General features: G+C 34.6%; 4 protein-coding genes and 1 pseudogene across 4 annotated transcripts; all 5 read left to right on the top strand.

Moving 5' to 3' along the window:
- The first annotated feature begins 7,742 nt into the window (after positions 1–7,742).
- LOC132063655 (protein WVD2-like 3) lies at positions 7,743–11,364 on the top strand. The gene is made up of 6 exons (XM_059456308.1): positions 7,743–8,247; positions 9,322–9,392; positions 9,491–9,584; positions 9,683–9,754; positions 9,898–10,008; positions 10,449–11,364. Exons 1-6 carry the CDS (start codon positions 7,780–7,782, stop codon positions 10,911–10,913), a joined length of 1,281 nt encoding a protein of 426 aa, XP_059312291.1. The 5' UTR covers positions 7,743–7,779; the 3' UTR covers positions 10,914–11,364.
- A 2,704-nt stretch (positions 11,365–14,068) lies between these two features.
- LOC132063649 (pentatricopeptide repeat-containing protein At3g62470, mitochondrial-like) lies at positions 14,069–16,947 on the top strand. The gene is made up of 2 exons (XM_059456302.1): positions 14,069–16,143; positions 16,506–16,947. Exon 1 carries the CDS (start codon positions 14,210–14,212, stop codon positions 16,079–16,081), a length of 1,872 nt encoding a protein of 623 aa, XP_059312285.1. The 5' UTR covers positions 14,069–14,209; the 3' UTR covers positions 16,082–16,143; positions 16,506–16,947.
- Positions 16,948–25,037: 8,090 nt separating this feature from the next.
- On the top strand, positions 25,038–29,222 carry LOC132063654 (dual specificity phosphatase Cdc25). The gene is made up of 3 exons (XM_059456307.1): positions 25,038–25,205; positions 25,311–25,449; positions 28,833–29,222. The coding sequence occupies exons 1-3, from the start codon at positions 25,060–25,062 to the stop codon at positions 29,007–29,009; spliced, it is 462 nt and encodes a 153-aa protein (XP_059312290.1). The 5' UTR covers positions 25,038–25,059; the 3' UTR covers positions 29,010–29,222.
- A 1,916-nt stretch (positions 29,223–31,138) lies between these two features.
- On the top strand, positions 31,139–38,896 carry LOC132063652 (uncharacterized). Its single transcript, XM_059456304.1, has 10 exons — positions 31,139–31,707; positions 32,468–32,737; positions 33,165–33,291; positions 34,895–34,956; positions 35,101–35,328; positions 36,676–36,797; positions 37,688–37,826; positions 38,027–38,212; positions 38,323–38,443; positions 38,527–38,896. The coding sequence occupies exons 1-8, from the start codon at positions 31,315–31,317 to the stop codon at positions 38,186–38,188; spliced, it is 1,503 nt and encodes a 500-aa protein (XP_059312287.1). The 5' UTR covers positions 31,139–31,314; the 3' UTR covers positions 38,189–38,212; positions 38,323–38,443; positions 38,527–38,896.
- Positions 38,897–55,003: 16,107 nt separating this feature from the next.
- On the top strand, positions 55,004–56,865 carry LOC132063651 (pentatricopeptide repeat-containing protein At5g18950-like; annotated as a pseudogene).
- The last annotated feature ends 9,673 nt before the right edge of the window (positions 56,866–66,538 follow it).

The raw sequence follows: 66,538 nt of genomic DNA, 5'->3' as shown, positions 1-66,538 counted from the left end.
TTTATCATTTTTATTTTTAAAATATATTTTTCTTTTTATATTATTTATCTTTCATTTCCTTTCTTCTCATTCCCACCCTTTTACTTCTTGTAGTTCCATGTAATCGCTCGTTTTTTTTTTATATATTTTATTCTTTTAGATAACTGTGTTTTTATATTATTCTAACTTTTGAAACTACACCTCTTAATATTAGAAAGAATGAATCATTAACAAACTTGGCATATAATGAGTGATGTTATTAAAGTAGAATTTCGTTGTGAATGAGGTTATAGACTTATATTTTCCTTTCTTTTGAATTATATTTACTTAAGCTACATTGGAACTTACTTAAGTTATGTTGGAATTTGACATAAGAGTATTATGTTAAACTTTCTCTTTTAGATTTTGAATTTAGGTTATATTTTCGATTTTAATTTATTTGCTTTAGTATTATTGACTTGTTATTTCACATTCCATACTGTTTATTTTTCACTTACAATTAATAGATTTTTTTTTTGTCAAACATTTGAATAATGTTGTGGCATTATATTTATAAATATTAAACATTTTTTTATCAAACATCCAATCCATGATGTTCTCATAAAAAAATATGTTTTAAATTTTTATAATTAATTAAAATAAAAATATTATTAATTTAAAACATATATAAATTTTACAATATTAGTTACAAATATATGATTATTAATTACTATATTTTCAAGAAACAGTGTGTTGTTAAATTCCTAATTTAATACTATTATTTATAAAGGCACGTATTTTTCAAGTATTAATTTTAATTTTTGTTAATTAAATTTTATTTTTAAATTAAACTAACTGCGTAATTATACTTGTGCAACCAAACATCACGCTTGTAATTACATTGTAGTTATGTTATCACAACCAAACAAGTCCTCGTAATTATTATACTGTACTAGGCTGTGTAATTACTGCCCTAGTAATTACACCAATTCCAATTACCAGGTGGCTTTCCAAACAGACTCTTAATTATTCTTATGATTACTCAAAATCAAAAGATCGCGAGTTTTATCATTATCAATAGTCTCTTTCTTTTCTTTTCTTTTCTTTGATGTTGGGGGAGGACAATAGCGACATTCATATTGGTCCTAAATCAATTTTATATTATTTGTAAAATATCGAAGAACTTGTTTAAAAAGTTATATTTTAAGCAAAATAATAGAAGTAGCTTTTCACTCGTAAAATAATTTAATTTTTGAAGTAAATATGTTCAAGCATAACTTAAACTTTCAGATGTTCTCTTTAATCTCAATTTTTTTCTGAGTTTTAACCAAATATTCCTGCCCAATTTAAGTTATTTTTATTTTTCTCTGTGGTTCGTTCCCAAAAGAGCGTCTTTGTCTAAATTTAGCAAGTTCACAATTCAAACATCCTACATAACAAGTTTAAACCATAAAATTCAAATGACATTTTAGTATATTACACACATCTTATCACAAGTTTTAAAAATCTCTTTATATTTCTTAAATTTTGTACCTAATCAAATGAAGACATTTAAAATGACCGGAGGAATTATTACCCAAACGCCTACGTGTATATTTATACATATGTAAATTATCTGATATCTATTTTGATTTTTGAAGTTCAAGTGGAGGGTAAAATATCATCCAAAAGCAGTCCACTAAAATATTGGGGCATTTAAAGCATCTCCGACAAAATGCCAGGAGAAAGAAAAGATGGGAGGCTCAAAGTGACAGGCTAATGTACCCTAGCTTTGTCAAAAACCAAACCAACAAAAAGCAAAAATCTCATTACTACTACCCCTACTAGATTCCTACCCCATACTCTTCTCTGCCACTACCAGTATTTAACTTACCTTTCAACTCACCCCACTCTTACAAACCCCGTACTCTACCCCACCCCCTGGTCCTGAAGATACCAAGTATATAAGTGATAAAAATTGAAATATGATTTTTCAATTTATAATTTAGTTACACATTATGCTATTTCTATTGGCCTTGTTTGTTCCATTAGGGGCTGGTTGGTTTAAAGAATTAGTAGGTTATTTTGATATTAAGGATTATATTTATTGTGTATTTAGTTGGAGATATTAGCTAAAATCGGTATTATTCTTATACAAAAATCTTGATATTGACAGGACAAGTGTAACGCAAGCAAGCATGAATCAATCACTTATATATAATCTAGACAACAATAATAATAAATGAGATTATAATCACTAACTTGTCGAAGGTCTTACATAACTCATCCACTGCACAACAATTCAGGTCTGCAGTCTTCTGCTATGTAACGCGTATTCTATGAACAGAGAATACTCGTGTGGGCGAGTATTACGGCTCAGGAAAAAGTGTTCCTCTTAGGGCTGAAAAACATTGTTATCCACGTTTTAGGTTGTAAACTCTAGTCTAAAACTTTTAGGCTTACTTTTCCTCCAATAAAATTATTTTCCAAGTCCAAAAATAATTAGGCATAGCAGAGACCACATAGTAAATAATGAGGCTTCCAATTGTGACATTAATTCGGAATATGAATGAATTAATCCTTTCACAGTAAATTAGAGATTCTTCCATTAAAACTGTAATTGCATTCCTCATTTTAATTTTGAAATCTTTAATAGCATCTTATTTGTGTTAAGATTACATATAACAAACAATTATATTAATTAGTGACAATTTAATTCATTAACTAATTAAATCATTTATGCTTCTGCTTAACTTATATGAATGTGACGAATACTAAATCCACCTGCAAGGTTTTCACATGAAAACTTATAGGCATCCATAAAGGGGTATATCAATATCAAAGTTGAGACATGGATTCTAGCAACTAATTATTATTTCACAAATGTTTTTTGGTACTAGGGGTGTTCATGGGTCGACTTGGGTCGGTTTTAGGTTAAAACCAAAACCAAACCAATCTAGTCGATTTTTAAAATATTAAAATCAAATCAAACCAAATACAATACATATCCATCGGTTTGGTTGTAGTCGGTTTGGGTCGGTTTTTCGATTTTTAAGAAAATTAATAGTATTTTTCTCTTTCGTGTTTTTTTTCGTACAATTAGGAGAGTATTTTCTATCAGTTTCCAACTTATAATCCGTTATTACTCTTTTATTGTGGTAGCTATAGTTTCTTGCATTATGGAGAAAATGTCTTAGGATTTATGATTCTAATTAAGCGAATAAAGTTTATAAGAAATACAAAAATAAATCTAGGTAAATCTCATATAGTTGTTCCTTTGAATAAATGAGTTTGAATTCATGGATTTCTTTTTTATAATGGGCTTAAGGTATAAAGATCGTCAACTTATTAGAGATAAATAAAAAATTTCTCAAAAAGTATATAAATTATTTAAAAGTATTTATAAATATTCATATATTGTATATATATAATTTTAAAAATTATGTATAAAATATGTCAGTTCGATTTTTTCTTTGGTCTACTTTCACTAAAACCAAAATCAAATCAAATATCATCAGTTTTTAAAAATTCAAAACCAAACCAAACCTAACCCAAGTAAATATCGGTTTATTTAATCGGTTTGGTTTTGATTTTTGGTTTGTATCGATTTTTAACCAAACTGTGGACACCCCTATTTGGTACTACTATTCAACCTATCATGCATACATTGACTCATAATTGGTGAGATAAGGTCTAGCCCCCTTGCTTGTACTCCTCCTTTTGAGGATTAGTTTATATTATTAAAAAGCCGCTAGACACTCATTAGTGGTATAAAAAAAAAAAATCACAACTGAGTCGTACCTTTTGATAAATCAAAATAATGGACAAATCACATTGATCATAATAATTATATCAATATTGAGAGTATAAGTACATTTAATGAGCTAGAGAAATTGTTTTATATATTCAGGAAAAAAAAACACTTATCTCTAGTTCCGTACAACACACATAAATTGTATTAGCACAAGAAGTTGGAAAAAAACCACTCACATAATCAGGAAAAATTATATTTTAATCTTGTGCTACAATCATCAAGATATATTGTCTAGTTTCATCTTTGATTGTGAACATATAAGAACCGACAATTTAATCGTCTGCGCACGAGCTAAAGCTTCATCCGCTAAACCGTCTACTATATAAGTAAAGGAGACACATTTGCTAATGATCTATTTAAAATAAGACTTTATTGAATTGAATAAATAAATAAACAATTGTTCCATAAGGAATAAAGCATAATACTATAGCTAAACCACGTGGTTAATGGTATGACTGCCATTTCCGTTTAATGAGTGCCTCCTCCACCAGTACTTTGTCGTCCTCGTCCTTAATGCACTTCACTTGATCCAGGTCATGGGCGCTCCTCTCTCTCGCCTTGACAAGCTTGTATAACTTCTTGTCCCCGCTTCAGCCCTCTAATTCTACGTACAAACATTTAAAGACTGTTGTTTTTGCCGCTGTAACCGCTAACTTCGCCTCATTCTTCGCCATCTTGTACCCTTCTCTATTTGTCCACTTTTCCTTCTCGTCCGTACTTTCGACCTGCTTCGCATATGCCATCTTTTTCGTCTCCACCTTCCCTTGGACTACTCCATTCCACCACCAGTTCGCTCGATGCCCACCAATCTACCTCTCTCGAGACCCCTAGCACCTCTCTAGCTACTTTGTTAATGCAACTAGCAGTCCTATCTCACATACTGTTCGCATCTCCATTGCTCCCTCAAGCCCCTATAGCCATCAACTTCGCCCCCATTTCATGGGAACTGGCAGCAATCAAGCTACCCCATTTGATCCTAGGTCGGTCACTCACAACCCTCCTCCTCTTCTCGTTCTTCTTCCTCCTGTTGATCTCCAAATCTGTCGCCAAGAGCCTATGTTGGGTCCTAAGATTATTGCTCGGAATAACCGTGCAATCTCAACATAGACACCTAATTCTATGACAATGATGATATAAAATAATTTGCTTTTAAGCCCAAGAAAAATTGTAATAATGTCATTACCATGTGACTTTTAGATAAATATATTAAAAGCTGGCACTCACATAAATCATTGAAAATTTTAAAAAACGAGTTAGGCCGAACTCATATCTGACCTTCTACCTCCGCTCCGAATAGACGATGATATTTTAAAAGCATATTGGAGTTTTTTTCTTCTTCCTTTTGTTGATTAATTAAAGAAGGGTAGTTTCAATCTTCAATTCACCCACCTACTGAATTCACTAGCATCAATGCTCATCATTCATATCGTATTTCTTCCGTTTCAATTTAAATGCCTTAGTTTAATTAGATACATAATTATAAATCTTATTATCATTTTAAATTATATTAATAACTTGATTCGAAAAATAAAATGTACTCCTAAACGATAAAAGACATAAAATATTATAAAGTTAAAAGCTACCCAACAAGCTTTGAGTATTATTTCAACATGGGTAGCTTTATTGAACTCCTCCCCATCTTGTTGAAAACTTAAGAAAGAGATGGAAAAGGGAGGGATTACTATTTTAAATTTGAATTTGCCTACTACTACTAGTAATTTCTATTTTATAGCCCCACCTTCAAATGAAATCTAAATTGTGGTCAACCACCAAACAGAAAGGAGAAAAGATAAATTTTCATTTCATTTTCATCATTTCCCTCCAATAAATTACAAGATTCCTATTAAAAAAACAAAAACAAAAAACAAAAAACAAAAAACAAAAAAATTATGACTAGGGATCTACTGTACATGCAACTGCCCGACATTAACGGTGTTGAAACTCGAGATTGACCAGAGAAAAATTAAGGGTAAGAGAAATAAAAAAAAAAAAAAAAAAAAAAAGAGCAAACACTAAAGAAAAAATATAATAAATAAATAAAATAAAAAAGGTAAAAAAAAGAGAGAGAAGGAGAAAGAAAAGGACAGACAGAAATGAGCACCAATAATCACAACCATCTTACATAAAAAAAAGTAAACACAAAACATTTTTGTTGAGTTTATTTTTGTTGAGTTTTACAGAGAGAGAAAAGATAAAATAAAAAGAGGAAGAAGAAGAAGAAGAGAGTTGGGTTCACGTTTGTGGGGTTTCCTGTGTGTGTTGTTGTTGTTGTTGTTGTGTTTGAAGAGATCTCTTTCAGATCAAGAAGCTTAAAGTGTCATAAAAAAAAGACAACCTCTCGTAAGGATTTTATTTTCTTTCTGATCTGCATGTTTTTTTTTGTGTTTGTTGAAATCTTTGGCCCAGTATTTTCTTTTTGTTCTTTCTTTGGTGGGGTTGTTTTAGCTTAGCTTGTTAAGACACAAGACTTTAGCTTTGGTAAATTTTTTGTTGGTTGTTGTGTTTCTCTTTTTTGTTTGGCATGTGTTTGAGCACATTTCTTTATGTGGGTGTTTCAGTTTTTGTGGTCAAGATTCAATTTTTATGCTCAAAATCTTGGAAAATGGAAGTGGTATTGGTATATGAGGGACTTTAGGTTGATTGTGTCTTCCTTTTTTAGCTACTTTTGTCTATGTGTTTGAGAATTTGTTTTTTTTTTTTTTTCTTTTTCTTCTGGGCGTTTGAGCTGTGAGAATTTGGTCTTTATGCCTATTTGTTATTGGGTTTCTTTTCTTTTTCTTCCTTTTTTCTTGTGTACAAAAGTTTGAAGTTTGTTTTTTTTGTTATGGATTTGAGCATTCTGGTGCATATGTTGGAGGCATTGAGGGTACTGGATTGGGTTGATTTCTCTGTCTTTTTTTTTTTTTTCTTTTTCATTTTTGTGTGTGTGTGTGTATTAAAGGGATTGTTGAAACTATGTTTCTGTTGTTAGAAGATTATTACTTCTTTGAGTTTCTTCTCCATATCATCACTTCTTTCTTTTTTCCCAAAATTCACATTTCTGATGGATTTGAGCTTTTGGTTAGATAATTATACATTTATTCCTTCTATTTCTCTTTCTTTTGTCCACCTATAGCTTTGTGAATTGTCGGTTCTTTTTTTCCTTATGCAAGATTCAGATTCAGAGATTAGTTTTTCTTTCATGTCATGAGCCTTTTTCATGATTGAAGTTAGGCATTTAGGGGTCTTCTTTCTTATATTGTTGCCTTCCTAGAAAAATCTAGTGCCAGTTTGGATTCTAATAAGATGTTTAAGATATTCTCCTGACCTCTTTTGCTCTCTCTCTTGCAAGTTGTTTCCCCTTTTAATTCTGTAGATTTTCCAACTCAGATATCTTGGTGGCTGTCTAATACTCTCCATTTTTAGAAGTTGGAATATGGCATGATGGGTTAGATCTTTTGATCTCTATCTCAAACACTTTGTTCGACAGGCCTTGTCATTTTCATAGTGGGATTAGGTTCTTTCAACTGTAAAGTTGGTCACTATATAACTACTATTTCCTGATTTGTGGGGAAAAGGACTTTCTTGAATTATTAACACTGTCTTTCCATTCAGAAATATATTGCTTTGCCCAAGTAGATGCTAATTTCTGGGAGTGGTTTAGTGAAATGAAATAAATAAACGACTGGGATAAAAAAACAGGTCGCTGGAGAGTCCGGTTCTGTTGTTATTTTTTGGCAGCACTTTTGCGTGAATGCTTGCATAATACAGTTGCACTTTATAACTTTTAGAATATTCCGCTGGACCTCGATTCTTCTTTTTCCGTTTCGGGGTTTTCAATGTATGCTTTAGGCTTTATTTATTTATTTAGTATCTTTTTTGGTTTGTAATCAAACAATTGGAAATGTTAAATGATTCTATTTTTGCATGTTCTGTGAACCTTTTATCTCTGAGTCAATTGAAGAACTAAATGCACCGTTCGTAAGTATATCTACCCTTGAGGAATTGCATTTTTAAGCTTTTATTATGTTTGTTTCCCCTTGCAGGTGATGGGGAGAGACGTTACAGGTTTACGTACTACTGAAAAGAGACCTAGTGTTAAGCCAAATGGTGTCACCCATGGCACAGTTCATGTTGCCCCCAGAATCGCTAAGGAAAGGGTTGAAGCAAAGGAATATGAGGCAGAGGATCAAACTGCAAAAGGCACACACGTGGAGGAATCCCATGAGAAGCAGGAAGTACTATCTGTGAAAAGCACCAACTGTGAACCTGATCCGATTGAGGCAAAAATTGCGAAAGCTGAGGCTGTGAAGTCCAGCGAAAAGAAGTTGGGCTCACCATTGAAGCATCCATCTGATTCTGCTGCGGCAACTGAAATTCTAGCCCCCTCGGTCATGAATTCATCAGGGAATGAATCTGAAAATCATGAAAATGGCACTCACACTGTTGATGCTGGCTCGAACTGTTCATCAAAGTCCAACGACCTGCACTCTCCTATGACTTCAAAAAAGTTGCATGTAAGATTTTGTTTGCTTTCATTTAATATTAACAATCCCGAATGTGCTGCAAACCGTATGAGCTGGAGCTCTTGGTTATTTGTCACAGTATAAACGATAGTGCAAGGATAGCATTTGTAAAGGGACATGGATTTTATTTGCAGCTCAAACATGCCCAGAAACTGCCTGCTTAATCCTGCTTTCGAACCAGTCTAAAATCCAGACCATATATTTTTTTCTGTAGGTTTTGGTGGTTTGGGTTGTGGGGGGTGGGGGGGGGGTTGGGCTGGTTGGTAAAATCAATAGCCTGGAATGAGTTGATGCTTAATGGATAACTTCTCAGTCCTTAGGACCCGTTTGGCCATGAGAATTTTTCACTTTATTTGAAAATCAGCAATTGGCCATGAATATTCGAAATACAACTTGAAGTTGTATTTGGAATTTGGAAAACACCTAAAACCTTGTTTTCACTTTCATTACATTCAAACAACCAAATATTCTTTGCAAAAACTATAACCAAACACAACTTTATCTTCAACTCCTACTTAAAAATTCTATGATGCTGGGTGTATACTTAGTGGGAAACTCCAAGCTCATTACTATGTAAAACAAGATAAGCTTAAATTCTGTGCCCAGCATGCTTAGTGAGAAACTCCAAACTCATTACTATGTAAACAAGACAAGCTTAAATTCTGCTGTTGATATCACTGCAGCAATCTTCAGCGAATTACAACATGGTTTTTGCCGAAAATAGATGGATCAAATTCGGGTTGCAACTCTTCAAGCTTAAATTATGTAATAGTAGCACTAATTAGGAACCTTCAGCAAATTATGACTTGGCTTTTGCCGAAAAGTAGATGGATCAATTTCGGATTGCAACTTAAATGAGTTAGTCACTGAATGAAGAAGGACAAAAAGAAGTTGGCTGTGGCAGGCAGAACGAATAATTTGCTACACATATTTCAGTGTTTTATTGTCATTAGTTTACACCGTTCATAACTTTTTATATGATACTTGTATATCCTCTGAAGTCATGTAGTTCTTGTGAGCTGATGATCAGACCACTGATTTTGAAATTTATTTATCTTGTTGCAGGAAAATTCTCCCATGATGTCAAGGAAACTGCGGATTCAGGATGAAGACGACAACTGGTCCTTGGCTTCCTCGTATCTTTTATTGGACTTCTAGTTTCTCTTTTTTACCACTTAAAATTTCTGTTTTCAGTTTCTTGTTCTTCCGGGAAAATCTTCCTTATCTTTCATAGAACTGCAGCTTCTGTGCGGACAGTTAAGTCCAAGATTACTGTTCCTGTAGCTCCATCATTTAAATGTTCTGAACGTTCAGCGAGACGTAAAGAGGTAAATGTTCTTACAAGCTCCTCTCCCTCGTTCATATTAACTTGTAGTTGTGCTTTTGTACTGATGCTTTCTCAATGTTTCTCATTTTATTTCTCTAGTATTACACAAAGTTAGAGGAAAAGCACAAAGCTCTGGAGGCAGAGAAACAAGAATATGCAGCCAGAATGAAGGTATCATAGCATGCATGTATTAGTTTCTAACAACATTTTGATTGCCCCAACTTTAACCCCAACCTCTAGGGCAGGTGGGAGAAAAAAAGGACATGTTGTGAAGTAAGATAATTGACCCAAAACTTATTCTTTACAAATTCTAGGAAGAGGAAGAAGCAGCAATGAAGCAACTTAGAAAGAACATGACCTACAGAGCAAATCCAGTTCCTAGTTTTTACCGTGAAGGGCCACCTCCAAAGGCTGAACTTAAGAAGGTACTCTTCACCTATATTTCAACTCTTTGGTTATTGTTGAAAGTTGGTTATTGTTAATGTTTACCTTCTATCCTGCATAAGAAACTTGTCCAATTAAGTTATGACTTTGGCCAGCATACAATTTGAATTATCAATTTTCTATTTAAACGCCATGTATAAATCATAGTTCCAAGTTGCGAGTTAGTGCTATCAATTGTGGGATGCATGTGTTCTATTTGCACATTTGTTCTCTGTTCGAAAGTGATGATATTAGGATAACTGAGGCAACTTGACTCTACAGATGACATATTTTTAACGTAACTTAGACCTAGATATGTCTTCTGTTCCCTAAGTATTTGATCAAGCAATCATACAACAACCGTGAATTCTGTTTTCTTTGATGGACTAGATAGAGTTTGTATCTTTGTAAGCAAACAAAATTGTTCCTGCTTTGCATGCAGCTGCCAGTCACTCGTGCCAAATCACCAAATCTAACCCGTAGGAAGAGCTGTAGTGATGCAGTCCCAGCAACTCCTGAAGAAAAGAAAACATGTACAAAGGTTCGTCACAGCATTGGTGTTTACAAACAAGGCAGTACTACCCCAACCACCCCCAAAAGTAAAGATCGTGTAAGTGGTCGATTCAGTAATGGAACTACTCCCAGAGCCAAAGAACCTACCAAGTTGGCGAAAGCAAAAAAAGGATCCCCTTTGAAGGAGATGAAAGAAACTCCAATTAAGGAGATAAAGGAAACTCCCATTGCTGAGTCAAATGCAACTACAACGGAAGAGACAGAGGAAGCTCCAGTTAAGGTGAAAACCAATGCTTCTGTCAAGGAGATAAAGGAAATTCCCGTCTTAGAGACGAAGGAGGCTTCTAATACAACGACAGAGCAAGTGACTGAAGATACTGCTGCTCAATCATGAGCACGAGCAACTTAGTCTTCTTCTTCTTTTTCGTTTCCTTTTTTTTTTTTCTTTGTAGTTTTTATCATCAAATCGAGATGTTCCAGGCAAGGTCAAATTGGTCCTCCCTCCTTTCCTCTCGGCAATGACTTGTTGAAGTGACGCTTTTAATCTGTGTTGTATATTATTATATGTAATTTTCGTTTGGTACATATGTTACATAGAAAGAGACTCTTGTTGAACACATTCTGTTTATAAACATAACCTTAAGACCAGTTTGTGCCCATCTATTGAGTGACTGGTACTCTATTTACTTCCAAATGATGGGTGGACAGTTTGTGCTCGGTAAGTGAATTGTTGTGTTCCAATCTCTCTTTTGTTCAAAGGGAAAAGAACAATGTTGAACTAAACTAATGAATGCAATGTTTTTATTAAACGAATGAATGCATGATATTTGTTTTAGTTTGGTTAATTAATTTGCATTTTGATCTTATTGCTTAATCATGATAGATAATACTACTATTGTTTGGTTTGTAATAACAGTCAGTAATCAGTTACTTTCTTCTATATGTTACTTCCCAAAAGATATGCTTTTCTCTGTTTGGTATTAGAATGAAAAATAGGTAAGTAAAAATCATTTCACAACGATATAATCATGAAACAGTTGCACTTCGATGTTTCGTAGGGTACTTTTGAGGCAAGAAATTGTTCTGCCGAAATGATTCTTGTTTTGACATGCTGTTGTCCTGCACTCATGACTCATTAAAAATTTAATAGCAAAGCTTTTAATATCCGAAAAAAAGGCATTTCCTTATAGACATTTGAGTCTTGGATATAATAATGTGAAAGGGTAGAGTGAAGAAGCAGCAAGAATTCGGTGGTGGGCCTAAAGGGTACAAACCAATTAGTGTTTCAGCAAAAAGCTATGGAATCATAGAACGACATGATTACTGATTAGTGAGATACATATAATTAATTTTAATTGTAATTAACTTGAAATTCTAGGCATACTGCTCCCTCCGGTCAATTTTACTTGTCGTTTTTACTAAATATAGATGGTCCAAAATAGGTCTCATTTAAAAAAATTAGGATATAATTAACCATTAGTTTCCACCTTTACCCTTACTCAATAAGTTTGGAGAGAGGTTAAAAAAAGAGTAATATTAATTGAGATTTAAGAAAAAATAAGAATAATTTAGTCAAATTATCTTTTTAGTTAATGTTTTCATAAAGGAGCGTGCAAAAAGAACATGAGAACTAAAATGAACCCGAGGGAGCTTTTGTTATTGTTCTAAGATAAGCTTTTTAATCATTTTGCTCTTTTGGAATATATGTCTAATAAGTTTGAAACTACTATTTATACTTTGTAAAATCAACCACTTTCTCAATTTCTACAAAAAGTTATCAATTTGACTGGTTTTCAAATTATGTATTCGATAACTTTGCTTCAACAATATCTAGTTAAATGGATGTCCAAATTAATTTAGTAGAATACCATAACGCACAAATTACACGGCACTAGGGCCTCATTTGTTTGCATTTGGGCAATTCGCAGGAATGTCCCTCACTCGGGGTGGTTTTTATTTTTTGCCCCTCAAATTACTGGTCTTTTATTCTTTCTTTCACGTAGAAACCCTGAGGCTCTGGATTCGAATCCTGGCTCCGATATAAAAATAAAAAATAATTTCGCAAGGTAAGACTTGGGGAAAGTTATGCCGGATCCGGTAGAGGTTGACTTATAAGGCAGATTTTTAGTTATGCCGTAAGGCAAATTCTGCCGGAGACAACATAGGTTGTCTTAAGGCATAACTAAAGTTATGCTGGATCCAGCATAAGTAGCCTTATAAGGCAAACTTTTAGTTATGCCTTAAGGCAACCTATGTCGGATCCGACATAAATTTAGTTATGCCTTAAGGCAACCTATGCCGCATAAGGCAGGTTTCTCTGAAAGCCTTGCCTTGCTAAATTATTTTTATTTTTATGTCTGAGCAGGGGTTTGAACTCAGAACCTAGGTATTTTCGGCACCTTTTCCAGCGAAGGGCAACACTTAAAGACCACCAATTTGAGGAGCAAATTTAAAGACCACCCCAAAAGAAGGGCAATCCGCGCAAAAAAAAAGTTTGCACTTAATGTAGGTCTGAATCTAAATCGTTAAGACCTTAGGCCATTAAGTGCATTTGTTTCCATTAAGGGGCAATTTGCACGATTGTCCTTCATACGGGCTGGTCTTTTATTTTTGGCCTTCAATTCGCTGGTCTTTAATTTTTTTCTTTTAGCTTAAAAAGGAGGTCGAAAATACCCCGAGGTTCTGGGTTCGAAACCTAGCAGAGTAAAATAATAATATTTTCGCAAGGCATATTCGGGCGAAGTTACATAGAACCTATGCCGGAGACGACAGACTTTTTGCAAAAGCCTTGTCTTGCGATTTTTTTTGACTGAGCGGGAGTTTGAACCCAGTACCTTTGGGGTATTTTCGGCCACCTTTTTAAGCGAAGAACAAAAATTAAAGATCAGTAATTTGAAGGGCAAAAATTAAAGACCAGTAATTTGAAGGGCAAAAAATTAAAGACCACCTGAACAGGACAATCCGCTCAAAAAAATGAACATTAAGATCTAATCACATATTTGATTTGAATAAGTCTTAATCATTAAGATCTCGATCAAAGTTTTTAGGCCTCATTTATTTTTATTAAGATTAAGACGTCTGAATCTGAATGATTAAGATGTTTTCTCTAGATCTAAACACTGACTGATTAAGACTGTTTGTTTTTCAACATTGAATGTGCATAATGTATTTATTCAAACATAATAAATATACAATTCAAATAAAAAAGTAACTATATATTAAAAAATAAATACAAATTTAATAAACTAAAATAAATGAGGCAGGTAAATAGTCCCCAATCACTCAATCAGCCCCTTCCCTATTACAGAACCCCAACTCTCGCCGCTGCGATCTGCAAAACCAGCGTCCCATCTTTGTGGCAAATTCTTCACTTTCAATGGACTCCAAATAGCTATTTCTATGAGAAATCTTGAAAAAGTTGCAATCTTTAAACCTTCTCAACACTCAATTTCACTACTCAACTTCAATGGCCAACTCCTCAACAGCACCGCCATCCGGTTATCCTCTTTGGATGACCAAGCCACAAGGCTACGAGGAAGAGAACAAGCCTTCCTTCTTATTGGTAGCTCTTTGCCCTTGTCTCGTTTGTTTCCTGGTTTTGGTTATTGTAGTATCCATCTTTCTCATTGTCAAGTTTCATCTTTTTTGCCACACCCCACTTCACTCTTTACTTTTCAAGAAAACTTGCCAATGACTAATCCCAGAAATATTTGGCCTCTTTTCCCAAAAGGGTGTTCTTATTTTACCAATATTCATCCAGATGTGAAGTATTTGAAGTTGAATTCCAGGCAGTTCAGTACTGTAAATTTTTCTCAAGAAAAGTTGCCATTTAGTAATCCCAGAAAGATTTGGCCTTTTTCGTCAAAAGGGTGTTTTTATTGTACCAATATTCATTCAGATGTGAAGCTTTTGAATTTGAATTCTAGGCAGTTAAGTACTGTAAATTTTTCTGAAGAAAAGTTGGCATTTAGTAATCCCATAAAGATTTGGCCTTTTTGGTCAAAAGGGTGTTTTTATTTTACTGGTGTTCATCCAAATGTGAGTTGTAGGGGGATTTGTAGTTATGTAGATAATGATGGTGAGTTAGAAAGTGATAATGATGTTGAAAGTGAGACTGATGAGAGTGTGGTGGAGTCGAAGGCGGATCCTAAAGAGGTGGATAGGGTGAGTAAGGTTATTGATGAGCTGTTTTCTTTGGATAGGAATATGGAGGCTGTTTTGGATGAATGTGGGATAAACTTAAGCCATGATTTGGTAGTAGATGTGTTAGAGAGGTTCAAGCATGCTAGAAAACCAGCATTCAGATTCTTTTGTTGGGCGGCTCAGAGGCCAGGGTATGCTCACGATTCAAGAACGTATAATGCAATGATGACAATACTTGGAAGGGCGAGGCAGTTTGAGACTATGGTCTCGGTTCTTGAAGAAATGGGGGAGAAAGGTTTGCTTACAATGGAGACGTTTTTGATCTCCATGAAAGCATTTGCTGCAGCAAAAGAGCGGAAGAAAGCTATTGGGATGTTTGAGTTGATGAAGAAGTACAAGTTTAAAGTTGGGGTGGAGACAATCAATAGTTTGCTTGATGCCCTAGGAAGGGCAAAGCTTGGGAAAGAAGCACAATTATTGTTTGAGAAATTGGAGCATAGATTTACACCAAATTTACAAACATATACAGTTTTGCTCAATGGTTGGTGTAGGGTAAAAAATCTGATGGAGGCTGGTAAAATCTGGAATGAGATGATTGATAAGGGTTTTAAACCTGATGTTGTCGCCCATAACACGATGCTGGAAGGGCTGTTAAAGTGTAAAAAAAGGTCCGATGCGATCAAGCTGTTTGAGGTTATGAAAACAAAGGGTCCATCACCTAATACAAGAAGTTATACGATCTTGATCCGGGATTTGTGTAAGCAGGGTAAGATGGATGAAGCAGTTGCTGGCTTTGAGGAAATGCTTAGTTCCGGATGTGAGGCAGATGCTGCAACTTTTACCTGTTTGGTAACAGGCTTTGGAAATCAAAGGAAGATGGATAAAGTCTTCGCATTGCTGAGAGAGATGAAAGAAAAGGGATGCCCACCTGATGCACGACTGTATAATGCACTGATCAAATTAATAGTAAATCGACGAATGCCAGATGATGCGGTTATGTTATACAAAAAGATGATCCGAAATGGAATTCAACCAACTCTGCACACTTACAATATGTTGATGAAATCATTCTTCATGACAAAGAACTATGAAATGGGTCATGCAACTTGGGAGGAGATGAGTCTGAGGGGTTGCTGTCCCGATGAAAATTCTTACACTGTTTACATTGGAGGGCTTATACGGCAGGGGCGCTCTATGGAGGCTTGTAAATACTTGGAAGAAATGATAGACAAAGGCATGAAAGCACCTCAACTTGACTACAACAAATTTGCAGCTGATTTTTCTCGGGCTGGTAGGCCTGATATACTGGACGAGTTGGCTAAGAGGATGAAGTTCTCCGGAAAGTTTGAGGTCTCAAGTCTCTTTGCTAGGTGGGCTGAGATGATGAAGAGTAGAGTAAAGTGTAGGGATCCCATCTGATTTGCAATGCCAATATCAATGACAAAGGAGTGTCACATTTTGTTATCAGAATATCTCATAAGGTCTGAATTATGAAAATTCATTCTTATTCCAGCTGTAAATCCCTCTTGTCATAGAACATCTTGTATTTCGTATGTTTACCTAGTTAATCATTTGTTCTTTTGGCATTTTGTTAGGCTTCTTTGGTTACTTAAGCATCTTTTCGCTGTGATTTTCTTTTTACCTTTATAAGAACTGCATACAATTTGATGAGTTTCCCCTGTGCCCTTTAGCAGCCTGCATAATTGCATTTGTACTTGCTTTCTTTACTTCACCTCTTCGATCCCAGGGCTTGCATGAGACGCTTGATATTCTTGTGCTGTAGTATGTTTCGCTGTACCTTCTGTTACAATTAAAGCACTGAAATCATACCTATATTTTCCAGCTGCAAATGACAAAAAAAGGCGTAAAGCTGTACTTCAGATGGAATCATGTGGAAGTTTTCTGTCAGGATCTCAGATTTAATACATTATGATGGAAAAAAGCAAAAATTTGAGATTGTGGGTGGAGGATTAGCACATAACATGTAGATATGTATAGTTGCTTGAGCAAGTTCTTTACAAATTGAACAGTTTGGGGCGCAGTAATTGCTAAAATATTCTTTCAAGGAGAAGGCGAAGGAAAGGCCAGTTTGAGTCATAAAGTTGTTGATGACTCAAGGTTTATATTAGGAAAGGAGAATGAGTGGATGAGGGGTAGCTTTTGCCCCAATCATCCAATTTGCTCCAACATCTCGAAGCAAACATGTATGGTTCTATAGTCAATGTCATTTCGTCACTTCATGTACATTGGCCCGAGGAAATACAATTATACAAATTTCCGCGTCATTTTCTTCCTCTTCTTCTGCCCGTATTAGATGAAAGAAAAAGAATCTTAAAAGTTCCCTTTAACTGCCATCTCTTCTTTGGTTCCAAACAGAGGATTGGTATTTTTCTTGCACTCGCTGTCTACTCTGTCAGTTGCTAGTGGAACACTTCAAAGAATTTTCCTCAGTTTTCAACTTGTAACAAACATTTAAGTTGAATGTGCAGTTGCTATAATGAGGGAGTAGTAGCTGTGTCTCATGTTGGATGTTAACTCATCTCATGAAAACTTCAGTTTATTCTCTGAAGCAAAGTTTTATATATACATATTACAGATCCACGGCAGATCAGAACTTGCACAAGAAAGTTGAATGTGCAGTTGTCAGATTCGGTTGCATGGTTCTTAAACAAACATCTATACAATTGTATGACTAACTTCCTTTTTTGGTAAATAGGAAGCTTTATTGATCTGTGAAAACTATTAAAGTACTACTATTTTTCTCAAGAAATAGATAATAATATTATTAGTACTACTCAATTTAGCCAGATTGTCACCTTGTTCCCTTCTCTAAACACAGACAACTAATAGAACAAATCATTTTTTGGAAAAGGTGTAACCTTGGAGAACTAGGAAATCACACTTTGAAATATCAAAAGGATATACACCATAGGTACAGATGGATATCTGTATTACTGCAAGGAATTGGCATAAACTTAAAAGGACATAGAAATTGGCTCTTCTACTGCACTTGAACAGAGGAAAGGGACATAATAACATAAACAACCAATGATTTTATGATGATGAGAATTAATTAATAATATGGATTGACAGCTAGAAGGACTGCACAAGGGGTTTTAATTTGAAGTATAGGGCTTGGACTCCTGCTAATAGTTCTAGTTGGAGTAGAAAGAAGACATTCACTAATCACTGCTGACTGCTGTGGGGTAGTACTACAATTGGTTTGATGCAAAATTCCATTCTTAGCTAAGAATTTGGCAATAAGAACCTTTCGAATTTGTGATACTTTTTTTTTTTTTTTAAAAGGTATTAGGAAAGGGGAAGAAAAGCGGGAAAAGGATGCTACGCTATTACAGGGATTTGAACGCTCCACTTGAACTGTGAATGACATTAATGCATAAATTGTAACGCAGTGATGTAACAATATCGAATTTGTCACGCAACATATTATTAGTATAAAATAATATTTAAATTGTTGCACGAGTTATATAAGCTAGTATTAGCTTTATCTTACCCAAAAAAAGATTTTTTTTTTATAACTTAACGACATTGAATAATTAAAGGATGAGGGGAATAAATAAGTAAAAATATAATCAAATTTCTCATATAGGTAATTTAATTGGTAGCGATGAGAGGTCAAAGATATATTTACACAACTAAGAATTAAAAAATGTTTAAGCTTTTGAAATATATATTCAATTAGTGTACTATATACAAGAAATAAAAAGATGTTGACTTTAATAACAAATTCCTTAAAAATTCTCCATCTAAGCTTTATATAAATTTAAAATTACAATTTAGAAAATATTTCGTTGATGGAAATCAAGTCTAAAAAGTCTACATCCCGCATTTGAGAATAAAAGAGATAGTGAAACTTAAGTATATATTTAAGACACATAATATTAAAAAAATAATCATAAAAAAACATTCAATAACATTCTTAAAAGTGAGCATAAATTTACTTAAATTACCATTTAGAACAAGATATAACTTAATTTAATTGCATTAAGTGAAAAAATAAAATACAGTAAAATGATTTTCAGCCTAGAGGAAATAAATATACCTTTTAAAATTTTCCATATTTCATTCAATAATTATTCCTATACAAAATCGGAAAAGGTTAATTTTGTTAGTTTAGAAAACTTTTGCACCTTTGTTTATGCAAAACGGAAAAGGTTAATTTTGTTAATTAGTTTAGGAAAAATTTTCACCTTGTCCTATACAAAATCGGAAAAGTTAACGTGTGCCACCTATGTTATGTGTATATAATAGTGAAAGCTTAGTTAGTTTCTTCACTACGATCACCTTTCATTCATCCTCAGTAAATTCTTAGGGTCACTACTTCGTGTGCATTGTTAATACAATAGTTAGCTATGACGATGATCTATAATTCTCAGCCAAAAAAACTTGGCACTAAGAACATGACATGTGGCAGGAAGAGGAAGATCTCAACGAATGATCATCATATTATGGAGATTCTTTCTAATTCTCAGCCAAAAGTACTTGGCTCACGTGGCATGCTACAAGAAGAAGAAGATTTCGACGGATAATGATCACCATATTCTTATTGATGTTAAGGAGTTGGAAAAAGATAACAAAATCCTTAGGGCCGCAATGTTGAATAAACGCTACGCTAACGTCATCATCAAATCCCAACAACAAATTCTTGGTGAAGCGTTCGATGGTGAAGAGATGAAGAAGAGAGCTAAGCTGTAGGAGAAACAGTTGCAAGAAGCAAGGGTTTCTCAATAAAATTATTACCCTAAAGCTAAATTTAAATATGACGCCTCAAGTATATACGCATATACAAAAAATTTAGTGTTGCATTTTTTTTTTCATACTTGTTGTCCTTTACTTCATATAGTAACATTAGTATTTATAATAGGGAGGATCAATTCAAGTCAATAAGATATTAGCCATGTGTTTTAAAGACATTACCTAGGATGCTGTTGTAAAAGCTTTATTTCATAATATGAAGATTTGAGTAATTTATTTCAAAGTTTGAAAATATATCTCTTAAAAGGTAGATAGTGTTATTTCTTTCTTTTGTTATATATATTTTGTACTTCTTTTTACAATCTTCAATATTATCTAAGAGAAACTTAAACCAAAAAATTAATCGGTAAAATTTTTTGGGGCCTCAAAAGCTTGGGGGTCTAAGCAAAAGCTTTACTAGCCTCAACCTTGAGCCACCCCTGACAAGAAGAGAAAGCCAAGTTGCAGCGGAAAAAAGATAGAGAAGAACTACTATTGCAAGCATCAAAAGGACCGTTGATTTTGATGATGGTCTTCAAGCCGAAAAGAGTTGTCGGCCATCATCGGTACTGCTGCAAGTCGATGGTAAATTAAAGAGTTGAATGTTTTCTCAAAAAGAAAAGAATCTGTCAAGACATGTTGATACTAATTGATCAGTTTCTTTCTTTGCTTCTGTGAAACAAAACATCATATGTAAAAGTTTATGGGTACGGAGGAGTGCTGACTTGTGGTTTACACAATTCGAATCAGATCACTACGATTGATATTTGTTAAATATACAGTACTTCCGATGTTATTTTTTCCCTTGTACAATATTGTTTGTTGATGATGATCATGAGAAGTATTGAAGCAGTGAATATAGTTGATCCAGCGAGAGATAATTAAAGTTGTATGTCACATGGGTAGTGCCATCGATTGGTGGTCTTTAGGAGTGGAAGAAATAAATTCTTGACTTGTATTAGTTCACCCCATTACATATTATCTTATTGTTACTGATATAGATGTTTTACATAATATTCTTGAAACAAACGACCATACGGGGAAATACTTGGGAATATCACTCCAGAAACCTTTAATATTCTCGAGTAAATTTGCACCTAATTTGAGCTATAAACAAAATCCCTTCATACTAGTTGTCAATTCTTGTATCCTTGCTGCTAGGCAGTTCCTTCCAAAGGACTTCAAATTTTAGTTATGGATTCAATCTTTTTATCCAATCCATCACACATTATTAGAAGTTTCTTTTTGCTAAATAATATGTTATAAGGGCTTAGAGGTTTAAGCTTTGACACAGGGATGAATAAGAAGATGATGCCACACAATTATATGCAAGTTTATACGGAAAGAAAAGGTTTTAAGGTTGTTGATATTTATGCAGAGAAAGCATAAATTTGTTACAAGAACTGTACTTAACTTCAACTCCCAAATTTTTACAGTCCTCACAAGAATTTTAATCCTATGGTGTTGCTAGACATAACTTTGTTTTGTCTTTTCCTTTCCTACTATCATTTTTGGACTCATTCTTTAACTTAAGTCAATTTTTATGTGGGCATATGCAATTGGTGTATATTTTATTATTGAGGATCCCAAATTTTTTTAGTCCTCATAAGAATTTTAATCCTATGGTGTTGATACACATAGCTTTGTTTTGTCTTTTCCTTGCCTATTATTTTGGACTCATTCTTTATCTTGAGTCAATTTTTATGTGTGCATATGTAATTGACGTATATTGAATTGCAGTAACTTTTTGTGAATCTTTTCTTGCTCTTTACTTCTTTCGGTTCATATTATATAGTACTTTTAGCGTTTATATTAATTCGAATAATTATTTTATATATATAATTGAGAAGGTATTAATAGTTTTTTTTTAACCAAATTTTCATTATTTAGATAAGTAAATTTTACATAACCAAAAAATTGTAACTATATATGATGGAGGATGCAATCTGTAGCTCTCACAGGCATTTTAAACCTATACTGTTGCTAGACGTGACTTTGTTTTGTCTTTTCCTTGTATATTCTTATTTTTTGGACTCATTCTTTATCTTAAGTCAATTTGTATATGGGCCTATATAGTTGGTGTATATTGAATTGTAGTACAATAATTTTTGGTGAATCTTTCTTGTTCTTTATTAATAGTTTTTCTTTATACCAAATTTCCCATTATTTAGATAAGTGAATTTTTACATAGCCAAAATCATATTAAGTAGGCACTATTTAATTAAGGTAATTTAGTGAAACACTTCTTACTTTCTAACCCAATTTAAAAACACCATATAATATGAACTGAAAGGATTATTAAATTATACATTACATTATTTGTTATTATACATATTAGCAAAATTTGGGCAATTATGGAACCACATTATCGTTTTGAATTGGAGCATTTATTTGATCTTACTAATTATTCTTGCCCCCGTATTAATTTATGTGACATTTTTCATTTTTCCGGAATCAAATTGAATTAGATCAATTTAATATTTTAAATTAAAATTTAGATATTAAAAATACAAAAAGTACTAAATTTCAATTTTAACTTAGAATTAATACTTTTAAGCATAAACTATACAGTATATGATAGCGTTCATTTAATGAAACTATTTTTTTCCTTAATTTCGTTCTAAAACTAAGATTAAATCACCATATTTAGCTAGCCTACTCTATTGTTACATGAAATATTCTGAGTGAAATTGAAACTTAATAAATACCAAAAAATCTACTTCTATCTATAAATACAAAAATGATATGCTCATAGATTTATAAAAATGTCAATATTTTTCAGTTTTTTATTTTCACTGAGTTGTAATTATTTTACATAATTTAAATTATGTTACTTTACAGAATGTCGAGTCGCTTGTGTCCTTTTGGTATTTGATAATTTTTTTGCCAAACTTCCTTTCTCATAAATAATTTTTGTCATTAAAATTGTCTAATAAGTTGACTAAAGAACATTAATAATAATGAAGACTTATCAACAATACATATTTAACGTGCCCCTGAATTGTTAGTTATGCGGTAAGAAAATAGGTAATAAATTATACTTTTTTAACCTTTGTCAAATTGAACGATCATCGTTTCAATTTAACCTTTGTCAAATTGATTAGTACTATAGTATTTATTTTGTGGCAAGTGACAGCTGCAAATTAAGCGGGCATGGTGAAAAGTACAGACACAGGAGCTGTGACAACAGTTAGAGTGGTGTATGAATGCAGCAACGGGGGATTTCACTTGGACATTGGAAGGTCGACAGAAACGGATCGGAGCAGGATTTCAACAAAGCATTGTGGTAACAAAATGAATAATATGGTCCCTCTTCTATCCAGTTGAGTTGACAAATAATAAGTCATGGCCCTATTTAGTCTGATGAATTAAAAAATTCATCTTTGACGACTCAAATAAAAATAGTAGAACACAATGAAAAATAAAAAAATAAAATAATGTTACATTGAACAAGGGGGGTTAGGCAATTCCATATCTATTTGTGGATGTCCTCATTTTGGGAAGAATTAGTTGACATACTGCGTGTATTATTAAGAAATTACACCATAAGTCAAGCTTTTAGAATTGGACATATAAATAGCACAACTTTTAAAGTTCTTCAAAAGTAACCCATTTTATACCTTTATGACATATTTAGGAAAATATTATACCAAACAGAATCCCTTAAATTAGGGATTCAATAATATTTACTCATTCTTTATTATCATTTTATCTCCCTTCTTTAAGGGATAAACCCATCTATATTATATCATTTATCTCTTTTCTTCAGCATATAAACATCTCTCTTCCTCACCCCTCAATTGCTACTACATCTTCTTATTCATTTTCATTTTCCCGTATGAGCTGTTGAGAGTTTTCATTTTTCAAGGATTTGGGCAAAGCTAATATTAGAAAAAAATTGGTTGACTTACGTTAAAATAATTATTAAAAGTTTTTAAAAAATCATATTATTAAAAAAAATATCCAGCAAATACATTTCAAAAAAACATATCCGAAAGATAAATATTATATGAGGTATAACTGCATATATAAATATTATTTGAAGCACACACAAAATTGTACGGGGTATAAAAATTTATCATACAAGGTATAATTAAACTATACGTGGTATATGAAATGTATACAAGGTTTAATAAAATGTATAAAATACTCTATATAACAAAATTATACGAGGTACATAAAATTTATGATACAAGGTATAAAATTTATCATGCAAGGTATAATATAATGTATATAAGATATAAAAAGCATTTACAGAAGAAATCACATATTCATGATATATATTTTGTATAAGTTTATTTCTAATATAAATTTAATTTCAAAATATTACTTACATGATATTTATATAGTCAAAAGAACTACAACCATGTGTAAATCTCAATATTTTGTATATTTTTTTAACTACAACCGTGTATATGCTTAAAATATTACTTATCATACATTTATACAATATAAATAAGATCAAATTTTGCTTTTAACTAGAAACGTGTATCTATGTGTGTGTATATATATATACTAGTGGTTAGTATATCTTTTATGTGCATTTAATAAGGATGAAGACGAGATGCAACCGTTTTGGAATATGTTAGCAAAAAAACAGGAACGTAACGTTCCTTATATATAGAAGTTGTTTTACTATAGAACTCTTAATTAAACTGTTACGAAATGTTTACTGCATTTACCTGTTAACAATATGTAAATATTTTTTTATTCTTATCTACTTACGTTTTTTCATTAATGTGACTTTATACTAGACTATTTTGAGTTTTTTTCTATATAAGGAACTCCAAGTATTCTTATTAATGAAATCGCAATGGGACGGTATTTGTTGGTCTCCTTATCGATGATCAAACGGATAGGAAACATTTTTTAAGTGCAAAGCAGAAGAATAATTACCGTTCTTCAATTCCAAACTAGTTCGGGTGGATGACAAAACTATTTTGGAGGTGAGTTACGTAGGTATTAAATCATTCGTAAGTAATATCATGTTTGATAGCTAGTTAGGAGATAAGTTGTTCATGTAATATAAATTAATACGGTGTTTATTTGTAATTTGGAAACCCATATAGTTAATATCCGCATAAGTTATAAGAAATCTAGGCATCATTTTATGCGAAATAAAAGGTGTAATAACTAATACATAAATAAATAGTAATACATCAATAACTAATCCTGCATAAAATAATATTAATTCCATTCGTTTTTACTTGTTCATGTTTGACTTGACACACCCTTAAGAAACAATTAATAAAATGATAGATTTAACAATTAAAAAAATGATAAATTTACTATATCACCCTTAATTATTAGAAATCATCTAAATAATTTAAATCAATCAAACATACTTTCAAAGTTGTGTTGCCACTAACAATTTCTTGAACTTTTCAACCCAAAAATTAATAATAACGATAACTTATCTCTGAATTTTCCAAACTCAACAAGTAAAAATGGACATATATTTTCTCATAACTAAATTCCTGCATTAAAAATATATTTGTACTTTATTAAATTATTTTACTATAATAAAGTAACATAATTTCCAATGTCGGTGCGTATTATGATAATGTTCCTTCCTTACATATTAAAGGGAAAAAAAAGTATCTTCAATTTTGCTAATTACATTATTTTCCTTCCCTTAGTCCATGTTTTCTTGTTTCTGGAAAAACTTAACAAAGCAGAGAGAAGAGGGACCCATACCCATGGCTATGGCAAGGAGCATTACATACATCACTGGCTCTCAGCTTCTCTCTCTCAAACGCCGCCCTAACATCGCCATCGTTGATGTCAGGTCATACTCAAAACCCTTTAACTCATATATTCCTTCAGATCTCTTTATGTATGTTTCTGTATAACCCCATATTTGTTTCTTGTTTTTTGGGCTTAAATTTTGCAGGGATGATGAGAGGAGCTATGATGGACATATAGCCGGGTCACTTCACTTTGCTAGTGACACTTTTGTTGATAAAATGCCTAGTCTTGTTCAAGCTGCTAATGGCAAAGATACCCTTGTGTTTCATTGTGCTCTTAGCCAGGTTTGTTCTTGTTTCTTTACCCACTTTTTGGTGTTTTTCGATATGCTTTCTGTTTCTTTTGTTGGGTTTTTCTGTTTTTGGTTAAAGATTCTATATTTGGTTGGATTTTGGTTCTATCTTGATCATTCTATAGTTTGCTGCACATTTCCCTTTTTGGGTTTTAGTTTATTATCTGATGTTGGTTGATTTCTTTATGAAGCTGCTAATGGCATTGTGAACTTATATCCTGTACTAGTCTTATTTCCTTATCCATATTTGGTTATCTGTCAACATCTTTTTTGGAATTTCATTTGCTAGATTCAGTTTTTGATTAAAGAGTTGTATCTGATTGGATTATCAGTTGTGTCTTTCATCGTTCTACATGTTTCTGCACATTTCCTTGTTGGTTTTCAGTTTATTGGTATATTTATGGGTTATTGGTTTGGATTTTGAATTAGCCAATACTAGGGAAGGAGGGTGTTGTAGGAATTCAACTGCTTACTAGTCAGATAAATAACTTTTAGAGTTATTGCAGTTGGTGGAACTAGAGATATTGAGATCAGTAAAGATACAGAATGAAGCGGGCAAAGATTAATTAGAGAGTTCCATCTTATTTTTCTCCTTTCACCTTAACATTTTCCTTAGAATAGTCAAACAGGACTATAATCATATAATTCTTGAGTTTTTCCTTATTTTCCCCCTTTCCTTTACTTGTTATGATGAGTGCTAAAACATATGAATTTCAGATTCTGTGGAGGAATTTAAGATGTTTTGAGAATAGAAAAGAGCTCATTAGCATTCTCAAGTTTCAGTGTTTAACTGTGTTCTTTTACTTTCATTTTGGTGCACATAGGAGTTTAGTGAAGACACCCCTAGCATCGTACAATTTATTAGCTCCCTTCTGAATTAAGGGAATATCCTCTCATTTTTATGACTGAAATCTATCTAAGCTAACCCTCAGGACCAACTGGAGCCTTCAAAACTCGGGGGTGCATCCCTCTGCCCTTCTCCACTTAATTAAGGAATATATTCTTTTTCATTTTGTTGTACATATTCAACAAATCTTAATACTGTTTCATCAATAAAATTATACCTTTACCGATCAAAAAGATAAAAAGGAGACTTCGTGGGGGAGTAGAAGTATAGAACTCCCCAAGAACACCTCTGGTCCTCCCTTCACAAGTTCCAGATTATGCTACAGGAAATGAAATGGTATTACAGATCTTGTTTATGTTTTTTTTCCTGTCTTCCTTCCATACCAGCTGTAGAGAGCGGATTTAACCGTGTAATAACCCGATGAAGCTGATTAACTTTCAATTTACTAGTCTTGCACATCTGTCATGGAGTTTTGAAACTCTAACTATGGAATATGTTCTTCCTTGTTAATTTTTTCCTTCCTGATACCAAGCTTATGTTCCTTTTATACCCAATGATCTTTCCCTGAAATATTTGGTTACGGTCATAGATGAGTTTTCTTCTTTTTTTTTTTTTTTTTTTTTTTTTTTGTTGAGAGAGTATGATAATAGACCTGAGTTATAGTAATACATCAGAAATTTCTGAATTCTTTTAGTAAAATTCTTAAGACTGTTGTATAGTAAAGAGTAGATTAAAAATAATCATGCCGCAGATATCTCTTTCTCTTGCTGATAAGCACATTATGCCTTGGTAAAGACCTCTATAACCTGGTTTTGTTTCTTGAATTGCTCTGAAGTAACAACCCTCGAGTTCTCACAAATATGCCAACCTTTCTTTTGGATAACTGGTGCACACACTTTGATTAGTCCAAGGTTTAGGCTTATGTAACGAATTTACCTAGTGTTGTCTTTGCTTGGATTCAAAATTTGGTCCCAAAGCTATTACTCCTTTTTTTAAAAAAAAATCCTAAGCCCACCCTTTTTTGGTGATGAGATTAGTCCAATCTTTTACTGGTTGTTCAGATTGTTACTGTGCACTATTATAACCTTACACTTTGGGATAGATTTACAGTTTTTCCTGTCAGTGAGTTTTACCTACTACCTTTGCTTACACTTGGGTTAATAACAAATTAAGGATCTAATATTGTCCAACTTCAGATGTTCACTAGACAGTCATTATAATACGTAGTTCTGCATGTTTGGAACTTTCAGCAACGCGGAGGTTGTTGCTACTTCATCACTCTCATTTCCTTGTAAAAGTTTCAGAGATGCTTGTGCTGCGCAGCTTTTAGTTCATTTTGTGGCACCACTTCTAATAAGATATGAGAACTCTCTGTTTTGCACCATTTAACCTTTAACTTAAATGTGTTGGTGAGTTCTTCCAATTACATTATGCATTCTTCAGGCTAAATTATATTTTTAGGTGAATTTGTAAGGCTACAATACTAAAACTTGTCTAGTGGTCTCTTTGGAATGTGTATCCGTTTCGACAGAAAAAAAAAGAGACGCAAAAATGAAGCATTTCTTGACTCCTTGTGCAAGAATTACAGGTCATCATATGTATTATAATTTGGCTTTATATGTCAAGCTCGTGGATGAAGCAACAACCAGAAGTTTAAGAATAAAGTATATAAAAAGATGAGGGTAGACTACAGAGATAGAGAGTCGAAATAGGCTAGGTTGTGATTTCTAGAAGCATGAAGTTATATTGCGGGGTAGCTAGCCTGGACTAAACCTGGGAAAGAGACAACTTATAGCTGATGGTCAATTTGTGTTACAAACCCAAAATCTATAAGTAGGAGATAAAGTTCCAAAGTAAGGTTTGCCTCGTTCAAAACTGTGAAATTAGCATTAAAAGTTTAAAGCCTAAAGGATCATGTTATGTCAATTCTTGCTTTTGGTCTTTGAAATTGCACATGTGAGCCTATTCTAAGAGTAGTGCTGAGATAGATAGAGTACTTGAACAGTACATTAAAGGTCATGTTGTACATTGCCAGTTTGAATAATACATAACTGCTTCGATGAGATTCTTTTTTCGAACCAATTGAACAGGCAAATGTGCATATATTTTCTAGAGCTTTGAAATCGTTGTGTTAGAATTCACATTCTAGGCTTTATAGGAGAGTTCTGAGTATTTTATCTGATTTCTCATCTACATGCTAGTCTCTCTAGTGCAAGCTGTGACACTATCTTTCCGCTTCAACTTAAGCTTATAGTCACTCTACAACAATTTTTCTTTATGAAAACATTCTTTCATAATGGAAGAGGATAATATGGTTCTTGTGATATGTCAATGGAATTGGAAGCTTGCACTGAATATTACATCTTCAAGAAGAACTGCTCATTTAGTTGTTGAAATCTGTTGCTCCCTTCGCATATGTTTTCTTAGTGATTGCAAGACTTGGAGAACAGGAGAAGAACCCTCCTATCTGTATGTCTTGATTTTCACATATTGGTCAGCGTATTGAGTTACCAATGGCTATTTTTTAGGTTCGAGGACCAAAGTGTGCAAGGAGGCTTGCTGAATATCTAGCTGAATCGAAAAATGATGTGGGAATAAAAAATATTATGGTATTGGAACGCGGTTTTAATGGATGGGAGGCCTCTGGTAGACCAGTCTGTCGTTGCGCTGAGGTCTTCTGCAAGGGTCACACTGAACAGGCATAGCAATAAAAGGTAGATAAACCGTGTCAAAAAAAGAGGGATATGTTGCACCCTGATATAGTTGGACTAATTGTAATATTCTCCATTTATAAAAGGATTTATGAAGTTATGATCTGGGAGGCATAAGTGGCTGTTTGGCTGCTAATACATGTAATGTTTATCATTTTGCGAAGAAACCAAACAATGTTATTTTCTTCATGTCATCTTCAATTACTATCTTGATGTTTACAGCAGGAAAAAGGCAAATTCAAAACCTTGACAATTATCTATGTTTTGTCACTCAACTACTAGAAAAACACATAACCAAAAGATGTTTACTTGGCCTTTGTTCTGCAATAATTTGTTTTTCCAAATAAGCTACCAAGAGGTGGTTGCATTTTGTTTAATGAAAAGAGAAAAAATGAAGACACGAAATTGAGGACTGGAACAAACTTTGCAAAATATACTTGTAAGAGAAAGATGGCACACCTTCAAATTTCTACAAAATGATATTCCTTGTTAGAGAGTCATCAGCAATTTGACATCTTCAGCATAACTAACAAAAGAAGCACCGAAGTGAAAATAATTCAAGCAAAAAGGACCAAATTGTAACTTCTAAAACTTAATAAGCCAACTATAATTGTAGGGATTACTACATAGCATAACTAACATTACTACATATTTAGTAGCTATAGTTTAAAATAATTACATTCCATAACTAATAATTATATGTTAAATACATCTTATGGCTATATATATATATACAAAGTAAAATACCCCATCATCACATTATTCACTTCCAACCCAATCCTCTCATCTCTCTCTCCCCCCTCCCCCACACCCAAGCTCTGTCGCCGACCACCAAGATCTGGCCAAGATCTCTTCTCAACGCCGATCTCTCAACTAATGAGAACACACCAACGCTATCAACTCTTAGATACGAATATATCAAGTCAATATAATGAGGTATCTGCCACTTCGATCGCCTGGAAAGACAATTGGAAAACATAAATCAGATTATTCCTGTTCTTTCCCTTTTTTTTTTTCGAAAAGCGGAACATTGATTCAGATGATTATTAATATGATCTCTGTCGCCGACCACCAAGATCTGGCCAAGATGTCGCCGACCACCACGACTTTCTCCGACCACAAATCGAGCTTTTACGATCGCATCCGGATCTTACGGATCGACGTGATATACACCGATCCGAAAAATCACGTTTATTTTTCGGTATTCATTAATTTTTTAGCATACCTTTCATTGTATTCATTAATTTTTTCGTTGTATTTGTTGTATATTTACTGTGTATACAATGTTTTTCGGTTGTTTTTGTTAATTTTTTGGTGTATCTATGTTGTATACATTTTTTTTTCGCTTGTATCTGTTGTATATATATCGAAAAATATAATGCATTTGTGTAATTATTGGTGTATATGCATTCGCTTTTTTACTTGTTGTATTCATGAATAAAATAAGTTTTGGCTTTATGAATACGATAATTATTTCATGAATACAATGGGAAAAAATTATTTTAGTCATGAATACAAAATAAAACAAAAATTGAATACGACGAAAAAAAAAATGAATACAAAGAAACAAAAAAAGTAGCTTTACGAAAATGTAAATAAAGACAATGTTCTTATGCCGCATTTTTAACCCTTAAAATGTAGTCATTTATGAAATTTTCCCATAATTGTATCTCGATGTTTAATGGGCTTTTCCACAGGAACTCACAAAACGGCTATGCACCACCTTGATAGCACATTTTTGTAACAAAGGAAGAAGGCCAAGGTTTATAGTCTATTCCCTTTTCTAATATATAACGATCACATAATATCAAGTTATTGTGCTTTTCAAGTTAATTTTAGTGCTATTCCCCTTTTGAGATGCTAATAGTTGGATTTCAAGTTTTTATGTTATGTCATTAAACATGATATGGATTAGATAACGAATTATATTAATTTTTTATACTTTTAGTTAGTGTTTTTTTACTTTCATACTTGTAATAATCAATGTGGGTAATATCTCATCTAGTTGCAGCTCCCCTGCCTTTCCTTGGCACCAAATATACAGCTAAACCGTTGCTAGCTGAGATCATAAGTCTACAAATGTCTATAAGAAGTTAAGAATCTCCTCTTTTATCTAACCAAAAATTGTTGCACGAGTGTCTGAGAGACAAACTTTTCAGGACTAAAGAATCAAACGAAGAAACTTACAGGACTAAAGTACCATTAACATATCAGCTTACCCACACATAAATAACATTAACGTTATCCTACGTTGTCTTGTCGAATATCTCAGCCCTTCGTTTTTCCCTCCAATCTCTCAATGACTAGCACTTGCAACAACCCCCTCATCTCCTCTTCCTTCCTTCTCCAACCTCTCAAATCATCAAGATTTCCAAATGTATCCATTTTCTTGCCCAAAATTTCAAACCCCATTTCCTCAAATCGATGCATTCAGATGAACTCAAGCAATAAAGAATCCATGGAGTCGAGGAATCCAACACAGAGAAGAAGCACAAGTCCAAGAAAATTCAAACCCAGACATGGAACTTCAAGGAGATCAATTCTGAAGAAAAGTTTAAGTCAAGAACAAGTTAATTTTACTAAACCTGTTAATGAGGATCCTGTTGTTGGGATTATTGGAGGTGGCATGTCTGGTCTTACCTGTGCTCTTTACTTGGAGAAAAGAGGCATTCGTTCTACCGTTTTCGACACGGTTGGTTATTCTTTTCCTTGTCTATTTGGTTTAGAATATGAAGTTCTGATAAAATAACTTAAATAGTGTATTTCCTCCATTTCACATTGAATGTTCACCTTTACTTTTAGTTTGTTCGTGATAATGTTTACTTTCCCTGGAACTTGGAAGGATTTCCTCCATATCAGTTTAGCGGTTTCATTTCGTTTTGATATATCCATGAAGGTAATAGTGGAAGTTTTTAGTTGTATTTAAATGAAATTGAATGCTTAACTAGCATAAAGTTGGATTCTTGAAGCAATATGAAAAAGAAAAGATTACTTCATAAGTACTTTTAAGTAGGAAAGTGCAAAAAATATGGGAAATGTTGTGATGAAGTGGGTACACTGTGGACAACTCAGAATAAATAGGAGTACCAAGATTGAAAATTCGGAAATAAAACTGTGCGCCGGACACCTCGGTTATAAAGAAAAGGGCGAAACTACAATTGGCAAGCATTTTGCATTCAACAGATTTCAATTAAGCAATTACTTACTATCTCTGCCACTTGTTTCTTCTCTAAATATGTGTGCGAATTTTTACTTGCTAATCTGTTAAACATGGCATAATCCTCAACCAGAAGATTGTCGTTGTTGATATTGGGAAATTGTTTCCGATTGGTGAAGTCTAAATGTGGTGCCATCCAGTTTATTGTAATTGTTGGCAGTTCTTGTTAGAGTTTAATGATTCTTCATAATAGAAGAATGCATCTGCTGTATCTTATCATGTTCAGTTGCTTTAGGGAATGCATGGGTTGGGAGGAAGAATGGGAACAAGAATGATTGATCATCAGCCTTTGATATTTGACCATGCAGCTCAATTCTTCACGGTGACCAACCCCAAGTTTGCTGAGCTAGTTGATGACTGGTCGAAGAGAGGTTTGGTTCGTGAATGGCAGGGTACAATTGGTGAGCTTGAAGTTGGTGGGAATTTTGTACCATTTCCTTCTTCCCCTCCCAAATATATAGGGGTCAATGGGATGCGTCCACTTGCGGATTCATTACTATCTCAGGTGTGTAACCTTTTGTGTAATACGAAACATCGTTCTTCACATAATGCCTCCATTCAACTAAGCAACTGTTAGTTCCCTTCAGTTTTGTTTGTTGAGAATGCATGCTTAGTATGAATATGGGAAGGAGAATTACCATACTTTTTTTTTATCAGGAAGGAGAAGTATTATACTTAAAAATTGTACATTATAATGAGCAGTTTTATGGAACTATAAGCGCAATGTGATAGGAAATATCCGGTGTTTTTTGAGCTATAGTAGATGTGACGTGATTCTGTTCCAGTATCCTTTTACAAACAACTAAATTCGTTAACACTGCTTTTTGTATGTTTATGAAATTTCACTTTTTCAGTTCCGTTCTTTGTTTTGATTGCCTCACTTTTTGGGTGCTGTTTTCCCTCAATGTTATTAAAGTTTGATATGTTGGCAGACTTCTTTGGTCAGTGTTGTACGGCCTTGTTGGGTTAGTGGGCTTGAACCATTTAATGGGACGTGGCACTTGAGTGAGAAGGGGAAGCCTTGTGGGCAGTTTGATGCAATTGTCATTGCACATAATGGTAATTGGTTTCAATGTATCTTGGAGTTTTGTCTTTAGATAGTCTTTCCTTTGTAAAAATAAGCAAAATTTTGAGGTGCTAAAACAAATCTTCATTGAGTTATTTCTTTAATTTCTTCCACAATAAAATTATTTTATCATCTTTTCCGTATCACTCTGTCATGTTTGTTTTTGGTTACTCAACTTATATGTAGTAGAAAAACCTCATAACTTTTATCTCACTGTTCCCTTTTTCTTTTGATCAAGTAAATCTATCTCCATATTTCATTGAAAAATGAATTATTTGGGTTCTATGGTCCACAAGGTTTTGGTTTAGGGGTAAGAGGGTAGCATGTGATGTGTTGGCTAGGCGTATGTCACAGGTTGAAACCCTGTTGCTCAAAAAAGTCTGGTATTTAAGTGAAGAAGGGTGGAGGGTGGACCCATCAGGCACCGAGTTTTCAACTGTGCACCACTAGCCTTGGGATTTTCTTGATGATAAAATATTATTTGAGGTTTTAATCATATGACATCAGAGGAATACATATGTCATCATGATGTCGCGTGCATTCTTAGATTGTTTCCGTTATCACCAACAAACAGTAGAATTATGGATATCTTAAAAGGTCTGTGATGAGGTAAGTGCAACTACTGATTAATAAAACCACCTTTACCTTATTAAAAGAAAAAGTGCAACTGGTGGTGTCAAGATCTTGCAACATTCTGCATATACCATTTCGAGAGTAGATCAGCATCACAGAGATGATGAGGAAAAAAAATCATTTTGTTGTAGGGGGGGGGGGGGTGTGTGGAGAGTGGAGGGTCGCGAGGATATTCTAGTTAATAGTAAGAAGAGAACTCTTGCAAGTTAGAGAATAAGTGCACATAAGGAAAACATATGTGAAGAACGCTTTATGCTAGTTTGAAGAAAAGAAGTTGGCTTTCATGGAATTCTTTAAAATGTGTATTTACCATGAGATACTTATCAGAATTTTGAAGAAGGAAGTTTTAATTGTTAGAAAGTTGAACCGACCCCATTAATTTTTAATTGGAATAGAAGAAGAAAAAGCTTTGAAAGAACAAAGCTTCACTGAACTCCTCGATTCGACTTGATACCAATGTTATGTACGGAAAACAAATGTAGAACTCCATCAAAAGGTAAGACAAATATTGACATAGAAAAAGACGACGATCATGGACCATTTAAGTTGTTTCAAAACTAACCGACACCAAAATTTATCAATTAAATTATGATTAATCTAGAACCTAAAATTAGACCCAAAGGGAAAATTAAGAAACCACATATCCACTTCTGATTCCTTTTATGAGTTCATATCCATTTTGACTTTAATTATGAGGCCAATTCTGAGTCCACTGGAAAAGAAAGCCACAGAAACAAATATATAATATAGTATATATGGAGGTGGAGGGGGCATGACCTCTGCCAAGCCATCCTGCTATTTGTCTAGTCCTGCATCTTTTGATGATTTTTTTGTGTTTATGTGCAAGTTATATTTTGTCTTGCTTCTGTAGATAGAATTTTATGCATTCAGCCCAGACAAAGCACAGTTACTTATTTGTGATTTCTCCTTGGGTATGCTTGTATTTTGTTTCCATGTCACCAGGAAAATGTGCAAATAGATTGCTTGCGTCATCAGGCTTACCTCTCATTGCAAGACAAATGAAGGTATTGGCAAATATTAACTGAAATTCTCCTTATAAAAAATTTATATTAGATGGTATTCTCAAATTGATGCATATGTAAATTTATTATCTTCTTTCCTATTTTACTGTTTTAATTCATGATTTTGTCTTTCATAATCTTTCACAGAGACTTGAACTCAGTTCTATATGGGCTCTTCTTGCTGCATTTGAGGATCCTCTGCCTACTGCACTAAATGCAGATTCCCTTCCCTTTGAAGGGGCTTTTGTAAAAGGTGTTGAATCTGTCTCATGGATGGCAAACAACACTAAGAAGCTCTTAGGTTCAGATAGTGGTCCACAATGTTGGACATTTTTCAGCACTGCAACCTATGCAAAGCAGAACAAAGTCCCCCAGGTATCTTCTACAATATTTTAAGCTCAAACTACTAGTATCTCTAAGAGCTTTGTTCTCTTGACCTTTCAATTCAGCCGTAAAATATTGGTGAATTGTGATGCTTTGTATAGTTGGCAAAATTAGATTTAATGAGTTATTCATTGATTGATAGGGTCCAGCCGTCCAGATAAGTAGAGTGAAGGTTTTGGATGTGCATGGAAAACTGGCTAATGAGAGTGATTTAATATCTCTGTCCACCATGCTTAGGTCTAACTGTCAACAAACAGTATTAATTTAGAGGACAAAGATTTAAGAATTAACCATGTTCGAAAATTATATCAGAAACCATTCAATTTAATGCACTTGGAAATTGACCAGGATAGGCTAGGTTTGTCTGCAAGTTGACTGTTACTGAACCGTAATTAATAATCCGTATTTCTGAATAAACAAACGCAATAACATGTCGATGTGGAACTATTAATCAAGGTCAGAAAAATACCATAACCTTGTCATAGCAAAACTTTAGCAATCATTCCCATGATTATGGATGTTCCTTGGGTTTGGCCAAAGTCAGAAGAATTTGAACTATAAATTTTAAGGCAAGGGGTCAAAAATACCCCTCTACTTTCATTTAATAGCTAGTTTTGTCCTCCGTTATAAGTTGGGGCTATTTATGCCCCTGCCGTTATGAAAGTTAACAAAAATACCCCTAAGTTGACGGTTTCCCCAAATTAACCTCAATTGCTCGAATTTACCTGTCAAGTAGCTATTAAATGAAAGTAGAGGGGTATGTAGAAATCGATAATGAATCCAGTTCATCTTTTTCTTTTCCATCCCAAAATCACGAGTATAGTTCTTAATTATGCAAGGAACTGATAAAATCTGTTAGTGTTTCCTCATCATTTACATAATCCAATTTACACTAAAAAGAAAGCAAAAATGTTCAATTGATTTGATCTTCAAACTGGTGCTGTCTTTTTCGTCAAAGCACCTCAAATTCCTCTCTCCAAATTGTCGGCCAAATGTATGCTAGTCAATGGTTAATTCAGTTGGAATAGCCTGCCTATCAGTCATGCTTTATTATATGGCCCTTGGCAGCTGTATTAGCTTAATATTTGAAGTGTTTCCAATATTTAAGTTTGTTAAAGTGGAGGTTCTGAGCCACTTTAGGGGATGGTTAAATTTTTGTGATTTGTCGTAAATTGATACATCAGCAGCCACATAGAAATTACATGGACAGTGTGAGAGAACTTTCAGGTGAAGAATGTATGTCGATTATTTATGGTGTGTGTGTGTTGTGTATTTGTGCACGTACACATATAGTGCCAGCATTGGGCAACTCATGGATAATCACATTTTCTTTATCAGGAAAGCATTCCAACTGTTACGGCAGAGAAAGTGAAGGAAGCTATGCTTGAGGATGTTGAGAAGGCTCTAGGACTGTCAAAAAGTTCACTCCAAAGGCCATTTTATACCAAATTACAACTATGGTATGAATTTATGTTGAACAATCTAGTCAGAATGTATGCTTATTGTCGCAAATGCTTAATGCATAATGAGAAACTGAAATATGAGGCCTATCACATATACTATTTGTTACTATGGCACAGAGATGCTGCTACACTAGCTATACAAATTAATCCTTATTCAGGACATTTTGCACTTCTCAGCTTCTAATATATGGATCAATGGAATTGAATTTTCTGCACGACATGCACCGACCTTCAATTACATTACCTTCTCTGAAATGGCAGAAGGACTACCTCCTCTCCGACATGTTTTGTATAACTTTTGGGTGGTAGAGACTTCTCTTAATTGTTATTAATCATAAATTATGATTTAACGAGGTGATTGATCCTTCAAATTCACATTTTTCCATTTTCAATCTTAGGCATTCTAAGCAACAATCGAACAAAGTGTAAGTTGGGAGTGGAGTGTGATTAGTAGGCAGCTTTTCTGCTGAAGCTGCTTATTTTTATAGCAATGGATGTGTTTTTAATTACTGCATTATAGTTCCTGAAGAATGTCGGATATCCTGGAGTTGAAGCTGTCCTCACAAAGTAAAACAGGTTCTGCGCAATACTGAGGGCATTTTATCCAAGAACATGAGCAGAATAAACAGTTGAATTTGGAGTTTCGGTTACAATTGTTACCCAAGATCATGACTTGATGCTATGCTGAGAAAAAAAATCTATGTATTTTAAGATATGTGTGTGTTGCTTTGTTGTAAAAATTGAAAGAGCCAGTCCTGTTAATGCCACTATCCCTTTTTACCTTTTAGTATTTTTCTGCTTAGCTTTTTACCAAATCTATTGCGAAGAAATTCTTTACTGCTATCCATCTGTAATCATATGAGAGCAGTTAATTTACAACTTTGCAGGGGTGCAGCTCTTCCAACCAATACTCCTGGAATTCCATGCATCTTTGATCCTCGTGGAAGAGCTGGTATATGCGGTGATTGGCTACTTGGCTCAAGTTTAGAAGCTGCATCTATAAGTGGCATAGCTCTTGCTGATCAAGTAATCCCTCTGAATTTCAGTGTTCCGTCTCATTCTGCATATTGGCTCACTGCTAATTACAATACTATATAGACCAGTGTAATATTTGTTCATGTTTGTGTCTTTTACGGAGTACTTATTCCATTGATGACTATTGAATTCACTATGATGTTTAGAGCTGAAATGTTATTCCCAAGCTCATATAGGGCTCTTCCCTGCAGATTGCAGATTACTTCGAACAAGGTGGACCTTGCTCAGATGAGTTTGCTGTTGGTTTGCACGACGAATATAAGCCACTTGAAGGACATGATATAGGGCAGTTCCCAGGACTGGAATCTGCTGATCAAACCATAAATGCCCCAGCTTTGACGCTCACTACATGAATTGATCCCGTGACAAAGTTTTCTGTAAGTTCTCAAGCATTTGTAATCGGTAATTCATGTTAGTTTTCTGTTCTCAATGAAAATGTGTTCTGCTCTCTACACACATTTGATGCTTTTTCTTATTTCATGTGAAGGAAAATTATTTGGTTAAAGCAAGTGAACAAATTCAGACACACTATCAGAACAAGCAATCTGAAATGCTGGTTATAGACATACTTGGGCTAAAATCATGTTCGCCAGCAGATCATGAAAGAGGTACCGAATCTTCTGCATATTGGTAACCTTCAGAATGCTAACTTTAGAATTTCTAGTTGGTGTTAACCTTATTCTGCTTTCAGGTTCCAACTCAATTCCAGATAGTCGAGCTCGCGTTGGACCTTCATCTTTCGGTTGAAGAGGAAAGCACTCAGAAGTCAAGCCGTGATATCATTTGAATCTCAGTTGGTGATCAAGTTTATTAAACCTTGAACTATTAATTCCACAATTCAGTAAGAAAATTCTGCAACTTGAATAGGCAGTGTGGTAGAGATGTACAATAACTATGAGTACATACAGATGGTTTAGTAGGAACCCAAAAAGATGATGATTAGTAAGTAGGTAGTTTTAAAGGAAAATAATCTTCATAATTCTGTGTTTTGGTCATAAAAGAACTGCCATCGTTATGAAGGTTGTGAATGTAGTGTGTTAGTACCAGTCTTGTTAAAGGAATACTCTGAAATAGGAGAAATCCAGAGTTATATAAAGCAAAGTGAGGTACTTTCTCCGTTGCTGGTTACAACTTAGGGTAAAGGGTCAAAAATACCCCTCTACTTTGGGAAAAAGGCTAAAAATATCCTCCATTACAAATTTGGATCAAAAATATCTCTCCCGTCATTTAAGTTTTCAAATATACCCCTATCTTAACGGGAATCCCCAAAATAACCCTATTTTTACTCACTCCATTTAAATCCGACTTACTAAATAAAAAACCCATATGGGTTATCCGCTCTTGTGCCTAGTGGCTTCAGATGTAGGACTCGGGAACAAGTTGGTCGCACATGGGTTTTTTATGTAGTTGGGTTGGTTTTAAATGAAGCGGGTTTAAAAATGAAATCGGGTTACTTTGGGGAATTTGAGAATTTCCGTTAAGACAGTGATATATTTGAAAATTTTAATGACGAGAGGGGTATTTTTGACCTAAATTTGTAACAGAGGATATTTTTAGCCCTTTTCCCAAAGTGGAGGGGCATTTGTGACCCTTTTCCCTTCGACTTACAATAATGAACATCAAACTATCAAGATCTTAAGCTTTAGCCAAGGAGATCGTTAGAATGATCTTTCAAGAATGATGAAACCTTGCTGTGATGCAATAAACTTTGCATCAACTTGAAATTAGTTTGTCGTTTAAAACAATCTTTAGATTATGAGGATTCATTGTAAATAGTTTTATGGTAGCCCTCATCCGATGCGACCCAAGTTGGAAGAAGTACAGAAGAATATTTCCTCCACTCGTCTTCAAGAGAAAATGTATGATCGAGTTGTCTCCACTTGAAAATTGCACTATAATACCTACAAATCGATGAGTGGCTTCTTCAACCGCTATGCCGAATCAGAATAAGCTATGGGTCAGTAGAATCCAATAATTTCTGATGTGCTAAATAAGTTATGGGTTCAGCTGGATACAATAATTTTGGCTCAAAACTTAATACATATGTTAAAGAAATCTATTAAAATTTACACCCAATAACTCAAATAGTCAGTGAATTCAATGACATTTCGGACCAACAAATTTAAATCATGCATTCGCCTTTACTGCCATGTCTTAACACAAACATTCGCAGATTTTTGAACTCCATCTACTAATCCAATTGTTTGTGGATTGAGTGAGAGCTAGTCACTAGATTTAGCTTACATTTTCTAAAATATAACTATGTTTTTTTTATCTATAAGATTCTTATTTCTCTCATCTTTTACTATGCTTCTTCTGTCTATCATGTTTCCCAAATCCATCCAAATAAAATAACATTTCCTTCGGTTCAAAATTAGTGTTGTTTGAGGTTTTAGCACATTAATTATTTAATACAACTATTGTTCTATATTAGTTGTCACATTTCTCTTTTGCACGTCCTTAAGGAATCATAAATAAGGAGTGTTCTTTTACTAATTTACATTTATCTCTCTTCATAAATAATACTAACATGATCTTATTGGTATTTGAATAATCATAGCATCAACCAATAATACTTGTTTGAACTATTCAAATTTATAATTTCTATGCTATGTAATCAATATTCTTTACTTTCAATAACAACAACAGCATACTCAGTATAATCTCACGAAGTGGGGTTTGGGGAGGGTAGAGTGTACGCAGACCTTATCCTTATCATAAGAGGTAGAGAGGATGTTTCCCATAGACCCCCGGCTCAAAGAAAGAAAGACAAACCAAATCAGTCCGGAAAAAGAAAAATAAAAGTAAAGAATTCAATGCAAAATACCAAATAAAGAATTACAAAGCAGTCTGATAATGGAACAATAACGTACTACTACCAACTCATACAACAATAGAAGTACCAGACATAATGTCACAACCCGAACCGGAGGGCCGCGACTGACACCCAAGACCCTACTCAGCTGAGTGCCATACTACTATTCTATTCATAAGTCACACCTTTTGTGAACCTTTAAATTATTAAATGACGCTTCCGTCAAGTAAAACATGAAAACTTTTTAATAGAACTCTTTCATCATGTCAGGGACTTCTCCTTTATCGTTAAGTCAAAGAAAACCTTTAGTCACAATAAAATCTTTAAATCAATGCATATGAACACATCGACCTGTGTGGCCGCCTCACACAACTGTCGACATCTCGACACACTATTCACAGGACACTGTCTGCAAAAGTCTCTAACAAGGACCAAGTTACCATAACATAAGTTGAGACAAGGCCCCAACATACCCTTAATGCATCCGACTCGAGGACATACATAAGTACTCTGACTCGGCAACACTCCAAATAGAAATGGAGTTCACTAGTTCAGCTGATAGCCCGGGAATATCCTACAAAGAAGGGTCCTCTATCCATTTGTGTACCCTGTGTGGCATAAAACACAGCGCCCCCGTGCAGCGGGCGTCATGATGAATGATGTATCAAGTATAAGATGAACCGAAACAATATATAGCTCGACTCGAATGATAAAAAGAATAACGAGACTCAATCCGTACTCGTAACCAACACCGGTAATCATGTATGTGCATATGAACTTTTAAAACATCATGTGTATATATATAACGCATACCTTCGCTCGCTCGCCAAGCTTTTCGGCATAATAGCATAACGGCCCCATCGGGCAGCCCCTTCGGGCATTATAATCATCGTATACCAGCTGATCAGGTGGTTTGCGTATATAACACCTTAGCCCTTATCCCTTTACCCATAAAATCATGTCGTACATATATATATAGTGTGCAAATGCATAATAATCTTTGTAAACTATCAAAAGAACTCCTTTCGGAGCAAATTTTAGTTCAAAATGGGAGATTCTTCACCTTTTCATTTGTCTCCTTCGAGACTTAAAAATCAAATATGAAATTCATATGAATAAAGAAGCCTTATGAATGTCCCCTTCGGGATTTAGACATCATTATGAAAATGTACAACTTATGGATGCCCTTCGGGACTTAAGAAGTCAAGCAACTCGGGATATGAACAACACCAATATAAATATACGGACATGAGCTCCTACATCTAGGAGTGGATTCATTATGAGTATCGTCACGTTCGTACTTATCATAGATCATGCCAAAATGAAAGAAAGGATAACCTTAACATACCTGGAAGCTTATTTCTCGACTTTCCAACTTACTTCCCGTCTTGCAATCTACATAAGATCATTCGTGGTCTCGTAATCTACATATAAACCAGTCATACTATTGCTAGGCTTATCATCATATGCTTGTCTTAAGCTTTCAAATTAAATTCTCTTAAAATCTGCCCAAATTCGGGTAGCATCTCCCCTATTTATATCCCTAGCCCGAAATCACAATACCAAAAACCAACACAACAACAACAACACTAACACCAACAACATTATCATCAATACCAAAATATTCCATAAAACATCCCACACGATGTTTATCAACATACCATAACAACATATACTTCCTTTTTTCCCAATCAAAGAGCATAATCTCATCAACACACCAACAACATTAGATACCATCCATATACATGGAAATTATCCCAACAACACGGCTACAACATGCTCAAAACAGTCCATAAACTCAACAACTACAACGCAACACTTTATGACCTTTCCTCTATAACTATTTTCACTTTTAAGACTTGCTAAACCTTCAAATCAACTCAACATAAGAGATAGGATGAAGAACATAACTTATAATTGAAGATATTTAGCCACACCAACTTTCTTCAAGACCAAACTCACCACAACATCAAGTAGAAAATAAGAACAATCACTTTTCATGAACTAGTTTGGTGTAATCTTGTTGAATTCTTGATTTAAGGGGTTATAAGTGTTTAAGAGAAGTGTATGAATGTGTTTAGAACTCCCAAGAAGTGTAAACGATGAAAAAAGTGTAATAATAGGGTATTATACCCCTTGAGAGTTTGTTCCACCGACTTTCCAAGTGGGGCCCACGGGGAGCCATTTGACAGCTTGGAGGCTTATCTTGAAATGCCCATAACTCCCTACTCCGATGTCATTTTGACAAGCGGTTTGTTGCGTTGGAAACTAGACTTCCTGAACTTCAATTTAGGCTTTTGTTTCACTTCAAAACTCCTGATATACTGGGAGATATACCCTTCTAAAGTTGACCTAAAATTTCTGTCCAAAATTCTGCCAACTTTTTTTCAAATTTTCGACAAACTTATTTCCTTCAATTTGCTTGATCCCGGAACCTTTAGACACTTACTTAACACTTTTTAAGAGTATTCCTTAACCTTATAAGGGTTCCATGACCTCTCCAAGCTTACGTTAGTTTACTTACAACGCAAACGATGCGAAATTTTTTCTAGGTGTAACACATAAGATATAATAACAGAAATTAAAGGACAAGAAACTACAAGAGTAATACAAGCTCAACTAACTACTAGCCTTCTACCCTGATCTGTGTCCTTCATAACCTCCTATCTATGGTCATGTCATCGATGAGCTGAACTACGTCATGTCTTGCCTAATCACCTCTTCCCAGTACTTCTTCGGCAGACCTCTACCTCTCCTGAAATCATCCATAGCCAAACTCTCACACCTCTATACCGGGGAATTCATGCATCTCTTCTTCACATGCCCGAGTCATCTCAGCCTCGTTTCCCTTATCTTATCCTTCACTGAGGCTACCCCCACCTTGTTCGTGATATCTTCATTTCTAATCCTATCTCTCTTCATGTGCCCACACACCCACCGCAATATCTTCATTTTCACCACCTTCATCTTCTGAACGTGAGAGTTCTTGACTGGCCAGCATTATGCCTCATACAACATAGTTGGTCTAACCACCACTCTGTAGAACTTGCCTTTTAGTTTTGGCGGTACCTTCTTATCAAACAAGACTCCGAATACAAGCCTTCATTTCATCCACTCTGCACGACTCGGATGTGTGACATTTTCGTCAATATCCCCATTTCCTTGGATAATAGACCCAATACTTGAAACTTTCTCTCTTTTGAATTTCTTGGGTGTCAAGCCTCACTTTCATGCCATCTTTATGCGCTACTTCACTGAATTTGCACTCCAAGTACTTTGTCTTAGTCTTGCTCAACCTGAACCCTGTAGATTGAAGGGTCTATCTCCAAACCTCAAGCTTAGTGTTAAATTCGCCGCGAGTCTCATTGATCAAAACTATGTCGTTTGCGAATAACATACACCAAGGCACCTCTTATTGAATTAGCCGCGTCAAAACATCTATCACCAGGGTAAATAAAAAGGGGCTAAGGGCGAATCCCTGGTGCAACCCATCACAACTAAGTGCTCTGAGTCTCCTCCCGCTGCCCTTACCATGGTTTAGGCTCCATCATACATGTCTATATCGCCCTAGTGTATGCCATAGGTACACCACTAGATTCCAAACATCTCCACAAACCTCCCTTAGGACTTTGTCGTACGCCTTCTCTAAGTCGATGAACACCATATGTAAGTCCTTCCTCCTCTCCTATACTGCTTCATCAGTCTTCTTACTGTATTAATGGCTTCGTAGTCGAGCTCCCAAGATGAATCCAAAATTGTTCTTCGAAATAGACATGCCCCTCCTCACCCTCATTTCCACTACCCTCTCCCAAACTTTCATTGTGTGGCTTAGCAACTTAATACCCTTATAGTTGTTGCAATTTTGGATATCACCCTTGTTCTTGTTCAAAGGGATGATTGTACTCCACTTCTATTTTTCAGACATTTTCGTCGTCCTAAAAACGACATTAAATAACCCAGTAAACCACTCCATACCCGTCCTGCCCACGTACTTCCAGAATCCATAAGGATCTCGTCAGGCTCGGTCGCTCTTCCTTTACGTATCCGACGAATAGCCCCCTTGACCTTCTCAACTTGGATACGCCTAAAATACCCCAAATCGTGACACCTTTCGAAGTGCTCTAGCTCTCCCAAGTCCTAGCACAATGACTCTGTGCCCCTCCTCATTCAAGAGTTTATGGAAGCATGACTGCCATCTCTTTCTTATGAGTGCCTCCTCCACCAGAACTTTACCATTTTCGTCCTTGATGCACTTCACTTGGTCCAAATCACGCGCCCTCCTCTCCCTCGTCTTGGCTAACCTGTACAACTTCTTATCGCTGCCCTTGTCTTCTAATTCTGCATACATACGTTCAAAAGCTGTCGTTTTTCCCGCTGTAACCGCAAGCTTTGCCTCCTTCCTCACTATCTTATAACTCTTAGACCTCTTTTCTTCCTCATCCGTACTGTCCACCAACTTCGTAGACACCACCTTCTTCGCTTCCACTTTCCACCACCAGTCCCCTCGATGTCCACCAAATCTACCTCTCAAGATCCCTAGTACCTCTTTAGCTATTTTTCTAATGCAACTAGCAACCCTATCCCACATAGTGTTCGCATCCCCACAACTCCTCCAAGCTTCCATAACAATGGAGTAATATTTAGGACAAAATGAGGAATATCATTAATTTTATCTTCATGTTGTAAAATGACAAATACTTTTAGTAACCTTGACAACGAATGTGGGACGGAGGGAGTAGCACTTATCATAATTAAATTGTCTTTTATATCTCCTCAAATTATCTTTTACTTATTCTCTATCTTTTTAAATCAATTATTGGAATAGAATAATTTAAAAAATAATTAATTTATGTCTTCATGATTTTTATTTTACAATTATTTTAGATTAGAATTCATCTTCTCAGGTATTTTTTTTTCATGTATTTTAGATCAAATTAATTGAACTAAAAAAGACAGGTTCAACCGAAGGACGTACAAAAATGAGCGAAGGAAAGAACCAATAGCTAAGTCAAAGATGTGATGCAGCAGATGAGTCGCTCCTCTCCTTAACCAGAGATATTGTGTTTGAGTCTTGGTATGGCGCCTTTCCCCGAATTCAAATTAATCGGACTCCAACACGAGTACCGAACGCGGTGAGAAATTAAAAAGGAAAAAGAAAGGACCAATAACCTAGCCCATAAGTCCAATGACTGCTGTAATTCTATTTAAAAAAATTTTTAAAACCCAAATCCAATATAATCCCCCTCCCCTCCTTCTTGGAACATTATTTACATCTCGCCTTCACCTTCATCCATCTACTCTTCTTCAAAAAAAAAAATATCTCTCAATTCTCCATACTCCATTTTCAGTATGAGGATCCGAAAACCCATACCCAATTCACCTTCATCTTCATCAACATCATCATCATCTTCATTATACAGTTTCTCTTCCTTAACAAACAACTCCTCCTTAGCATCATCAACAGATTCATCTTCCTCAACTTCATCTTCTTCTTCACTCACAACCCACAGATGTCAAGGCCTTAATCTCCTCGTTAAAGCCATTCATCAAGTCACTAATGGCTCTGTTGTGGGTGTTCCTTACATTCAGAAAAGAGTCATTACAAGAAGGAAAAAAAGAGTTCTAAGTTTTGACAATTTCTTTATTGTTGGTTCTTTGCCTAAAAAACAACAAAAGAAGAGATTGAAGACTGTTCCTACTAAGTATCAAGATTCTCTTTTGATTCAATCATTGAAGACAAAGCCTAAAAGCAAGAGACTTCCAAGATCTGCTAAGAATTGTGAGGAATTTGGGTCTTGAATTTGGTTTTTTGTTTATTTTATGAGATCTTAGATGATCTTTTCTGTTAGAGGTATTAATTTGCTATATAGTATTTTTGGGGGGGATGGGTATTATTTTTTATGTTTTATGAATTTGTAATGGAGTATGTTATAGTGAATTCTTGATCAATGAGGAAATGGAGAAAATTGAAGATTTTGGGGTTATCAAGAGTCTGATCTGACTTGTGGATCCTTTGAATTTTGTGGTAGCTAAGTCAAATTTTGTACTAGTACTAGATTTTGGATTAATGAAATTGGTTAGTATTTCAAGCTGAGTTTTTTTAAAGATTTTTGTGTGGGTATTCTTTTTCTCTATATGCTGAAGCATTAACAATTCATTGCTCACTTCAACTCAATAAGTTCAAAATTGACTTGGTGTCTTCTGTGTAGAGGATCATGGAGCTGGAGATATTGATCTTTATCAATATTGAGAAAGTTCCGACCTTTTGAGCTCATTTCTGTATGGTATAATTCTGGATTTTGACCCTTGATTTTCACAAATTTGCAGTTGGATCCTTTATTCTGATTAATTTGGATGGATTTAGGGTGATGCAGCTTGTCATTCTTGCTTATGTATAGCTTGCTTAGTTTACTGTTTTGCTTACATTAATCTTGGATTATGAAGATTGATAAAGACAGATATTGGTTCTAATACATAAGCTAGAGAATCAGTTTAGCATTATTGTTATTTTCCAAATTTGATTTGGGAAAGTTCAAGCTGATGCTCAATTCCTAGGATTCTCTTGTATTTGGATTTCTAAAGCTTTACATTCTGAGTTTCTGGCAATGGGGACATCTGCTTTTTGCTCAATGTAAAGAGTGTGTTATTACTTGTTATTTCTATCTATTCAAACATGTTGAAGGAGCTTAAGATAAATCAGTTTGAGGAGTGAGTCATGAGATGAGCAAATTAATGATGCTGCTATTACTAAGCTCTTGTTTTTCTTATATAGTGGCAGTATTTGTGCCAGCTTGTGCGCGACTCGACTAGTCCACTACCTCCTACAGGTACCAGATAGCTTTATATACCAAGATGTAAGACATTTTTTGCACTTGCTTGAAATTCAACTGCGGTAATGGTCTCCCGTGATTTTTTTCCCCACTTCATTGACTACTAAGCCACCACCTTTGGGTGCCCGCAATTGTAAGCACTTGTCTTCCTTTTTCTTTCTTCTGTTTCCCCTTGCCAAGCCCTTGTCAAAGTGAACACATTATAAAAAGTTTTCAGTTAAGAATTGTTATTGCCTATACACTGTTGATAAAGCAGTCAGGACAGTGGGAAGCTTCTTGAACCTGGAAGATGATATGGAAGACAAAATCTCCTGTTAAGGTAGCTTGCTTTGGGTGGATAGCAACTTGTGGGGCATGTCTAAATCAAAATAAATTGCAGAAGAGAGGTTTTGTCCTATGCAACAGATGTTATCTATCAAGAAAATCAGGAATCAGTTGAGCCCCTTTTCCTTCACTGCAGATTTGCCAGACAATGTCGGGATCTTTTTTTCAAGTATTAGAGGTATTATGTGGGTAATGCCTCAAAACGTAAAGGGATTGTAGGTGGTTCCTAAAGAGTTAAAGCAGATATGGAGGACTGTTACATTGTGCATTTTCTGAAGGCAAAGAAATCTTATTTCTAGAACTAAAAACTAAAAATTGATGCTTACAAAATCTGTCTTTCTGGTATAGAAGTAGTCTACTAGTGAGTAGTGAGCCTGTATCTAAATCAGTATGTGGATTTCTTAGATCTGTTAGGAAGGAGAGTGTAATGGGCTTCCTGTTCTGAACTTTGTTTTTGTGCCCTTTTCTGTACCATCTTGGTACTATTTAATATAACCTTTACCTCATCAATAGTGAGCAAGTTCAAACTTTCTGAGCTCATGTATCTATGGTATAATTCTTGATTTCTACTCTTGATTCTCACAAACTTGCAGTTGGGATTCTGATTGAATTGGATGGATTCAGGGTGATGCAGCTTGCTTAGTTTACTTATTCATAGCTTGCTTAGTTTACTGTTTCGCCTCCATTGATCTTGGATGTTTCTAATAGGTAAGCTAGTGAAGTAATTTAGCATTATGGTTATCTTTCAAATTTGATGCACCTGCGATTTGGGAAAGTTTAAGCTGAAGCTAAATTCGCAGTAGTCTCTGGTATTTGGATTTCTAAAGCTTTACATTATGAATTTCTGGAAATATTACATCTGCCTTTTGCCCAATATAAGAGTATCTCATTTCTATCTTTTCAATTATGTTGTTTCTGAGTTATGAGCTGAAGCAGTTGCACCTGGCAAGCTGATCACCCCATCAGCTTCCGCGTCATCACTACCAGTCTACCATTTGCTACCTCCTACAGTAACTAACTCTATCTACCAAAATTTAAGACCTTTTTTTGTAGTTTCTGGGAATTGAACCCTGATCTCGTGATTTTCAGTCTATTTCATTGATCACTAGGTCATACCTTTGGTGCCCTCAATTTTAAAAGCACTAGCCTTGTTCTTTCTTTCTATATTTCTTTTGTTTTTTTAATTCCTGGCAAGCACTTGTTGAAGTGAACAGATTTTGAATAAGCTGGTGCCTGATCCAGCCAAATGGATATCAGATGGATGTTAGTCAATTGACTGAATGGTTAGAGAAAAATAAATTACTTGTAGTAAACATCCTATACTTGATGTAGCGATCCAACCATATAAATGAAAATTCGTGTCGGAAACAGTATTATTAGAAGCTATCGCTGAAGCAAGGGGCCATTGCTTCATGGGCAAAACCATGCGCTTTAAACTAGTACGTGCTTCAAATAATACGTGTAAGGTGATTCCAACAAGAAATGGTCGATTATTTAAGTCTCAACTTTAGAGGAGTTGGATTGATATGGACAATATTGTACAATTGGATCTTGAATTTATTTTAATTGAAATTTGATAATTGTAGTGTTAAATTCTTACGTGTATGGTATTTTAAATTTTTCATGAACAGTGCGGTTCACTTGGAAGGAACGTGTGTTTCAATATTCGGTTTTTGTATCAATCCCCGTGGATCTTGTCACTTTATTCAGCCATCCAGGCAGTTGTTTCATGCTAGTGTTGTAGAACAACATTTTAACGGGGGTCATTTGCGCGAATGTTCCCATCGTGGGGTGGTGTTTAAATTTTGGTCCTCAAATATGGTTGTCTTCAATTTTTACCCTTCGATACTTTAAGTAACAAAAAAGTGGTCGAAAATACGGCTGATATTTGAAAAAAACTGGTATGCATGTGTTTATATTTCCGTATCATAATATAACACAAGTTATGCCTTATAAGGGGTAACAATTTTTGTCGCTTAATTCCTATAGAACTTATGCCGATAGAGGCATAAGTTCAATTCAGAACCCACAAGTTATGCCTTACAAAGCGTAACTTAATTTCTACCGAAGTTATGCCGGATAAGGCAAAAGTTCTCTAAACTTATGCCGAGCGTGTTAGATACTACACAATTTATGATGGATAACTTAATTCCTATGGAACTTATGCTGGACAAGGCAAAAGTTCTCTAAGCTTATGACTTGCGAAATTAGGTCATAGATAAGGGTACTTTAGCTAAATTTTCATTAAATGAGAAGCAGGGCCAAAAATTAAAGGCCATCATATTTGAGGGCAAAAATTAAAGACCACCCCGAAATTCGGGTAATTCGTGAAAAAAAACTGATATTGAAACTCTTTGTTTCCATTTTTTTGTTTGGATTGACCTTCAAAAGCGTTGGTCTTTAATTTTTTGTCCTTCGCCTAAAAGAGTGGCCAAAAATAGCCCGAGCTTCTGCGTTCGAACCCGGCTTAGTAAAAAAAAATAAAAAAATTCAAGGCTAGGTTTCGCAAAAGTTCTGCCTTATAAGGCAGAATTTAGTTATGCCTTAACGCAAAATATGTCTTATACGGCAGAACTTAGTTATGCCTTATGACATAGCTTCTTTGCCTTATAAGACATAACTTGGAACTACAGAAGTTATGCCTTTGAGGCATAACTAAGTTCTGCCTTATAAGGCATAACTCTTGCCTTACGATTTTTTTTTTAATTGAGTTGGATTTCAAACCCAGAACCTCGTAGGGATTTAGTAGCTCAGTTGGTTGGCTACCTGAACTTTTACCTTGTTGGTGAGTGTTCAAATCCCCACGTTGTAATCCCCTCCCTCATTTCCCCTACCCCTATGTAATAAAAAATAAATAAATAAACTCTAAATCTCGAGGTATTTTTGATCACTTTTTTAGGCGAAATACAAAAATTAAAAACCAGCAATTTGAGGGACAAAACTTAAAGATCATACCCCAAAATAGGGAGTTGGCAATGGGTTCAACTTTTAATAAGTCGTTAGTCCATATTAAGGTTCAAAATCTCCTTACAGCTTCATGAGCATCTACATTTGGATTTTTTTATTACCAAGACTCCCTGGAAAATTGACATCGTGTAAATTTCCAGAAGAAAATTGACATCGTGTAAATTAAACTCCACTCATTTAATCTGACCCATTTTGTAACTTAAACCCACTTCAAATTGCATATTTCTATTCTATATATAATAAGTGTCATGGAGGGACGAACACAGCAGTCCCTCCTTGTACTCACTGATTCACGAATTGTACCCGCACTAAATTCTTGTATCATGAGCTATATAATTTGTACAATTTATCCAATTATTTTTATATCCCATTTAGACGTGTGTCATAGTACTTAATATTTATTCCCTTCTCATGTATAGATGTATATACTATATACTTTAAATTTAATTCTCCGACACATTTATTTCCTCCATGTACTTTTATTTGATCACTTTTGACTTTTCGTGTTCTACCTGAATATTTATTCTCTTCTCATGTATAGACATATGCAGTTCAATTTTAATTCTCCTACACAAATTTATTTCCTCTATGCACTTTAATTTGTTCACTTTTGACTTTTCACATTCTTTGAGAATTAATAAATCCCACGTGAATATATGTCATAGTACTGAAAAATAATAAGTGTCATGGAGGGGCGAACACATCCGTCCCTCCTTGTACCCGCTGCTTTACGAATTGTACCCGCATTAAATTCCTGTACCATGAGCTATATAATTTGTATACTTTATCCAACTATTTTTATATCCCATGTAGACATGTGTCATAGTACTCAATATTTATTCCCTCCTCATGTATAGACGTATGCACTTTAAATTTAATTCTCCGACACATTTATTTCCTCCGTGCACTTTTACTTGTTCACTTTTGACTTTTCGTGTTCTAACTGAATATTTATTTTCTTCTCATGTATAGACATATGCGACTCAATTTTAATTCTCCTACACAAATTTATTTCCTCCATGCACTTTAATTTGTTCACTTTTGACTTTTCACATTCTTTGAGAATTAATAAATCCCACGTGGATATATGCCATAGTACTGAATATTTATTCTCTTCTCATGTATACACGTGTGCACTTCTATTTTAATTCTCCGACACATATTTATTTCCTCCGTGCACTTTTACTTGTTCATTTTGACTTTTCACGTTATTTAAGAATTAATAAATAAAGTACTCCTTCCGTCCCATATTACTTGGCCACATTACTATACTTGACTTTTCACGTTCTTTAAGAATTAATAAAAATGAAGTACTCCCTTCGTCCATATTACTTGGCCACATTATTAAAAATATATATCTATTTTTCTATTCTATATTTATCTTCTTTTCTATTTCTATTATCCCCGTTTTCCTTCTTTGTCAATACTTTAAACGTGAAGAGAGGACGAACAATAGCTATGCACATTTGCACCAAAAGTTATTTTAATGCTCCTACACATAACTTGTTTACTTTTGACTTTTCACGTTCTTTGAAAATTAAAAAAATCAAGTATGTATTTTATCATAATATCCATATTTATTGGTATATAGTCTCAATAGCCTCAGAAAATGATTTGAAAATGAATAATTAATGTGAAGAGTAAAATAAGAAGAAGAATTTTTTTTCCTTGATATGTTAACATCGATAAGTAAAAGTAAAGGGAGGAAGTGACATTTATCCCCGTTTTCCTTCATTGTCAATACTTTACTCATTTACTCTCCTTTGTAATCTCTCGATTATTGTTTCTTTACATTTATAAAATGTATTACTTTATATTTTCATTTTAATTAAAATTTGGTGATTAATGATATAACATATATCTTTCTAATTTTGATTTCTTTGTAACAATTAATATAAAAAATTATAATATATTTTTTAATTAATTTAATAAAAATATTTTAATCCAATATATACAACAAAATGGTTTTTATATTTGGATCCGAATAGTTACTTAATTGAAATGGATATCAACTCGTCGTATACATATAAAATATTAAAGAATTTAAAAGAAAAAATTTAGAGTCAAAATATTAATTTTCCCTCATATTCTTACTAATTTTCTTTTACATCAATGAACAACTTTCATTATCATGATAATGATTAAAAAATTCGACTCTTTCCATCTCAAAGACTTTTAATTACAACTAAAGTGATGGTACATAAAATACATTTTGTATATATAATAACAATTAGAATGTTTTTAAAAGTTATTTTCAAAATACAAACCTTAAAGACTGATTAATTAAAGTGAATAGACATGTTCGGCCCGTGCATCGCACGGGCATGTATTGCTAGTATATATATATATATACCAATCAAAATAATTTTAAAATTAAATAATATATGTGGCCAAAAAAATAAATACTCTCTCCGTTTCAATTTGTTTATCTTACTTTTCTTTTTAGTCTACAAAATAATTTTCCTTTTTTTTTTTTTTTTTTTTTTGCAACTCTTTAATTTCAACTTTCCATATAATATGTTCAAGACCACAAAATTAAAAACATTTTTGTACATTTTACATATCTTTAATTTAAGACCACAAGATTCGAAAGTCTTGTTTATTTTCTTAAATTTCGTATCAAGTCAAAACCAGACAAACAAATAGAAACGGGCAATTTGCAGGATTGTCCTTCACTGGGGTGGGCTTTAATTTTTGTACTTTGTCTTTGCAAATTCTGCCTTTAAGGCAAAACTTGGGCCTTAAGGCAAAATTTGCATGGATAGAATTTGCAAAACTATTCATGCAAATTTTGTCTTAAGGCAGAGGGTAAAAATTAAATACCACCAATTTGAGGGGGCAAAACTTAAAGACAACTAATTTGAAGGACCAAAATTAAAGACCACCCCAAATGAAGGACAATCCGCGCAAAAAAAAAAAAAAAAGGTAATTGAAACGGATGGAGTAATTTTTTTTGTGGGCCATAAATTTATATTTTCGCATCAAATATTCCATAAATTATGCTCCGCATGACTTTCGTCCTTAAAAAACTTATGCCCCACTAGACCTAAGTTTTATAACCGAAAGCCAAAAATTAAAGACCGCCCATTGGAATTTTTTTCAAGTAAAAAGATGAAGACAATATTTAAAGACTAACCACATGCGGGAACCCTCCGTGCTAAAACTTGAAAATAGGATTCTATAAAGGCCCAATGATGCCCAATTAAAGAGTGTTTTTTAGGCCCAATAGATACGGTTATCTCACAATGCCCATGAATCCGTGTCTTTCTACCTCGTACTTGTAGCTTCACACTGTGCAAAAATTTCACAATACCACCCTTCCATTCTCACCAATCAAAGCAACATTCGTCCTATTTTTTTTTTTAAAAATCATTTTCTAAGCCTTAAAGCATTCTTCTTTCAAAGTTCCATTATATCGCCGACATATCGGATTCTCTTGTCTTGTCTATACTTTGGGTCCGATACAAGAAATTATAAAGAGTTTCGTATATGCGTGTGTAAGGATCAATACACTAGCTTTCCTTCTTCTAAGGCTACACAAAGGTAATTTTCCTCGTATTCTTTCTTGCGCTATATCTCATATTGCTATTCATAAATGTGTAAAAGAAGAGGCCTTTCATGTATTCAAGCCGTTTTTTTGTGCATTTATGGATACTCTTTTTGAATTTTATTGAAGACAGCAGATTTTATAATTCTTTCTTTGCATTTATATCTCACATTGCGAGTCATACATGTTTCTATGTGTTTTAATGAAGAGGTTTGTAAATTCATGTATTTAACTGAAATTTGTTGGCATTCTTGGACACCCATTTGTATTTTAATGAGGAATCTCCAGATTTGAGATGCTTTCTTGCATTCATGTGTTTAGCTAAAAAAGATTGGAATTTTTGGTGCCCATTTGAATTTTATTTGAAATTCTTTATTGCATTTATATCTCATATTGCTATTTTTATGTCCTTAAATGTGCATATGAAGAGGCATTCCAGCTAAATTCATGTATTCCAGCTGAATGTTTGATTGGTACATCAGGATACCCATCTGAATTTTATTGAAGAATTTGCTCATTTGAAATTCTTTTTTGCATTTGTATCTCATATTGCTATTTGTACATTCTTATAGGGTGCATATAAAGAGGCATTCCATGTCAATTCATGTAATTTAGCTGAATATTTGATTGACATTTCTGGATAGTGGATACCCATTTCAATTTTATTAAACAACTGCAGATTTGAATGGCTAGACCTCATTTTTTGTCACAAGCCTCGTGCACTCACCAAAACATTAACTTCCCAATCCGTAACCTTAGCATTGCCGGAACTAGTAGTGGGGTTGAAGGTGAAGTTGCCGTGTAAAACCAAGATCAATCAAGTTCGGGGAATCATCAAAGCGAGCAACCGAGCTTTCCGAGATAGCTAAAGATGTTTGCAAAGTCATCCCACGACCGTATGGGAACAATCATTGTCATCCGATTTTCCCAACGTTAAGTTATCGATCCAAGATTCTATACCGAGGTTTTGAAGGCGAAAAGAATGTTATGCTCTCACTTCGGTTTTATTATTGGCTTAGTTCTCAAAATGACTTTTCGAGGGATCAGTTCTCTGATGAAGTAATATTTAGTGGGATTGTACAAGCCAAAGCCGCCAGTGTAGCTAAATCTTTTCAATAAAATATGAATTTTGTGCCTCAACCTAGTTGATTGGAGGCCTACATTGAGCGTCTTTGTGAAAATGGATTGATTGAGATGCCGTTGATGTGTTTATGAATTGAGAGGTGTTGGCCACTCGTCCATCGTTGAAAATTTGGAATTCAAAATTTTCAAATTCTATCCGAAATGGAAGAACCGACATGGTACGGAAATTGTATGAGGATACGATGTAACCGGTGTTAAAGGTATGTAGATACGATTGGGCACTTGATTCAAGCATTTTGTATGGAGAACAATGTTCCAAAAGGTCATTAACTTCTTCGACAGGTCTTGGAAGCTAGGCATAAATTGATTTACGAATCATGCAAGAATAGAAATTACTTTAGACTGTCATCTCTTCTCCATTCAATGATTGCAACTAATCGGTTTATCGATATATTCATTTATCAAAGATGTTATTCAGGGACTATGCGAAACGAGAAAAAGGCGTGAAGCTTTTCGGATATTTAATGATTTAAAGAATAGAGGTTATGCTCTGATATGGTTATGTATACAACAATGTTTAATGGTCTTTGTAAAATGAAATTACCTCGGAGATGCTCGAAAATTGTGGTTTGAAATGATTCAAAAGGGATTCAATCCCAACGAGTACACATATAACACACTCATCCATGGGTATCTAACAACTAACCATCTAAGAGAAGCCGAAAGTCTTTAAAAGCAAATGTGTGATAAAGGATATGGAAAGACCACGGTGACATATAACACATTTATGGGCTCATGTCTTTAAGGAAGAGTGAAGAAGCTCACAACTTGTTCAATGAAATGGTGAGAAAGGTGTTGCGCATGATGTAGTCACATACAATTCTCTTATTCGGGGTTTTTACAAGGATGGGAAGATAGTCAAGGTCTTCGCTTTTATGTGAACAATTAAAGCAGGGGGTTGTAACCATCACCTGCTTCTTATACAAAGGTTAATTGAGAAACTTTGTCGGGTCGGCCAGGTTTTGGAAGCAAAATCATTGTGGAAAGATATGCAGGATAGAGGTGTCAAACCGGCAAAGATCGACTCATGATTCTATAATACTTGGATTGATCATGTGGACATGTAAAAGAGGGGTCAATTGGTTGAGCAAAGATGATGAAGAGAAGGCTCAAACAAAGGAGACAAACTTTTGAGAAAAACGATTTATCATCTTTCTCAAGCAGATAAGTTGGATAACTCTTTATCCATTTTAGATTACATGCTTAGGTTAGGTCATGTTGCCAGAGGAAGTATTTTCCGTTCTCTAGTAAATAAACTTTGCAAAGATAGTTCCCACCATATCAGAGATACAAATGGGAAATAAGTCCAGCAATTCAAGATGGTTGATGTCTTACAAAGATAGCTACACCTTTATCTTGTCTAAGGCCAAATGGGAAGAGAAGAATTTTTTTTGCTTCATACGGCTTGATCATGCAACTTCCTCATTTTATGTTATACTTTATGTTGTATTTTGTTTGTCTTATTGATATGTGATGGTAGGTCGAAGCTTCTTGGTCAATTCTTTTCTTTTTTTTTTTGAGAAATTCCCCCGGGTTAGGGGCCGGCCTAGCTCCGGTAACACTATATTCCGAACACGGAGTTAGGGTCCCCCCCCCCCCCAACCTTACTCCCACTTAAACACCAACAAGTTTCAGTTATTGACAGGGCTCAAATTCGTGTCATGCACTACTACACATCCCACACTGTACTCCTTTTACAACTTACATTAATTTGATGATCGACGCACTGACACTATTCCTTAGAGAATCTGCCTTTACGGCTAGGAGAGACACCAATCACTTCCTTCAAATTAGCTATTGTAATATGAACTATTTTGATGTGTGTTTCCAATGTGGTCAGAACTTGAATTCTACTTTCTTGCAATATTCAACTTTCATGATTAATGGTACTTCATTGGAGGAAATATCTATTTTGGAGCAAAATGTATGACTGATTTTGTGTGTACTTCGCTTTGTTTGGTTTGTATCCTAATTTAGAATTTTCTTTCCTTAAAAGAAAGAGACAAAAAGTCAATGGGACAAAATTCAGCGTGCTTTCTACATCTTTCAGATTTGCCATTTTACGCCAAAAGCCAAAGGGAAATACATCTATTTTTTAACCTAAAGATGTAACCATATTTGCTTTAAAAAATGCTCCGGTTCCTTTCTTACCACACAAACCAAGATATGCGGGAACGAGGATTGTGTCCCGCATCTTCTTTGTCCCTTGGTTTAGGACTTTGTATTGCCGCATTGCATTAATTCTAGTCTTTGTTCTTGGAATTACCCATTTAACATTGAATATAATCGTGAATAGCCGCTATAGATGTGCTATTACGGGACGGGTACGAAGAGATGATTTACAATCTCTCGTATTCGGACAAATGACATGTAGTCATCCCTCTTCTCTCGTAAATTATCTTGGGCAAGGGGCGGCTTCGCGGTCCGGTGCTTTGTTTCTCCATATTTGTCTCCGTGACTAGGTTCCTATTTTAGCCATGAAGAGATCAAACTTTTGCGATGAAGAGTTAACGGTGAAAGATCCGGTTGTTTGCGGCTCATACTAGTAAGTCCGTTGTCTTCAGATCGGTGTTGTTTCCACAATTGAAACGGAATTGTATCGCTCCTCCATTTTCCAATCATTGCACCTTTTTTAAATTTGATGTCCCACTATTGACTGTTTTAATTGAGAGGCACTTTCAATTGCATCATTATTTCTTCTCTTGTCGGGTATGTAGGAAACTGCCTTTACTAGTCTTTTAACAAAGGATAAGAAAAATTTCATTAGACCACACTTGCACATGCGTCCTAATTGAATTTGAGAGTGTAAGGTGGAAAGTGAAGTTGTGCGCAATTAGTATGGGTTCACTTCTTGGCTATGGTTTTTCCTTTAAATGTATCATAGTTGATTGCGCATCTTGTGTTGGTCTTTAAGATGCCCTTGGCTCTAACATATTCAGGTGCCTAGGATCCTGGAAGAAAGATTCTAGTGAGACATATTGATGAAGTCTGAAGAATAACGAAGTCCCCTCGTTCACCTCCTAATGTGCTTCCTCAGGTAGAAGTCAGCTTTTGTTCTACATGATTCCAAAAGGTATAATAAATTACATCTTCGATAATGCGACTACTTTTCCATAGAGAAGCGCAATGGATGATGATGAAAATAGTTGCTTATGGGAGAAATATGACTAATTTGTTGGCCATTTATGCTTTAAATTCTGTCTTAAATTGAGCAACCATCTGTAGAGGCTTCTCGATTATGTTCCTCCCGAACTCGTAAATTTCAACAAAAAAAGTAGAAGGAAGACAAGCAACAAACAAATTGCATGTTTGTTATAAACAAGATGAACTCTTTCTCTTGTTGTGGCTAATTTAGCGTAGATAGGTAGCGGTGCGGTTGCGTTATGATGAGAGCATCCCGATGTACCGCTTTTAATGCAACTCCACGTAAAGTTGAAAGTAAGGTAATTTGAGATGGCTTTCTAGAAAAAGTCTATTTTTAATCGGCTACGAGGATCACTAGGTTTCCATGTTTTGCTGGCTACGGGAATATCTTGATGGCTTATGCTTGCAACCCAAGAAAAATGAGGTCCTCCTCGGACAAAAATATTTTGCAGACTTCTCGCCAAAAGTGTTTCTGTACAGAGAATTTAGTCAATATTGGCCAAGTCTAAGAAGATGACACTTATATATATATAGAAATAGAACAGTGAGGCAAGACAAATGTTTTGGATTTCCGTGTTTCTAAATTTATGGTTCATGCTATCCGCCTCTCTCCCAAACCGAGGTCAAATGATCCTCCCGACTTTACTCCCTGCGGTCCTTAATCTCTATTAGCCAATAAATTTCCCGATAAAGGATCAACTTTATACCTTTATTTAATGAAGTTCTTTAAGTTCCCTCATCAATTGTTGACCCGTTCTTGACAACCACATATCACGACACGGGAGTTACGTAGTAAAGTACCTCACATATAGTGGCAAGTTGATGAGACCGGTTACGGAATAAGAGAGGTATCGTTATCTTTGAAGAAGTTTGCTCGGTTTGAACTCTAAAACTCAACCTACGATGATGATCTTGGTTCCAATATGGATATCACAATTGCTAACCAAATATCACAACGTGAGAGTTATGTAATAAATATAATGTACTTCACGTAGTAAAGTAACCAGCCGCTTATGTCAAGCTAGTTATGATTTGCCGGGCAATTGATGTAGTTAAGCCAATAGCAATTAGTTGAGTTACTAATAAACTATCTGCTAAGGGCGAACTTTTCATGGACCAAAATCCAACAGAAATATGCCACCTTGTATGGTGCCGTTTTCCTCCATATATGTCTCCATTGCCATGTTCCTACTTCAGCCGTAGAAGAGATCAAAACTCTTTGTAGTAAGAGTTAACAACAAAAGATCTAGTTTTTGTCTTCCATACGACCGTACGAGTGAGTCTATCTTTTTTTTTTTTTTTTCTAGGCTTTGTACTGTTTCCACATTTCCAATTGCTGCAATTTCTATAGCATCATCACTCCTTCTCTTTGATGTTCGTGTAACAGTCCTTACTATACTTTTTGGTTGTCTTCTTTCCTTCGGTGCATTTAGGAACTAATCATTCTAACTCCACTAGATACTGGTAACTGAAACTTTTTGTAATTCTGTTTTCATGCAATGAGTGTTTGATTGAATTATTGATTTGGAAATTGGTATTATTAGTCAGGTTAAAAAGAAGTGAAAGGAGAAGGAAATAGTGAATATGGATTATAGGACTTGAGGTGTTACGCATGTATAGCCCGCTGCTAGTTTTAGTATTACCCCGCATATCGCTATAATTGTAGTACTACTCTTAACATTCTAAAGCAATAAGCTATTTCCCGGATTTTTGGATATCCTTCTTGCTATTTATTAATTTGGAACATGGAGGGATTAAACGGGTTATAAAAAGATCATTAAAATAAAATAGTTGACGGATCTCATCGTGAGAAAAAAACAATGTTCTCATTATGCTTGAACTTGTCAACATTAAGCAATGAATGCGTAAATCTGCTATCCCTTCTTGCTCTTTTACCTAAGGGTTCTAGAGCAAAATTTATGCGAAAATGAATGTTCTTAATCTCAATATCAATTCTAATTCTTGTCTACTTTAGATCAGCATCATCATTTTCCACTTTACTTTCCTTCAACTCTTCTTCTTCTTCCTCAGAAAGCGACTTCGCGCAATTGATCGGCCTGGCCTTGATGTTTGTGCATATTCCAAAATCAAGGCCTTGATAGGGATTATCATCATCATCATCATCGTAATCAGAATTGTTGAATGTTGCTTCTATCTTTTTTTTTGCACCGCACAAACTTTTATCATCCCTCAACTTCTTGTCATCATTTCTCTTTCGTATCTCCATTTCCTCTCTCGATGATGAGTCGAGTTTAAATTGGTGGTCTTTAAGGTTTGCCCTTTGCCTAATACCCGAGGTTTTGGGTTCGAACCCCACCGCAAAAAATAATAATTGTGGATTGTCCTTCATTTGGGGTGGTCTTTAATTTTTGTCCTTTAAATTGGTGGTCTTTAAGTTTTGCTCCCTAATACCTCGAGGTTGTGGGTTCGAGCCCCAACTCGGTTAAAAAAAAAAAATGCAATGCAAATTTTGCAAAATTCTTTCATGCAAAAATCTGTCCATGCAAATTCGCCTTTATGCGGGAAGAATTTTGACCTTAAGTGCGAATTTTCAAAACTCGCCTTACGATTTTTCTTTTAAGTTTTGACTGAGCGGAGTTCGAACCCGAAACCAAGGAATTTTAGCGAAGAGAAAAAGTTAAAGACCACCAATTTGACGCGACAAAAATTGAAGACCACCCCGCCGAAGGCCAATCCGCAAATTGCCCATAACATGAAAAAAGGGTTCTCAGAAAGGCCCAATGATGGAAAAATAGGCCCAATTGAAGATTTAGTTTTTTGGCCCAATAGCCACAAATCCTCTGTCAATGCCCAGTGAAATAGTCTTCTTCTTCCTCTCTTCACCCTTCTGAAATTTTTTCAAAATACCACCTTCCATTCTCACTCATAAGTAAGATTCGTCCTATTCTTTTTCTTTTTTAAAAGAAAGTCTTTTTCTAAGCCTTAAAGCATTCTTCTTTCTTTCAAAGTTCCAAAGATAACATTGTCATCTCGGATTCTATTGTGTTGTCAATACTTTGGGTCCGACACAAATTATAAAGAGTTTCGGATATGGGTCTTGAAGGATCAATACACTAGCTTCCTTCTAAGGCTACAAAAGGTTTTTTTTTTTCATTAAAAATGTATTCTTTCCTGCAGTTATATCTCATATTGCTATTCATAAATGCATAAATGTGTAAAAGAAGAGGCCTTTCATGTGAATTCATGTATTCAAGCTGATTTTTTGTGCATTTATGGATACCCTTTTGAATTTTATTGAAGACGACGCGTATTTTACAATTCTTTTTCTTTGCATTTGTATCTCACATTGCGATTCATACATGTTTCTATGTGTTTTAATGAAGAGGGTTGTAAATTCATGTATTTAACTTTCCTGGACGTCCATTTGTATTTTAATGAGGAATCTCCAGATTTGAGATGCTTTCTTGCATTCATAGCTCTTTTTGCTATTCATTTATGTATAAATGTTTACATTGTAAATTCATGTGTTTAGCTAAAATTTGTTTGGAATTTTTGGGTACCCATTTTAATTTAGTTGAAACTCTTTCTTGCATTTATATCTCATATTGCTATTTTTATGTACTTAAATGTGCTAAATTCATGTATTCTAGCTGAATGTTTGATTGGTACATCAGATACCCCTATGAATTTTATTGAAGAATTTGCTCATTTGAAATTCTTTTTTGCATTTGTATCTCATATTGCTATTTGTACATTCTTATAGGGTGCGTATAAAGAGGCATTCCGTGTCAATTCATGTAATTTAGTGAATATTTGATTGACATTTCTGATAGTGGATACCCGTTTCAATTTTATTAAACAATGTCTATGATTTGAATGGCTAGACCTCCGTTTTTTGTCACAAGCACGTGCACTCGCCAAAACATTAACTTCCCAGTACGTAATCTTAGCATTGTGGAACTAGTAGCGAGGTTGAAGGTGATTCTTTGTGCAAAACCAAGATCAATCAAGTTTAGGGAATCATCAAAGTGAGCAAAGAGCTTCGGCTCGAGATAGCTAAAGATGTTTGCAAAGTCATCAGGACACGAACCAAATGGGAACAATCATTGCCATCTAAAAAATTCCCACGGCTGTTAAGTTCTTACTGATCCAAGATTCTATGCGAGGTTTTGAAGGCAAAAAAGAATGTTATGTTCTCGCTTCGGTTTTTATTATTGGCTTAGTTCTCAAAATGGATTTTCGAGGATCGGTTCTTCGATGAAGTAATATTTAGTGGGCTTGTACAAGCCAAGGCGCAAAGTCTTCAAATCTTTTCGATAAAATATGAATTTTGTGCCTCGACCTAGTTGTTTGGAGGCCTACGTTGGGTGTCTTTGTGAAAATGGATTGATTTGAGGATACTTTAGTTGACGTGTTCCGGATTGAGAGGTGTTGGCCTTTGTCCATCGTTGAAAATTTGGAATTCAGCCCTTTCAAATTCTATCCGAGCTGGAAGAACTGATATTGTATGGAAATTGTATGAGGATACGACAAGTCGTGCGATTATTTCAAGTAAAAAATAAGACAATATTTAAAGACTAACCACATGAGGGGACCCTCCTTGCTAAAACATGACATTTTTTTTAGCGTATTGTCCTTCATTTGGGGTGGTCTTTATTTTTTGTCCTTCAACTTAGTGGTCTTTAAGTTTTGCCCTTCGCCTAATACCCCAAGGTTGTGGGTTCGAACCCTAGCTCAGTAAAAAAAATAAAAAAAAATCTTGGATTGTCCGCCGTTTTACTTGGGGTGGTCTTTAATTTTTTGTCAGCCCCGAATTGGTGGTCTTTAAGTTTTGCCCTTCGCCTAATACTCCAAGGTTGTGGGTTCGAACCTCAGCTCAGTTAAAAAAAAAATCGCAAGGCGAATTTTGCAAATTAACATTCATGCAAAAATGAGCCAATTAGAAGATTTAGTTTTTTGGCCCAATAGCTACAAATCACTGCTGTCAATGCCCGGTGAAATGAGTCTTCTTCCCTCTTGAAATCATGCCAAAATTTTCAAAATACCACCTTCCGTTTTCTGCTTGTAAATTCTTTTTCTTTTTTAAAGAATTTTTTTTCTAAACAACAAAGCATTCTTCTTTCTTCTTTCAAAGTTCCGGTATAACGGTTGTCATCTCGGATTCTCTTTGTGTTGTCAATACTTTGGGTTCGACACAAAATTATAAAAGAGTTTAGATATGGGTCTTGAAGGATCAATCACCATTGCTTTCCTTCTTCTAAGGCTACAAAAGGGGTTTTGCCCTGCGCAACTTTCTGGTCACATCCGTACGAGGCGAGAATTTGCAAATTTTGTCCATCCAAATTTTGCCTTAAAGCCCAGGCAGAATTTGCATAGGCAGAGGGAAAAAATTAAAGACTATCCCCAAAGTAGGGCAATCCTGCAAATTTCCCACAGTTAAATGCCCAAGCCCATAAAGTACTATAAATGAAAGAGGAATTTACAAGAATGATTTTGGGGCAATTTGCGGGGATTGTCCCTGGAGGTGGTGCTGGTGCTAAAATGGTGGTGCTTTGGATTACGCGCCGGCGGGGGTTTACTGTGCAAGTTACGCCTTACATGGGCGAAATTTTCTTTGCCCGTACGGAATTGCTGTCTTAAAGGCCCCGAAATAGACAAAATTTGCATGACAGTTACAAAATTACGCGCTGCGAATTTTTATTTTTATTAAGCGGGATTGAGCCATGGCCTCCAAGTGTTAGGCGAAGTGCAATACTTAAAGACCACCAATTTGAAGGGCAAAAATTAAAGACCACCCCAAATGAAGGGCAATCCGCTCAAAAAAAAGATGATTTTGGGGTGAGTGGTCTTGAATTTTTGACCTCATTTGCCTCATACAATGAACTCATAAATAAATATGATAAATTGATGATGAATCATACATGCATGAAAAAGATAATATACTGCCAATTGTTGTAGCTGAATCCATATTTTTTATTCATGAGAAATAAGTCATTCACTAGACTTTTTCATTATTCGTACAAGGTAGTAAAAACAAAGAAAAAGGAAAACACGAAGAAATTAAATGCTGAAATCACATGAAAACATTAATGCATAATATGGATTTGTTAGCAGAGAGTTCATTGTCACTGCACACTAACTTCACAAACATATGTATTTCATCATCATATACTGGCAGACGCGACAAGTGCAACAAACCCAACAATCGCTGCATGGACGTTCGAATTGCAAAAAGTCTCCCACAAGTATTAAGTTGTGGAAGTAGTCTTCCCCTTGATTCCTGAGATAACGTAATCAGTGTCTCGTGCAGCCATGACTTTTGTGTTTGAGAACCACGACACATGAACTGCAATATTTCATCACATCAAATAAGGAAATGACTAGTGAACTACGAAAATCAACATTTAAATTAAACGTGATGCATAGCAAACCATGCATGTGAAGTTGGCTGTATATGTATCTACATATAGTTACAAGCAAAATAATGTAACAGTTCAATTTAAAGATAAATAGAAATGAATACTAATTAGCACCTGCTATGAAAAGAGTAGTCAGAATGAAACTAAGCTTCAGCAACGCCATGTTAAGAATGACACTTTACACTTTATGACTATTTGTGTGTGGATCTCATTTCTTTCCAAATGTCGTAATTTATAGACCTCGAATATGATTTTAGCTCTCAAGCATGTGCTAAGGTTGCTTCTCTTTCCTTTTTTCCTGTTTTTTTTTATAACTTTATATTGGGGTCAACTCTTGGAAGAACTAGTCTCCTTTTTTAATTTGAAAACAAGCATGTGCTAAGGTTGCTTCTCTTTCCTTTTTTCCTGTTTTTTTTTATTGACTTAACTTTATATTGGGTCAACTCTTGGAAGAACTAGTCCTTTTTTAATTTGAAAAAGAAAAAGTTTCCTTTTTTAATTATAAATGAAATATATTACTAGAAAGTTCCCTTTATATCCACTTCCCCAATAAAAGTATCTAGAATAAAAAATTTATTGACTAAGTACATTGTAAAAGAAATTACAGTTTTTAATAATCTTTATAAAAATGACGATCTGACCTGATTTACAACTGTTATTCTTTCAAGATGCATGTGAAAATTTATGATGACTTGAATGATGCAATCCATAAGATTATACATATGGCTACTAATAATTTATATTGAAGTTGTCAAGCTTGATTGAAGAAAAAATATTACTTTGTGTTATATAACTAGTGAATTTGTTTGTATTTTATACAATCGTACTTATGTAAATCCATGAAATATCTTTTTTCTAATCAAGAATATTTCAATCAAATAACATCTCTCATTTTAAATGCATATGTCAAATATATCCAAATTTATTATATTGAACGAATGTTACAATTATATATTAAAGATATTAAGGTAGCTTCGTCACAATCGTCTTTTTTTTTTCCAACACCTTAGGCACAATCTAAAGAGTACTCACCTAGCTACTATATATATTTTGTATTTTTTCAAGTTTGATGATTTATATTATCCTTAATTATATGCTATAGAGTTGAACTCTTCTATCACATGTAGACTTGCGCACATCATCTAAATTAGTTAACATATTAAACCATGTTTTGTACAATGTTGAGCCATCTAATTCACAAATCAAAACACTCTCAATTCATGTATTCATATTGAGATTCAAATATTTCCTACAGCTCCATGAGCATAAATAACTATTTTCAATGTTCGCGTACTACTTGTTTGGATTTTAAATTTTTTAGTATTTGTCATTGTTGTTTCACAATTTTCAACGTCCGTGCTTTTATTTGCATTCTTTGCTGGACTCGAACTGAAAACATCTTAAACTTCCCAATTGGATCATATTGAGTTACCTACCATGAAATGACATATGTACGAAATAAATTTATAATTTCTTATAAAACATATGTATCATTAGTAGGAGCCCGTTTGGATTGGCTTATAATTCTTTCTTCATTTAGGCGTTTTTTAGTG

The sequence above is a fragment of the Lycium ferocissimum genome, chromosome 7, assembly GCF_029784015.1.
Source record: "Lycium ferocissimum isolate CSIRO_LF1 chromosome 7, AGI_CSIRO_Lferr_CH_V1, whole genome shotgun sequence".
Lineage (NCBI taxonomy): Eukaryota > Viridiplantae > Streptophyta > Magnoliopsida > Solanales > Solanaceae > Lycium > Lycium ferocissimum.
Note: the sequence above shows the minus strand (reverse complement) of the source record. Positions and strands in the feature narration are given on the sequence as shown.

Excerpts from the sequence above, each read along its gene's own strand:
- LOC132063655 (XM_059456308.1), top strand. The coding sequence starts at position 7,780 with ATGGGGAGAGACGTTACAGGTTTACGTACTACTGAAAAGAGACCTAGT. Across the intron at positions 9,393-9,490 it reads AACTGGTCCTTGGCTTCCTC|AACTGCAGCTTCTGTGCGGA; the intron begins GTATCTTTTATT and ends TATCTTTCATAG. Across the intron at positions 9,585-9,682 it reads GTTCAGCGAGACGTAAAGAG|TATTACACAAAGTTAGAGGA; the intron begins GTAAATGTTCTT and ends TTATTTCTCTAG.
- LOC132063649 (XM_059456302.1), top strand. The coding sequence starts at position 14,210 with ATGACTAATCCCAGAAATATTTGGCCTCTTTTCCCAAAAGGGTGTTCT.
- LOC132063654 (XM_059456307.1), top strand. The coding sequence starts at position 25,060 with ATGTTTTCTTGTTTCTGGAAAAACTTAACAAAGCAGAGAGAAGAGGGA. Across the intron at positions 25,206-25,310 it reads ATCGCCATCGTTGATGTCAG|GGATGATGAGAGGAGCTATG; the intron begins GTCATACTCAAA and ends TAAATTTTGCAG. Across the intron at positions 25,450-28,832 it reads TTCATTGTGCTCTTAGCCAG|GTTCGAGGACCAAAGTGTGC; the intron begins GTTTGTTCTTGT and ends GCTATTTTTTAG.
- LOC132063652 (XM_059456304.1), top strand. The coding sequence starts at position 31,315 with ATGACTAGCACTTGCAACAACCCCCTCATCTCCTCTTCCTTCCTTCTC. Across the intron at positions 34,957-35,100 it reads TCATTGCAAGACAAATGAAG|AGACTTGAACTCAGTTCTAT; the intron begins GTATTGGCAAAT and ends AATCTTTCACAG. Across the intron at positions 37,827-38,026 it reads GCATAGCTCTTGCTGATCAA|ATTGCAGATTACTTCGAACA; the intron begins GTAATCCCTCTG and ends TCTTCCCTGCAG.